We start from the raw sequence: 72,089 nt of genomic DNA, 5'->3' as shown, positions 1-72,089 counted from the left end.
CAATTAACTTCTAAAGAAACATTTAGATTAAAACACGTAAACACCATTTTAAAGTAACATTGTAAATACCCGGTTAAAAGCCTAACACAACCAGACATGCTCAAACACAGTACGAAAAAGATTAAAGTCTTGAGACATAGTTCAAAATATAGCAGCGGAAATAAGGTTTAAAGAGAGTCAATGATAACGCCTATGTATGAAGACACAACGCATCCTAAGTTCTTAGGCCAACTCAACATCCTCCGCAACATCCTGCTCAACCTGCACATAAAGAAAAAGAATATGCAGGGCTGAGTACTTGTTGTACTCAATGGGTTCATGCCGAAAACATTTTAATATAGTTATGTCATCCATACCAGTGATCTCGAGTTTTATATGTAGTAAGAAATATCACGAGAACACAAAAATATTTCAAGTCTGGCCAGACAATTTATCTCCCCACTTTTCACATCAATCCATCAATCACAATCATAGAATACCTTCTCAAATCATACATGCACCAAGTAATTCATCAAAACTTAGCAATAAGTGATATTTTCACATATCAGCAAAACTGGCAGAACTGTGCGGTTGGTTTGTAAAAATCACCAAATATTCATCCAACCTCATATGAAGCTAAAATATTTTCACAACATAGTAGACACATTCAAGTTTATTCAGATAAATTTTCACACTCAAATCATGTCATTTGATCAGTCAAAACATTAATACAACTCTCTGGTCGGAATATAAAAATTCTGGCAGCATTGCACAGTTCATTTGAAAAATTCATCATAAATTCATACAATGTCCATTAAGGCTGAAATTTTTACAAGACTCAGAAGACACTTCAAAATTTCACATAGTTCAAGAATCACATCAATCAGAGGTCATTTAGTTGGTCAAACAGAAAACGAAACATTCTGGCCGAGAATACCAGTTTATTGCAGAATTGCGCAGTCGACTTCAACAATTTATTAAAACTTCATCTTTTGTCGAAAAGGGCTGAAATGTACATATAACACATCAAACACCTTGAAGTTTACTCAGTTAAAATTTCACATCAAAATAAGGTCGTTTGGTCATTCGAACACACGTTGGAAATCACTGTCCGAACACCACAGATTTCAGGTTTCAAAATTTCGAGTTTAGGGTTTCTTCTTCAATCATCCAAACACAATTTTTCATGCTTCTCACACACAATCATGCTTTAAAAGGTTCTCATAAACATGTTCTCATAATATCACACATCATTCACCAACCAATCATTCAACTTTACACATATTCATTCACAAACGCGTATTCATAACTCATCTCATACAAAACACAAATTCCCACCGATTAAATTCGCGATCTATGATTCCTACACTCACTATATGCATGAAGGGATCAAGAATAAGGTTTCAATGAAGGAGATGAGGAGAAAATCTTAGTTATACCTTCTTAAATCAAGAAAAACGAATGGTAGAAACAAGCGTTGGCACGATTCGTCGGGAACTCTTGAAAATCCACTCCAATTGATGCAAGAAACAATGGTGGGAAAAGTTTTTGGAGAGGATGGAGAGTGAGGGAGAGGGAGAGGCGTGAGGTTGAGGGAGGAGAGGAGGGGCCGATTTTTTTAAGGGAGAAAGGGGGCTAGGGTTTAGTTTAGGTGTTTAAATAAGGTTAGGGTTAGGTTTAGAAATTAATTAATTAATTAATTAATTGTGGGGAAAAATAAAATTGAATAAATCCCACAATTAAAAGAATAAAATAGGGGAGGAAAGAATTTTCAAAAATTCCATGTAGGATTAACAAGGAATTTATTTGGTATCTACTTGGAGAGAATATATTCATAACTTAGGAAACAAAACAATGAATATTCCATGAACAATGGAACAAATAGATTAAATCTCCAAGTAGGAAAATAAGAGAGAGGACCGAAAATTTCCATAGGAAATGCACAAGGAGATTATTTAAATCCTCAATTAAATAGAATAGGATTTAAGTTTGGTAATTTCTTTATAAGAAAAGACTCCCATAAAATAGGCAACAATTAAATAAATTTCCACAAGGAAATTATCCAAAATGGGGCGTGCAACACAAGGAAATATTCACATCCCCAATTAATTTAACTTAGGTATTAATTTGGTATTGAACAAAAGGAATTCCACAAAATAAGAAACAATATGTTCTCCTCTACAATTAGGGAGGGGGCCGAAAATTGGCTTAATTAGCCACAAGGAAAATAATTCAACTCTCCATTTATTTAGGATGATAAATAAAAAGTGGCAAGATTTAATTGGACTTAAAATAGCTCAAGGGAACCAACTAGGTGCCAATTAAATCAAAGAACTAATTCATCCTCCTAATTAAAATAGGAGATATCCGAAACTCATAAAAATTTATAGGCAAGAGTTCGAATTTTCATGAAGCACAATTTTGGAATAGTTCATTTTGGACTTAATTTGGATAAATATCCCAAAACAATTTATCAAATCCTAGAAAAGAATATAATTTCTAATAATTGGAGGGGCCGACAGTAGCCACTTTATTTGGCTAGAACAAGATGCATGATTTTATTTAAATTGATTCCCCACATTAAAAAAAATAATTAGCACTTCATTCCAATTCATCCATGACAATTTATTCCACATAATCAAACTCAAACCCGTAGCAACAATTTAATTCCATAAATGAAATTTCAAATCGACATATTAAAATAAAAGTCGCAAAAATTTGGGATGTTACAACATGGTTCCCAAGAAGTCCGGGATTCAGGTGGTTCAAAATGATAGGAATGAGCTAATACCGACAAGGCTAGTCACTGGTTGGTGGATGTGCATAGACTACCGCAAGCTGAACGCCACAACCAGGAAAGACCACTTCCCCCTACCGTTCATCGATCAGATGTTGGAGCGACAGGCTGGGAAGAAGTACTTTTGTTTTTTGGATGGGTACGGCGGGTATTTTCAGATTACGTGGACCTTGAAGACCAGGATAAAACTACTTTCACCTGCCCATTTGCAACCTATGCTTACAGACGCATGTCGTTCGGTCTTTGCAACGCTCCGGGAACATTTCAGCGATGCATGATGAGCATATTCTCCGATCTAAAATTGAGGAGTGCATAGAGATATTCCTGGATGACTTCACAGTCTACGGGGACTCTTTCGACTCATGCCTTCATCATTTGGATATAGTCTTGGAGAGGTGTCAAGCGAAAAGCCTAGTCTTGAAATTTGAGAAGTGTCATTTCGTGGTCACAGAGGGTATCGTCCTGGGGCACGTGGTGTCAGAGAGAGGTATCCAGGTGGATCAAGCCAAGGTGGACGTCATTACCAAACTATCTTTCCCTACTGACCAGAAGGAAATAAAGGGTTTTCTGGGGCATGCAGGATTTTATCGACGATTTATAAAAGACTTCGCCAAAATCGCCCAGCCACTTACCAGACTTCTTCAAAACGAAGTGGAATTCAATTTTGATGAACAGTGCAAGACTGCTTTCAACCTCCTCAAAGAGAAGCTGGTATCTGCACCAATTATTCGGTCTCCTAACTGGGATCATCCGTTCGAAGTGATGTGTGATGCCAGCGATTACGCGGTGGGAGCTGTTCTGGGTCAGAAGATCAACGGGAAAAGGTATGTAATTTTCTATTCGTCTAAAAATTTGAATCAAGCACAAAGGAATTATGATACCACTGAGAAGGAGATGCTGGCCGTGGTGTATTCATTTGAGAAGTTTCGACAGTACTTGTTGGGATCCAAGGTCATCGTTTATACTGACCATGCGGCCATTAAGTACCTGATTACCAAGAAAGAATCCAAACCCCGCTTGATCCGATGGGTACTCCTGTTACAAGAGTTCGATTGGGAGGTAGAAGACAAGAAAGGGGTCGAAAACAAAGTTGCGAATCATTTGAGCAGGATAGTGCAAGATGGGAGCACCGAGGAAGTACGAGATCGATTCCCTGAGGAACACTTGTGTGAAGTGATTTTCGCCGCCAGAAAAATTGACTGGGAAGAAGTGATGAAGCTTACTGGCCAGGATGTGACAGAGAAAGGAAAGGAACAAGTAGGGCAGGAGCCATGGTATGCGGACCTAGCCAACTACTTAGTTTCAGGAGAGCTTCCAGAAGTACCGAGCATCACCAAGGCTCAAAGAATGAAGATCAAGAGTGAGGCAAAATATTACTTTTGGGACTACATGTATCTCTGGAGGGTAGGGGCAGATCAAGTGATAAGAAGGTGCATTCCTGACTGGGAGCAGAGAGACGTATTGACGCATTCCCACTCTCTGGCATGTGGAGGACACTTCGGTCCCAAGAAGACATTAGGAAAGATTCTGGATAGCGGATTTTATTGGCCAACCCTCAACAAAGATGCCTACGAATTCTGTAGAGGTTGTGAGCGTTATCAACTGACCGGTGGAATATCAGCACGAGATGAAATGCCACAAGTCCCGATCATTGTTTGTGAGTTGTTCGACATATGGGGGATGGATTTCATGGGGCCTTTTCCCTCGTCGTATGGGAACTTGTATATCTTAGTTGCAGTTGACTACGTCTCCAAGTGGGTAGAATCCAAGGCCACGAGCACGTGTGAAGCAAGAGAGGTTGCCAAGTTCCTCAAAAGTAACATTTTCAGTCGGTTCGGAGTACCAAGGGCCATAATATCCGATCAAGGCACCCACTTCTGTAACTGCACCATCGAAGCCTTGATGAAGAAGTACGGTGTGCACCACAGATTATCCAGCCCCTACCACCCGCAAGCAAACGTCCAAGCAGAGATCTCTAACCGAGAAATAAAGAAGATTCTAGAAAAAACGGCCAATCCCTCTAGGAAGGAATGGAGTATGAGGTTAGAGGAAGCTCTATGGGCATATCGGACAGCCTACAAAACTCCCATAGGAATGTCTCCATACAGAATTGTTTTCGGAAAGATGTGCCACTTACCCGTTGGAATTGAGCACCGAGCATACTGGGCAGTACAGCAAGTAAATGTGGATGTTACAGCCTGTGAAGAGGAAAAGAAGCTGCAGTTGCAGGAGTTAGAGGAACTTAGATTGGAGTCGTTCGACTCAGTCATGTGGTACAAAGAGAGAACTAAATTGTGGCACGACAGAAATCTGAGGACCAAGGATCTCCATGTTGGCCAGAAAGTACTACTCTTCCAGTCAAGATTGAAGCTCATGCCTGGAAAGCTCAAGTTGAAGTGGACAGGGCGTTATGTCATCACCGCACTCCGTTCTAATGGAGCAGCGGAGATCTTATGGAGTCTTCCTAACTCTGAACCTTTTATCGTTAATGGACATAGGCTAAAAGTATTTAGGGACAACTGTGATGTGGCTGTGGTGGATGAGATTCCATTGCAACCACATACTCAGGTTTCATACTGACCAGTAGGATAGGGATTGGAATTCCACTGGGCTAGCTCCTTTTAGTGTGATTTACATATGCTGGCACAGTAGAATTCCAATTTTTCTAACGGAGATGTAAATATGGTAAATATGTGGTAGTTAATTAATTTAAACCATTGCATGCAAGTTAACTTTAAGAAAACCCAAAAAAAAAAATTCGGACCTCAAATATTAATTGGGAATACGTACTGACCAACAGCATACCCATTTGGTAAAACACCCAATTTTATTTGATTGTCTATTTCACTTTGTTTCTAATCTAGGAAAATATAGGGGGATATCATTAAGGGACGAAGTTTGAATTTGGGGGTTTGTTGCAGCTTTGCAGGGGGACAGCGACTGGAAGGATGCGTGTGCAGAAAAGGACAAGCGACGTCCAATCAGGAAGCAGCGCGCTCAACCGCCTCCCACACGAATCTTTGCCAACCTGGAAACCGCTTATAGCCGGTTACTAACCCTCAACTACCCATTCTACTCTCATATCCAAACCGTCTCTCCCATTTCACTTCACAAACCTTTACCTCCATTCCCCTCTCCCAGAAATTTCTGCGTTCATCCACTGAAACCAACACCCGCATTACCACCAGAAATTCACCAAATTACGCCATGGAAAAGAAGAAATGGGCGAAGAAAATTACCGGCGAGAAACCTACTTCAACCCACAGGGAAGAAACCCCAGAATCGCATCCGCCACTGGGAGAGCGGCCGCCGAACCCGCAACCACCGGAACCGACTCCTCAGGCTCCGGCGATGGTTTCTTTGAACGCACTGGCGGAGTTCCTCAGACAGCAAGACCCGAATAGAGATTGGGCGACTGCGTTGGCAGGTTTCAGCCAAGTCGGGGGAAAATTGAGCACAACCGGAGAAGCCCCGGCAGAAACTGCAGCAGAACCGATCGTGCAGCCCACCGTACAACCACCCACTTCCATTCCGACTTCATCAACAATTGCACCGGAAAGGGAACCTCCCTCGGCGACCGAACCCACAGAATCCGCCCAAACTCCCCAACGAAGCGACTCAATGGATGTTGACCCCATCTCCGCCTACTACGATTCTGACCCAGAGGAAAGGGAAGCGAGAAGAAGAAAGGAGGAAAAGAGCCAGAAGGGAGGCGATGAACCAGAGAAAACGCCGACAGCGTAGCCCATTCCTCAAGAAACGGCGAGATAAGAGATAGATCTAAATGAGACGACCAGAAAGCAGGGCCAAATGACTGATGAAGAATTTCAGGCTCTTCTGTATGAGGTAAATCGGACGGAAGATGGTACCGCCACGATGGCTGAGGGTCTAGACCTCGCATCAAGGGCAGTAGAAGGGGGTGAGAAGGACGATGGAGAGAACAACTCAGAAGGCTTAGCCGAACGACCAGTAGACGAAGTGGTGGGAGGCTAGACTAGAGAAGAAGGGACAGATTCAACAACTCCCCAGACGGAGACGGGGAAGAGTGATGTGCATATCGAGCAGGAGGAAACAGTAGCAAGAACAGAGCTACCCGAACCAGTGGTACCGCCAGTGATAAAACCAAAAGCTGTCAAGAGGAAGTTGATGTTGAAAGGGGACCCTAGGGCAGAACAGCAAGCCGAAGAGGGTGTCGCAAAGATGCTTAGGGAAGTGGGCATCCAGTAAAGCAAAGGTAAACACGGCGGCAGATACGGTGGAGATTTTAAGCGAAGAGGAAGGGACCACTCCCACAAAACCTGGGGAGGGATCCTTACCCGCTACTGATTTGGAGGATACTGCGGTGGCAACCGAAGCGGTCTCCCAAACGCCGAGTGACCAGGGCGAAGAGACGACGCAGATGGCTGAGGGGTCGGACCTCGCATCTGCACCAGCCGGTCACGTCGAGCCGAGAACTGAAGGTACTCGTATCAGTACTGAGACCCGACCCTCTGCCACAGACCAGCCTTCTAAACACGCTGAGAAGGAACTGGAAGATGAGCGAGATAGTGATGAGGACAGATACCGTGCAGAGAGAAAACGGAAGGGGAAGGCCCCTATGAAGAAGCCCAGCAACAAGAAGCCACGTACAGTGAACACTGGCATAGTCATTACTAAGTCAGTTCAACGAGCCCAGGAACACCGGAGGGAACAGAGTGATAGCGAATACGCTGTCAGTGAAGAGTCAGAATCGGACAGCGACATTTCCTTGGAAAATGAGGAGTACAGTGAGCAACAGCTTCCGCACGATCATCGGGAGCTAGTACATCCCCCGGTAGAGAGACTGAGGTACCGGCGCTGGACAGTGGACCTTACTGATGATCTGGTGGAGGAGATGAAGTTATTCGACTCGAAGGAGCTACAAAAGGTTTTCGATAGCAAGGATGAAGGGAGTAAGCAAGTGAAGAGCGGAAAGGTACTTCATATTTCTTCTTTAGATGAGTTGGGTGCCCGCGAGCAGTTTCTCTCTTATTTGCGTGCGTTAGGATTCGAATGGTTGTTGGAGAATGGGAACCCGAATATCAGTGTTAGGCTAGCAAATGAGTTCTTTACTACATTCAGATTTAGGGTCACCAAAGATTTGGACGAGGTTTCTATTAGCTTTCGGTTGTTTGGAGGGGAGATAAACATGAATCTGATTGAATGGACAGTACGTTTGGGGATGTGTAGTCTGGAGGAGGCGATAGGATCGGAGTGGCGGAGCAGAGAACGGGGAATTCCCCCTAGACACGTAGACTTCGAGCCCCAGGAGGCATGGGAGGAGTTAACTCACCCAGCCTCTGGGAAATTTGTATCCACTCTCTCTCGCTCCATCCATTTCAATAACCCAATCCTACGCCTAGTACAACTCCATTTGGACTTCAATTTGCTGGGACAGTCGAACTCCGTTGTAAGAACATCGATGAAAGAGTTATACCTTCTCTGGTGCGCCAAGCGCGGAAGGAGTTACATCGTGTTTTTGGACCGCTTACCAATGCCATCTAATTGCCACCCATCCAGCGAGAAATCTCACTCTCTGCCATATCCTGGGAGTGTTCGTCAGAAACAACATCATCATCACAGAGGCTGAAGGCGTATCCCCCCAAATCATGGTAGATCCCCTTGGGTTGTTTGATACCCCATTTGTGTACATGAGACAAGGAGTACCACGTTTTTACGCGATGGGTGAGGAAGCTATACCGACTAGGAGAACTACAGCAAGCCAGGGAACACACGATCAAGAGCAGAGACATGAGAGGTTAGAGAAGGCAGTGGAAGAGTTGGCGGAAGAGAATCGACAAGCTAGGGCGGAATTAGCTCGCCTGACTAACGTGATGGAAGGAATTCTGAAGAAATTAGCGGAAGGAAAGTTAGTACGAGGAGCCGGACCAAGTGGCCATGGAGGCCAGGACGATGAACCCAGGGTGCCGGAGACAGAGGTAGCAGAACGAGAGGAAGAAGGTAACAGGGAACAAGCGAAATCTGAGGAAGAACCATCCGGGAACGAGGAAGAGGATCTGGCAGAACCACCTGCACCAATCCCTGCTCCGCGGAGGAGTAAGAGGAACATGTGACCACCCCCCCTTGACAAGTTAGTTTTTATTTTCCTTTTTAAGTTTTAGTTTTTCGTATTTCATATTTTATGTGTTTTTTTAGTAGTATAATCTGCGTAGTATGTGAGCAAACCCCTTTCATAACACTTAGCCTATACAATAGTCTAAGTGTGAGAAGTAAAGGGTTTGCTATTTTTGGCGCATGTGTTTCTGTTTATGTGTTTTTATTTTTGAGTGCATGTTAGCTCACACTTAGACTACTACGTAGCCTAAGTGTGAGGAGTTTTTGTATATATGTGTTTGTGTTTGTTGGGTTCTTTTAGGTTTTAAAATTCTCCCACTTAGCCTATTATATAGTCTAAGTGTGAGAAGTTTTTAGTAGAAGCATGTGTTTTCTTGTTTGGTATGTCTGTGTGTCAGTCATACTAGTCATTACCTTTTCCACTTCACAGCCTTATCTGAGGGCAGACACTTGTGAAGTGGGAGGGGGGGATGCAATGGTCAGTATGACATATATATATTGTTTAGTGTTTGTATTAGTTTCTTTCTAGGTCTAGTTTTTTAGGTCTGTTATACGTGTTGATTGGGCTTAAAACTCAACTGCCTCAAACTGGCGGTGAGGGGAATTGAAGGAGATAGGACATGCTAGAAAATGGAAACCACCCCCTTTAGTATCTCCTAGTTAGTATCGATGATGCGAGTATGATAGAAAAGCCCATCCTTAGAGCCAAACACAAAAGCCCTCTTAAAATGTGAGTTAAAAGCCTAAAGTGGAACCATTTTCCACTAATTCAGAAAAGAAAAGAGTGGCTGCCACATGATGTCTAGGGTAAGGTGACTGCGTGTAGCAAGACCTGAAGGCAGTAGGAAACCCCCCCCCAAAAAAAAACCACCCTTAGAACCCATTTTCTAGCCATATATACCCAGATACAACCCACTAGCCACTGGAACTGTGTGTGCAAGGCATAAGGGAAGAAGGCAACTGGCCAGTTGGAGACCAATATCAGAAAATGTCCAGCCGTAAGAAGTATCAGCTCAAAGCTCAAATGCACACAGTTCTTCTACATCAAAATAAGTAGTAGTTTTGAACCTTAGAGCCTTCAAAACATCCACCCCAAACACTACAACCCAATAGCCCCATTACAAGCCTTAAGCCCTTTAGGAGCTGCACGTGGAATCTGAGTCCAAAACATCCGTGGTTTAGCATATTGAGAGAAAACAGTCCTAACATCCCCGGTGAGGAATGAGTGACTGAGCAAATCCAGTGTTTGGCCGCGAGTATGGGTGATCTTGACGAGCAGATGTACTGACTGTGAAGGAAAAGGGGGGCGGTGGAATTCAAGGCTGTTTAAGGCCGGATTGCACCTGATCCCAAGGGGAGGGATAGTTGAAAATATAGCCCGATTGATGTGTTTAATGTGTTTAAGTGTTTTCTTTTGTCTTTTATGTGTGTTTGTCGTTGTTTATGTGTTTTTCTTTGTGTCAAGTTTAGAGTCTAGGTTAGGATAGAGTCGGTCAGGGGTGTAACCAGGCTAGAATTCGACTTATTGCTTTTTGTTTGTTCTTCACGCTTGAGGACAAGCATGTGGTAAGTGTGAGCAGTTTGATAAGTCGTATTCTAGGCCTTGGTTACTGGTCAGTATAATGTGCATAATTGGAATATATCTGCAAAACAGTTGCTAAAGTGTGCAGGGAAAGTGTTCTAGCCAGTATGGGAATGTTCGGATAATTCAGTTGAAAAGGGCGTCAGTAGGGTGCAATACTGACCAGGATGCATGCCAAAAAGGCTCGAGATGGAGAAGAAGGATAGCTGGGAAAGTCAGCCGTAAGCAAGGGGCAAAAGAGTCATTTCATGAAGAGAGTTCCTCGCCACAGTAATGGTCACCTGAAGCTCATCAGTTCGCCAGAGTTCCCCATCCTCTCGTTCCAGTCAGCGTGTTTCGTAGTGTTAACAGTTTCATCGCCCGGAGTGGCAAAACAATCTTTACATACTTTCTTAGTTAATCGCACTTTGTTTTCTTACGTTGGATCTATTGCATTTTCAATACTTTCTGACTTGAAGTACTGTGGTTAAGATCCGAACATTTTTATGCTATGAAGTTGTTTCTGTGCATCAGTGTCTGTTTGATTCTGTTTCTTTGGGCCTAGATAGCTTAGATCTAACTGCTTCGGTAATTTCAAGGTATTGCAAGCATGTTTTCATTTCCGAATTGATAGATCTGAGTTCATGAGTTTATTTTGCTGTTAGATTCTAGATCTGAAATGGTTAAGTGTGAAAACCTAGTTTACGTGACTTCTGCCACTTTGCATGTCACCCAGTAAGCGTAATGTCAGTTTCGTTAGTTTAATCTTTTGGTTTGGAGTTTAATTTGTTAGATCTGTGTTTTCGAAGTTGTTAATCTGCATTTCTTATATACAATTCTGGGTTTGTTGCTCTGATCTAATTTTTGTTGAAGAAGATAACATCCACATCTAAGTTTGGGACCACCTTTGTTTTTTAGTTACTCTATGCTTTTGTCCTTACCTCTCTCTACCTTTTCTGCTGGTACCCTACAGATCTGTCAGTCAAGTCACCTAACTACCACTTTTTCTCTGATATTCCGTTTAGCCTTCTATAGTAACCCCGTACCTCCCACATAATTTCTGAAACAAAATGTCCCCTACTCTCACGTACATAGTTGTTTATCAATCATCTCTCTCACCTCCTAGTCAGTAGAGTACCACATTAATTTCCAGTCTAGTTAGAATCTCAACCCAAAGCGTAGTAGCTAACCAAACCTTCCAGAATATCACCACAATTACCAAAGCGCATTCATCTCTGTGGGATTCGACCCTTAAGTCCACTATGCTAGTCATTAGAAGTGGGTTGAGAAATTATTGATACCAGGTTCAGGCTTAGCTAGGACTTCCATCCTGATCAGTAGGATACATCCTTTGCTTGACACGACACCTGACACAAACCTGCTCTTTCACCCATCGTTCTTTAACAAGGCTCTGATCTCCTCCTGGTTAAGAGGGTACGGAAGTTTTGCCACATGAGTGTGCCTTGCCATGACTGTTCGAGGTTCCGACCAGTTTGAACTTCGCTTCTTGGGCATCAGCTGGGGTTGGTGTTGGAAGAGTAGTTCTTCATGTTTCTGCAATCGTGGTTTGACTGTTTTGTGATCTGTCTGGCTGTACAAGTCCTTGAAAGCCATCGGTGATGCTGATACGGAAAGTAGTTGCCTTGTAAACGAGGATTCCTTCTTCAGCATTCCTTTTAATGGAGCAGCTTGGTCAGGTGGTCTCTCGACCCTTCTTGGTTGAGTAATCTCTCTTGCCTCGGCTGGTTGTGACGGCTGGCAAAATTCCATAATTGCCCTTCTAATGGCTTGATCATCCATTGCTCCAGTCACTGTCGTATCAAACCATTCTGCTGCCTCTCTCTTCAGTTGTTCATCTTCAGTGTAACCAGAGGATGGCTCTTCGAAGGATTCCTTTTTCGAATACTCATGTTTCTGAGGGCTGATAGCGTTTACTGTTTGTATGCTCTCTCTGCCCTGTGGCTTTTTTGACGCTTCATTAATGCCGACCGTAAGTCGCTCTCCTTTAAACTTCAGATTAATTGTCCCATGGCGGACGTCAATGACTGTGTTGGCGGTGGATAGGAAAGGTCTCCCCAAAAGAAGTTGGCGGGATACATGAATCTGTTCACCTTAACGATTTCATCTTCCAGAACTCCCTCGGGGTAAATGCAAGACCCGTCTGCTAGCTGTATTTCCATATTGGTTTTGACGAGCTTAGCATTCTCCAGCCTCTTGTATATAGAATATGGCATAATATTGATGGAAGCCCCTAGGTCGCACATTGCGTGCTCCATTTGAACGTTTCTGATGGAAATTGGGAGCGTAAATACCCCTGGGTCAGTTCTCTTAGAGGGAAGATCACTAGGTTGGATCATACCCTGTTCACAGATGTTTGACTCTTCTTTCGCTATGACTTGATGAAGGGCTCTAGATTCAAGGCTTTTATTAAGACTTGTCCTGGATGCTGGAAAACTTGTAGTTGAGCTCTGATAAACTCTTCTGATTTCAGAGAGACTATGTTGACATTCTCTTGCCCTGCTGGAGGTTGCACTGTAGCCGGAATCTTTACTTCATTACCGCTTAGCTCGCCCAGTGACATGGCGACCTGAGATAACTGCTTCGTAAGCATTTCTAATGCATCTCTCTGTTCTCTCTGGGTTTCCTGTATTTCTCGCACAGCATCATGGGACTAGTGTGGAATCATATCCCTTGGACCTTCATTTTGCTGCCTGTTATTTCTCTGATTAAATCGGCCTCCTCCATGGCCTTGCTGGTAAAATCCGGAAGACCCATACTGCTCTGGTTGGTTCTGGGACAGATGATTTTGTTGGTTTCCTTGGAAGTACTGTTGGTTCCCTTGGGATTGCTGGTTTCCCATGTGGTACTGCGGGACATAACTCACCATTTGATTACTTGGTTGCCTACCCTGGTTGCTATACTGAGGCGCTTGGTGTTGTACCCCCATTCTCCTTCCTGTTGTCGGCTTGACCAGTTAGGCTGTCCTCAGGGGGAAACTCACAGTAATAGTAATGATACACTTCTGGCGGTGGCGGCTGCGGCACATACTGTGTCTCCTTCGGTGCAGGCGGTGGCGGCGGTCTCATTTTTTCTACTGCTTCCAGCAGTTTCTTCTCCATCTTCTCAAATCGAGCCTCTAGCTTTTCATCGTTGCGCGCCTCAGCTGCGTGCACTGCTCCTGTTCTGTACTGCCCTCGAGATGTTTCGTACAACCGCTTAGCCTCAATCAGCCTCTCCAAAATATTCTTAGCTTGGCTAAAAGGGGTTTTTGAGAAATATCCTTGTGCTGCGAGGTTGAGGTCGTTCTTGCTGTCCACCGTGAGTCCGCCATAGAAGATCGAGTAGATCTCCTCCTCTCCCAACTTGTGGTTAGGGCATGCTTGAAGCAGCCCTTGGAACCTATCCCAGTACTGGCCGAGGGGCTCGTCATACTCCTATCTGGCTTATGTAATTTCCCTTTTTAGGGCACTTGCTTTTGATGTTGGAAAGAAATGATCGAGGAATATCATACGCAACTCAGCCCACGTCCTGATGGATCCTTCCGGCAGCCTTGACAGCCAGACACCCGCATCGCCCTTCAAAACGAAGGGAATAGCCTTAATCCTGTAATCTTCGGACGTGGATCCAGCTGGCACGGGCTGAATATCATAGTATCTGCAGAATTCTTCCAGGAAAGCATACGGACATTCCTTCGAAAAGCTATAGAAATGGGATAAAACGGCCAGTACTCCTGATTTGATTGCGATGGTCCGTATTCCAGGAGTAGCGGCGATGGCATGTGTGGGCTCTCTCTCATCATGAGCGTGTAGAGAGCCGATTCCCGAGTCGTCAGTGACAACAACCATCTCTGCTTTCGTTCGTTCCGGTGGTAGTGGTTGTGTTTTCTGCTCGGTGGCTGCTGCTGCTTCTAATGCGGCTCTGCGACGAGTGATGACAACGCCAGCTTCCTGGACTCTCCACTGAGTGTTAGTTTTTCTGTATAATAAGGGATGATTCCAGTAATCGCCTTGGTGGTACCTTCTCATCAACAGCAGGAAAAACAAAAAAAAAATGAGAAACTAAATTATATACACCTACGCACTACGCACAAACATAAAGTAACACCATGTTTCCCCGGCAACGGTGCCATTTTGGAAGGACTTGGAAAGAGGTCGAAAACACGAATAGAATGTGGATCAAGTTATATGGAATGATAACCGAACCGATTGGATCAGTTAGCAAATGTCGTTGCCACTTAATCAATGCAATCTAACTCTCGCCCTTTCAACCTTGCCAAAGTAATTTATAACTCCCAATTTTGCACAACTTTAACAGTAAAGCGGCAAGTTCAGGGTCGATCCCACAGAGAAGTTGGTGTGTCGAGTGTATGAGTAGTGAACAGGGGGTTGGCTGCTGCCACGCTTTAACTTGGTAGTTTTTAACTACTGGTTTTAACCTAGACAGAATTAAACTAGCTAGCTTGATCAATGAAAATTTAACTACTGGATCAAGTGAATTGCAGGTAATAACGGAAAAGTAAATGCGCGGATTTAAAGTGAAAATAACTTTGATTAAACTAAAAGCTGAGTACAACGTGAAATTTAAACTAAGCTAACACTTTGGAATCTAAGAAAGCGGTAAAACTGAGAAAAATCTCAGCGGGAAACTTAAGATAACGCTAACAGAAATGAGTATTCTGCAGCGCTCCCTTTCGGTCGCCCTTTAAACTAAGCTATCTAACTAAGCTAGAGAGCTGAACTAAACTAAGCTAGAGAGCTGAACTACGCTAAATAAGTAAGCTAAGCTAAACTAGACGGAAAGTAAAGTCTCGGATGCCTTCTTGTGGTGGCACACCCTCTATTTATAAGCTCGATTCGGCCGCCAGCTGGATAACGATCTTGACAGGGAATATTCGCTCATTCTGAGAGTGAGCGACTCATTGATCGCTACGTGCTGTTCTTCTAGAATGATGACGCTTTTTGGTAACAGATTCGTGACTCAGCTCCGTCCTTGCGTCTCATATTCCAGCACGTGTCCCCTTCTAAAACATCGTCCTTGATAACAGAATGGTGCGCTATATCCAGCTCATTTCCTCACGTGTTCTTCTTCTAGAAGCCAGCGGTCCCCACCTAACTGCTTGATCGCTCCCCCTTGATCAACTCCCCCGATTCTTGGCCTTTTATCGCCTTTTGTACTTGCTTGATCAGTTCGGCCTTGCTGCCTTGGTTAGGTGGTATTTCTGCATATTTAACACTTGTTTTGCACGATAAACCGATCAAGTAGCATGTATTTCACCCTTAAACCGATGCATGAAATAAGCCTTATCAGAGATACAAGAAATTAGAAGGATTCCATATGCTTCGGCAGTTGGAAGTCTCATGTATGGGACCTGATATTGGCATTGTTGTTGGCATGGTGACAAGATATCAGTCGAATCCGGGCCAAGGACATTGGACTGTCGTAAAGAACATACTTAAGTACCTTAAACGGACTAAGGACTATGCTCTAGTTTACAAAGCAGCCGAGCTCTGTCCTTTGGGATATACTGACTCAGACTTTCAAGCTGATCAGGACTCGAGAAAATCTACTTCAGGATATGTGTTCACCTTAGGAGGTGGAGCCGTAATTTGGAAGAGTGTGAAGCAGAAATGCATCGCAGACTCGACCATGGAAGCCGAGTATGTGGCCGCTTCGGAGGCTGCAAAAGAGGCAGTATGGTTCAAGAACTTCCTTATGGATTTAGGTGTGGTTTCGAATCTACCCAAGAGCATCACTATTTATTGTGACAATTCTGAAGCTGTGGCAAACTCGAAAGAACCAAGAGCTCACAAAGCGAGCAAACATATAGAGCAGAAGTATCATATCATTAGAGATATAGTGCAGAGAGGAGGCATACAAGTGGTCAAGATTGCGTCAGAGAACAACCTGGAAGATCCTTTTACAAAGGCATTGGCGGTGAAACCGTTCGAACGCCACGTTGAAGGGATGGGAGTTCGACTCATTCAAGACCTCAACTCGCTTTCAGTATAACTGGGAGAAATTTTAAGACGGGTGCTCTACCATTTTGTATACTCGAAAGCTGTTTTGAGTATAAGTGGGAGACTGTTAGGGTTTTGTATACTAGAAATCACCTTTCGAGTGATTGAATACTGTAAAATTCTATATATTCTTTTCCAATGAATGCAACAGATTATTTTTGTCATAATGTTGTTATGTATTACATTTAATGGATGTTTATTGCATATTAAAATGTATAAGCGAACGTAACAATTCTAAGTCTTTGTTTTAGTAGACCAGTTGTGGGCGTCATCCACTTTAAGGTAACACGGTCAGTTCTGAACAAAGAAAAATAAGAATTTCACAACCTAGATAGGCCTAGACTACCTATCGTGAAAGGTTGCAATGTCAGTCCGCATATTTCTAAGCCTTATTGAAATAAGATGACGTTGGTGTGGTATAGCACTGAATTGGATCTAAACGGCAAGACGAGTCTTTATGTTATCGACCGAAAGACGAGGTCTTGATAATTAATTTTTTAATCAATGTACGTTAGCATTGAGCATACGATATTGATTATCTACTACTTTGACTTACCAATAGGTGTGGGTTTTTCGTAACCCAACGATCCTGGTATCTTGGGTAGTGGCGATTAATATCTAGCGGTGCTAGGATTGCTATTATATTGAATCGTGTGCGAGGTGAGTCTCGTTTGATAACATCCACAAGAGGAGCTCGAACCAAGGTTTTATTATTCAGAACCTAGCTAGTTGGAGTTTGATTACTCTATTAATAATAAATAAGCGTTTCTTGCTAAGTCCACTCTTGGAGTATATAATATGTTAATTAATTAAGTCCATAGCAGACATTGATTAATTAATGGATGTTTCTATCACGACCGCCCATACTAGGGGTACCATAACGCGGCGATCGTGACCAGGGGACGATAAAAACGACAACTTACAAGGATAACAGTTTATGAAAGCTTAATTAGCTTAAAGGAAAAACATTTTTGGTTCATTAAAAGCTTAGACAACAAATTTTTAGTTTAAAGAACTTAATGTTATAAATTTATTATTAATTAGCAACGACTTAAGACAAAAGGGTTTTTCAAAACAAGCAGCGGAGAAAATAAATAAAAAAAAACAATTAACTTCCAAAAGAAAACATTTGGTTTAGTTCACGAGAAACCATTTTAGAGAACCAAGGTAAACATCAGATTAAAGCCTAACACAAATAAACATGCTCAAACACAGTACGAAAAGGAATAAAGTCTTGAGGCATAGTTAAAAAATATAGCAGCGGAACTAAGGTTTAAACAGAGTCGAGGATAACGCTTATGTATGAAGACAGAACGCATCCTAAGTTCTTGGGCCAACTCAACATCCTCCGCAACATCCCGCTCAACCTGCACATAAAGAAAAAGAATATACAGGGCTGAGTACTTATTGTACTCAATGGGCTCATGCCGAAAACATTTTAACATAGTTATGTCATCCATACCAGTGATCTCGAGTTTTATATGTAGTAAGAAATATCATGAGAACACAAAAATATTTCAAAGTCTGGCCAGACAATTTGTCTCCCCACTTTTCTCATCAATCCATCAATCACAATCATCATATTATAGTGCGACGAAAGTGTGGCCACACTATTCGCCCACGAGACCGGCCGACTAGCAAGGACGGCTCACGATCCCACCAGTGTACACAGCCTGATAGGGTTTGCGGCCCTACTCAAATCCGAATTCGTTTCACAACACAACCATATAGCCTAACGGAGCAAGCTCAGACGAACTAGGCATCAGGCAACAATCTCACAAACAAAATAACATGGCATGACATAACAAGTTAAACCACCCTTATAACACCACATCGTATTTTCGGAAAATAAAGAGATTTGAAAAAGAAATCCCACCTCGTTTGCTTAAACAATTCAATATCCACTTAAGGCAACCCTCGTTCCTTGTGCTCACGTACACACAATAACCCTTGCCAAACCACGATACAAATCAGCCTTCCATCAATTCACATTATCATGCATGTCATATCGTTCCTTTTATCGTTCTCTTAAATTTACCCATCCCAACATTCATCAACATAAGGAAGACATGCCATAATATTTCTCAACGTGTCACACATAATCACGTCATAGGATACATTCATAAATCATACATGCATCATATAATTCAATCAAACTTGGCAACAAGTGATATTTCCACATAACAACAAATCTGGCAGAACTGCGCGGTTGGTTTGTAAAAATCACCAAAAATCCATACGACCTCATATGAGACTAAGATTTGGCCATAACACAGAAGACACATTCAAGTTCATCCAGTTAAAATTCCACACCGAATCACTTCATTTGGTCAGTCAAAACAATAATGTAACTCTCTGGTCGGAACACAAAAATTATGGCAGCACTGTGCAGTTCCATTGAAAAATTTACCAAAACTTCATCCGATGTCCAATGAGGCTGAAATTTTGACAAAACTCAGAAGACACTTCAAATTTCATCTAGTTCAAAATTCACATCAAAAGGAGGCCATTTGGTCGGTCAAATAGAAAACGAAACTTTCTGGGCGAGAATATAAGTTTCTGGCAGAATTGCGCAGTCAAATTCAAAAATTTATTAAAACTTCATCTTTCATCAACAAGGGCTGAAATTCACAAAAAACACAGAAAACACCTTGAGTTTTACTCAGTTAAAATTTCGTGTCAAAATTCAATCGTTTGGTTGGTCAAACACACGTCAGAATCCACTATCCGAACATCACAGATTTCAGGCTTAAGAATTTCGAAAATAGGGTTTCTTCCTCAATCATCCAAACACAATTTATTTTTCATGCTTATAACACACAGTCATGCTTAAAAGTTTATCACAATCATGCTCTCACATAAACTCACATAAACTCATTCAAAATCGCATATTCATCCAAGTTCTCATGCAAATACAAATTCCCACCGATAAAATTTTGCGATCTATGATTCTTACACTCACTATATGCATGTAGGGTTCAAGAACAAGGATTAAATGGAAAGAAATAGGGAGAATTAATCAAATATACTGTTCTTGATAAAAACGAATCGGTAGAAACAAGAATTGATGGATTCGTCGGATACTCTTGAAAATCAACTCCAACGGATGCAAGAACAAGGATGAATGGTGGATTTTTGGAGAGAATATGGAGACGGAGAGGAGAGGCGTGTGAGAGAGAGGGAGAGAGGGGGTGGACGGCTAGGGTAGGAAGAAAAATGGGGGCTAGGGTTTAGTTTAGGTGATGTTATAGTTCTAGGTTAAATCCAAAATTTAATTAATTCTGGGGGAATAAAATAGGGGCCAATAATTAAAATCCCACAATTATAGAGAAGGCATAATTTTCGAAAATTATGGTTGAGAATTAACAAGGAATTATTTGGTATTTACTTGGAGAGAAATAGATCCACAATTTAGGAAATAAAACAATGAACATTCCATAAACAAGGGAACAAAATAAATTAAATCTCCAAGTAGGAAAAATAAGGTGGGGGCCGAAAATTAAAGAGGAATGCATAAGGAAAAAAAATAATAGCATAGTGGCGTGTGATATAGGTGAGAATTAAAAGGAAATATTCACATCTCCAATTAATTAGACTTAGGTATTAATTTAAACAAAAAGGGTCTCACAAAAGGAAACAAATAAATTCTCCTCTACAAAAATAATGAGGAGGCCGAAAATTTGGCTTAATTAGCCAAGGAGTTATTTCAAATCTTTATTTAATTTGGCTGAAGAAATAAAATTTGACAAGATTTAATTGGATTTAATTAAAAGAAGGGAGTCAATAAGGTACCAATTAAATCAAAGAAATAATTCATCCTCCTAATAAAAAAAATAGGGGATTTTCAAAAACTCCAAGAGAATAGGCTAGTGTTAGGGATAATTGCGTTTGGATTTAATTTGGATAAATATCCCAAGATCATTAAGTAAATCCAAGAAATGAAATACTCATTTTAAACAATTAGGAAGGCCGAAAATTCCAATGAATTGGCTAGAAAAAAAATATGCATGATCCCATCTAATTTATTCCCAACACTGTAAAAATATAAAAGTATCAAATACTTCATTCCATATCACCCACGAGAATTATTTCACATAATCCACTTATCACATAGAAACAATCAATTTCATAGCTTAAATTTCCAAATCAACATATTAAATAAAAGTCACAAAATTCTGGGATGTTACAGTTTCTATCTTAAGTGTGGGAAATAAATTGCACACAAATGGAAACCCGGAATACTTGTAATTTCGGATTTGGATAGGCAGTGCAATATTACTTCTTTAGTGGCTGACTATAATATTCCAATATAAGCTTATATTAAATTGTGGGTTCAATTTAATTAGTAAAAAGCTAATTGGGGGAGGCCATATCCAAATTCTTCCTTAGATCTCTGACTGTGCCCAATATGTGACTTAATATAAATAGGAGAATAAAGGAGACAGAAATAACACTTGTTTTTCTTCAAAAAATTTCGTCCCCCTATATTCCAAGGAGAGGAACAATTTTTGTTCTCCCTCCATGAGCAGGATTCTGTCGTCTTTATTTAAGTCCTAATATTCTGGTGAGATTTGACCACACAAATATCAGCTTACAGTCCGAGATACCAGTCAGAAGATCTGAGGTCGAGTACTCGAGATCTTCACGTGGAGAAGACGCAAGCCATCTTCGATTCTTAAGTAAATCAGCAAGGTAAGTTGGATTACTTCGTAGCAAGCATGTTTTAAGTATTATTTATGTTGAAGCATGTTTAAATTTAAGTTATAAGCATGATACATGTGATAATTACGTGAATAGAGTTTATCTAAATAATCTGCTAAATAGATCAGTTTTTATGTGATCCGTTTCAACGCACGCTTCCGCTGCCAACCCCTTCAATTGGTATCAGAGCCAGTCTTTGGCTCTGATTATTTGGATTTAAATTTCGCGAAATTCATGTATGCATGTGTTATTTGATTACGAAGCATGTTCTTGGTGTTTAGTTTATTTGATTACGAAGCATGTTATCCCACTTATACTGAAAGCGAGTTGAGGTCTTGAATGAGTCGAACTCTCATCCCTTCAACATGGCGTTCGAACGGTTTCACCGCCAATGCCTTTGCAAAAGGATCTGCCAGGTTGTTCTCTGACGCAATCTTGACCACTTATATGTCTCATCTCTGCACTATATCTCTAATGATATGATACTTCCTCTCTATGTGTTTGCTCGCTTTGTGAGCCCTTGGTTCTTTCGAGTTTGCCACAACACCAGAATTGTCACAATAAATGGTAATGCTCTTGGGCAGATTCGTAACCACACCTAAATCCATAAGGAAGTGACCAGTAAAATTGTAGAATTTTAATGCGTATTGACCTCTTATGGAGGGTACAATTTAATTTTACAGTTGCATGGTTTTTAAAAGTTTTATGGTTAATCTAATCAAACTTCTTACATAAGTTTATGACAAATAGTAAATACTATGTTTTGCAGTGCAAATCAAATCGTCAAGATGTCATTCAATCCTCTTTCTGCAATTCTTAAAGAAAACAAACTCGAGGACCAAAATTACATAGAATGGAAACAAAACTTGACATCGTTCATACAGCAGAAGAGTACAGCTTTGTACTTACAACCCCGCGACCTCCAGTGCCGCCAGCTAATGCTGCGGCAGGAGTCAGAGATGCACACAGACGGTGGCATAAGGCGAATGAGATGGCTAAGTGCTACATGTTGGCTTCTATGCCTTCAGTACTCAAGCATCAGCATTCTGCCATGGAAACGGCTGCCGAGATCATGCAGAATCTCAAGAATCTTTTTGGTACTCAGAATCGAACGGCTAAGTCTCAAGCCTTTCGGAGTATCATGTCGAAGACAATGAAGGAAGGCTCGTCAGTGAGGGACCATGTCCTCGAGATGATGGGCCACCTCAATCAAATTGAGGTTTTGAGAGGGACGATCGATCCCGAGTCCCAAGTAATAATTATCCTTCAGAGTCTTCCCCCTAACTTCCAGCAGTTCAAGCTCAACTTCGAGATGAACAAAAGGAATTACACCTTGGAAGAGTTGTTGACTGAACTTCAGTCGGCAGAGGACCTTATGGTACAGGCTAAGGCAGCCATGTTGAGTTTGGCGCCCCGATCCTCTGGCTCTAAGCCTGGCGTAGGAAAGAAGAGGGCACCAGACTCTGTTACAGCTAAGATTGCTAAGGGAAAGAAGAAGAAGGCTAACAGGAAGCCTTTGGGGAAGTGTTTCAAGTGTGGAGAGAAGGGGCATTGGAAGCCAGATTGTCCTAAAAAGGGCAAGGCTACAGGTATGCACCAAGCTCTAGTGGTCGAGTCATGTTTGACTTCGACATCTACTCATACTTCGGTCATAGACACTGGAGCCACTGATCATATTTGTTTTGATCATGACTTATTGCAGGTGACAAGACAGCTATATGATCGTGAGATCGAAGTCCAACTGGGCGACGCTACAAAAGTGGCGGCCATTGCAGTGGGAGACGTTTATTTGCGTTTTAGTAGTGATAGATTTTTTATTGAAGAATGTTTTGTTGATACCTTCTTTTAGAAGAAATTTAATTTCAATTTCTAAATTGGTTTTTGATGGATATCCGATTTCTTTTAATGACAATTGTGTTATTAAGAAAGATGGTTCTTATATTTGTCGTGGTATCATGGAAAACAATTTGTACACTATCACATCTACACAGTTTAATAATCGCAAATCAGAACTCAATACAACATCGGAAATTTCAAAGAAAAGAAAAGCACCTTCAATTTCAATGAACGAAACGTACTTATGACACCTTAAACTTAGTCATGCCAATGAAAGGAGGATCCATTCTCTTGTGGAACAAGACCTTATTAAATGTCTAGAGAAGGAACATTTTCATAAGTGTGAAACATGCTTAGAAGGCAAGATGACCAAGAGGTCTTTTAGGACTAAGGGCAATAGGGCCAAGGAAGTACCTGATCTCGTTCGTACCGATGTATGTGGACCAATGTCAATAGAGGCAAGATGAGGTTTTCGATACTTCATCACTTTTATTGATGACTTCTCGAAAATCGGATATGTCTATTTGATGCGCCACAAGTCTGAATCTTTTGACAAGTTCAAAGAGTTTAAGGCATATGTGGAGACGTATCACGGAAAGAGTATCAAAAGCCTGCGATTTGATCGCGGAGGCGAGTACCTTAGTGCCGAGTTTTTGGACTACTTATCGGTGGCGGGAATTGAATCCCAACTGACCGCGCCGGGCACGCCCCAGCAGAACGGCGTGGCTGAAAGAAGGAATAGGACCTTGTTTAACATGGTCTTGTCTATGATGAGTTTTACACGGCTACTATTTCGTTTTGGGGATATGCCTTGCTTTTTGCAAGTCATATTTTAGACAACTTACCGTCAAAATCCGTACCTACTACTCCTTATGAGTTGTGGACTGGGCGCAAGCCTAATCTAGCACATCTCAAGATTTGGGGTTGTCCGGCTCATGTATTGGAAAAGGATCCAACTAAACTGGGATCAAGGACGGAGGTATGTGTGTTTATAGGGTACCCTAGAGGATCAAAAGCTTATGAATTCTATAATCTCCGAGACAAGAAAGTCATTGTGAGTACTCACGCGACATTCGAAGAGGAAGATTATATAATGAATCATAAACTCAGCAGTGAAGTGGCTCTTGAAGAGCTAACTTCTGTCACAAGTTCCATTAACCAAGAACTCGTACCTAGTGTACAAACAATTCCCAAAATTTCAACTTCTACTCCAAGTATTGTAGTGTCGCGCCGTAGTGGGAGGGTCTCTTATGAGCCCGATAGATACATTGGTTTGGGGAATCTATGGATCACTCCTCGGACAGCAATGTATTAGATCCCTGAAACTTTGCAGAGGCGCGGGCAGATGTCGATCATTGCGAATGGGTGAAAGCAATGGATTCAGAACTACAATCTATGATAGACAAAGACGTCTACGATTTGTCCGTCCTACCCAAAGGTTGTACTGCCATTGGGAGCAAGTGGATATACAAGCGTAAACGTGGACCCAATGGACGAGTTAAAGTCTTTAAGGCAAGACTAGTGGCCAAGGGGTATACCCAAAGGGAAGGTGTCGATTACGACGAGACCTTCTCCCCGGTAGCCATGCTCAAATCGATCCGGATTCTATTGTCTATAGCAGCTTACATGGATTGGGATGTGTGGTAGATGGACGTTAAGACTGCGTTCTTGAACGGGAGTCTTGAGGAGACCATCTACATGGAACAATCCGAATGATATGCCATGAAGGGCAAGGAACACATGGTTTTGAAGCTTAAGAAGACCATTTATGGACTCAAGCAAGCATCTAGATTATGGAACCGGTGTTTCGATCAGACTGTTAATAAGTTTGGATTCGAAAAGTGCTCAAATGAAAGCTCTGTTTAAAAGAAGGTTGAAAAGGGGAATGTTGTGTTCTAAGTTTTATATGTAGATGACATTCTTCTAATTGGAAACAATAAAAAAATGTTATCATCAGTACAAACTTGGTTGTCGAACCAGTTCGAGATGAAGGATATGGGAGACGCGGGACACATCCTCGGGATCAAGGTTCTTAGGAATCGTGAAAAGAGGATGTTGTGGTTATCTCAAGAACCCTACAGCAATACTGTACTTAGTCGTTTTAGCATGCAAGATGCCAAGAAAGGTTTCTTACCTTTTAGATATGGCATCCATCTATCTCAAGAGATGTGCCCCAAAACGCCATCTAAGATGGAAGAGATGAGAATGATTCCATATGCTTCGGCAGTTGGAAGTCTCATGTATGTTATGCTTTGTACAAGTCCTGATATTTGCTTTGCTGTTGGTATGGTGGCAAGATATCAGTCGAATTCAGGCTAAGGACATTGGACTGCCGTAAAGAACATACTCAAGTACCTTCTAGTTTACAATGCAGCCGAGCTTTGTCCTTTGGGATATACTGACTCAGATTTTCAATCTGATCAAGACTGGAGAAAATCTACTTCTGGATATGTGTTCACTTTAGGAAGTGGAGCCATAATTTGGAAGAGTGTGAAGCAGAAATGCATCGCGGACTCGACCATGGAAGCCGAGTATGTGGCCGCTTCGGAGGTTGCAAAAGAGGCTGTATGGTTCAAGAACTTCCTTATGGATTTAGGTGTGGTAACGAATCTGCCCAAGAGCATCACCATTTATTGTGACAATTCTGGTGTTGTGGCAAACTCAAAAGAACCAAGGGCTCACAAAGCGAGCAAACACATAGAGAGGAAGTATCATATCATTAGGGATATAGTGCAGAGATGATACATATAAGTGGTCAAGATTGCGTCAGAGAACAACCTGGCAAATCCTTTTACAAAGGCATTGGCGGTGAAACCGTTCGAACGCCATGTTGAAGGGATGGGAGTCCGACTCATTCAAGACCTCAACTCGCTTTCAGTATAAGTGGGAGAACATGCTTCGTAATCAAATAAACTAAACACCAAGAACATGCTTCGTAATCAAATAACACATGTATACATGAATTTCGTGAAATTTAAATCCAAATAATCAGAGCCAAAGACTGACTCTGATACCAACTCTATTCGCGTAATTATCACATGTATCATACTTATAATTTGAATTTAAACATGCTTTAGCATAAATAATACTTAAAACATGCTTGCTACGAAGTAAGCCAACTTACCTTGCTGATTCACTTAAGAATTGAAGATGGCTTGCGTCTTCTCCACGTGAAGATCTTGAGTACTCGACCTCGAATCTTCTTACTGGTATCCCAGACTGTAAACTGATATTTGTGTGGGCAAATCTCGCCATAATACTAGGACTTAAATAAAGACGACAGAATCCTGCTCACGGAGGGAGAACAAAAATTGTTCCTCTCCTTGGAATAAGGGGGGACAAAATTTTTTTAAGAAAAACAAGTGTTATTTCTGTCTCCTTTATTCTCCTATTTATATTAAGTCACATATTGGGCTCAGTTAGGGATCTAAGGAAGAATTTGGATATGGCCTCCCCCAATTAGCTTTTTACTAATTAAATTGAACCCACAATTTAATATAAGCTTATATTGGAATATTACGAGCAACCACTACAGAAGTAATATTGCACTGCCCATCCAAATCCGAAATTACAAGAATTCCGGGTTTCCATTTGTTTGTCATCAATTTCCCGCACTTAAGATGGAAACGTCTATTAATTAATCAATGTGTGCTATGGACTTAATTAATTAACATATTATTATCTCCAAGAGTGGACTTAGCAAGAAACACTTATTTATTTTTCATAGAGTAATCAAACTCCAACTAGCTAGGTTCCGAATAATAAAACCTTGTTTCGAACTCCTCTTGTGGACGTTATCAAACGAGTTTCACCTCGCCCTCGATTCAATATAATAGTAATCCTAGCACCGCTAGATATTAATCACCACTACCCAATATACCAGGATTCTTGGGTTGCGAAAAACCCGCACCTTTTGGTAAATCAAAGTAGTGCGTAATTAATAATGTATGCTCAATGGTAAAGTACATTGATTAAGAAATTAATTATCAAGACCTCATCTTTCAGTAGATAATATAAAGATTCGCCTTGCTGTTACATCCAATTCAGTGATATACCACACCAATGTCTTCTTATTTCAGTAAGGCTTAGAAATATGCGGACTGACATTGCAACCTTTCACGATAGGTAGTCTAGGCCTATCTAGGCTTAGAAATATGCGGACTGACATTGCAACCTTCTGCATAGTAGACTCGTCGTGAACGGCATTAACAGAAGGTGACGCAGTCGGTCCTTTGTAGAAGAGAAATAGAACTTCACAACCTAGTTAGGCTTTGGCTACCTATCGTGAAAGGTTGCAGTGTCAGTCGGCATATATCCTTACCTTAGGAAATAAATGACACTAGTGTGGTATAGCACTGAAGGATTTAACAGTTGAGATAAGTGTTTCTTGCTATTTACTGAAAGACGAGGTCTCGGTGATTGTTATTTTTTAATCATTGTTGACATAACATTGAGCATACGATATTGATTATGCATTACTTTGTTTTACCAAATGGTACAGATTTTTCGCAATCCAAGAATCCTGATATCTTGGGTAGTGGTGATCAATGTCTAGAGGTGCTAACATTGTCATTGCAATGAATCGTGTGTTGGGTGAGTCCAGTTTGATAATATCCTCAAGAGGTGTTCGAAAAAGGTTTTATTATTCAGAAACCTGGCTGGCTGAAATTTATTCCAGAATTTATTCCAGTCAATATTAGTTTACTGTAGTGGCTGATTATAATATTCTGTTGGACTTGTAATAAATTGGGGCTCAATTTAATTAATAAAAGTCCAACAGGTTGGGCCTATGTCCAACATTCATGGTTCCCTAATCTGGCCCATAATAACTCTATATAAAAGGAGATTATAAACAAGATTAATTAATAATTGATCACAAAATTTCGTTCCCCTCATCAGAGAGTGAACGTGTTTTTCAGTTCTCTCCATAACTGAAAATCTGTCTTCTTCTCTAATCAAGTCCTTTTTATTCTGACAAGCTTTGCCCACTCAAGGTCATATTCTCAGTTCGGGATACAAATTAGAAGATTCGTGGTTGAATACAAAGAACATCACATGGAAAAGGCGCAAGCAATCGTCGATTCTTCGGAGAATCAGATCGGCAATTCTGAACCGTAGGAATTCATGAATTAGGGTTTAATTTCCTTAAGCATGAATTTATGTGTGTTCTAGCATGCAATTGATTGTTTAATATGTGAATCAATTAATCCCATAATTGGTCAAATAGATATGTAGATCTGATTTATTTGTGTATGCATGACTTCCGTTGTGCAAGGGGCACCAAACCCCAACAATTGGTATCAGAACCAATTTTTGGTTCTGATTATGTGGATTAATGTCATACTTGAACAAATGAGGTTTTTTTTGTTTGGTTTGTGTTTTATTGAATGTTCAAACACAAAGTACAAGTTACAACGAAGATGGCGTCGGGAGAAGAATTGTGCTGTTTGGGAGAATCAATTCTCTCCGTTTAATCAATACATACTTGAATTAATGTTTTGATTAACAAATTTGTTTTGTTGGTAATCATTACATAGAATTAAGTTTGATTGACTTTTTCCCTAAAACATGTATCTGCATCGTTTTTGTATGTGATTGTTACATTCTTAAATAGTAATGATTACATGAAATCACAATGAATTACATGGACGTGATTTAATTCTCAATTCTTAATATTTGTACGTGATTGTGGTTAATTGAATTACAATGTAATATCGATCGCGATATGGGAGCACGACCAATGATAGCAGCGTTGGTGGCACTGTTGGAATCTTGATTTTAAGATGTCCGGTCAATGAAGTTTGACCAATAATAAATGTGACGAGACATTTAATTTTTGGAAATTAAATGATAAAGTGGTCATCTACGTTCCGCGTAGATGACCATAGTATATTCACTTTCTCAAATCCGATTCCCGGTGAGTGAGAAATAGTGGATAAAAGTTGGTCACATTGTAGCTTTGATAAACCTATGAGTTGAAAGTGTAGGCAGTAATTAACTAGTGTTAATTATCCACATGGGGATGAGACACATCTTTAAATGTGTATTTATTAAGTGACTTACTACACTTAGTAATTATCGTGGACTAAGATGGGTGAAAGAGCCCACACGCGCACACACGCGCGCCGAGCTGAGCCGTGCCCGCTCCTGCGCCCTTGGATCTTGGCAATTGGTCTTTGGGTGGTCTTTGGGCTTGGCCCTTGGGCTTGTCCCTGGACCCAGACTTAATATTTTGGACCACCCCAGTTTTGGGCAGCAGCCTGATCAACTCGACATGCTGCGCCTTGATCAGCAGCCTGATCAACTCGGCCTGCTGCGCCTTGAGTGATGGCTTGATCAGTGTCTTGATCACGTCACGAAGTCCACATGTGACGGTTGAACTAGGGCTTGTACAGCGTCTAGATTCAACGTCGACCACTCCAGTTTTCAAACTCGTAACGGCCGGCGGTTACAGGTCCGCCATGATGAGCCATAATGACAGCCATCAAGGCTGAGTTGACCCCCGCAGTGGACCAAGCCTATAAATAGGCTAGTCATTCCTTGCATTAGGAATATAGAATACAACATTCACAAAGCATATAGAATCATAAGCTATCTCCCTCTTCTGCATTGTTTTTCTGTCGAAAGCTCTACCCTCTCCTCCATCCAGTTCGCCGGGGCACTGTTGATTGCGGTGCTGCTTCACCAGAGACGTAGTCGTTTTATCTTTGGGGACGACACGCCAAACCGAGAGCACTACCGGGGCGTATCTCGTCTTGCGGAAAGAGGCCTCCTCGACTCGGCTAAGTTTTATTTCCAGTTTACAGTTTCGATTTTATTGTAATTTTCAGTTTTAGTTCTTCCTTGTTAGGTTGTATTACGCCCGGTATTGTTTATCTCTTGTAATTCCAGTATCATTCCAAACCAATAGGCACTTCAACGAGCAGCAGCTGCAGTGGCAGTCCGGGAAGGAGGTGATAACGCAGCAGCGTCGGCCACTGCAGAGCAGTTCCAGGTGGGTGGAGACAGTACGGACAGCAGCGAACACGGCAGGCTGGACGATTGCAAGCAGCAGTGCAGCAGGCTGGCCGAGCCAACAGCTTGGCTAAGCTACACGAGTTGGCTAGTCTGAGCTGCTGCATCGGTTAGGTCCGATCACCAGCGGCGGTGGTTCGAGTGGGAGCCCGATATCGGCACCCAGACTCGTGCGCCATCGCCTAACATTGCTTGAGGAAGAAGCTTTTCCTAAATTAGTTAGGGTTTCCTAAACCATACGAACTAATTTTGGATAGATTCAAGATTTATTTGGAATAAGATTTGAGTATATCTTTAAACGGATTGTCTAAAAATTTAATTTTAATTAAATTATGATTTAGTTGGAATTTATCCTTATTTTATGGAATTGGATAGATTAAGTTCTATGCCGATAAATCCTAGATAAATTTGGATAATGATAATTGATTTATTTTCTTTTATCTTATGGATTTATATAGATTAATTCTATGTAAATGAATTCTAGATAGACTAGATAAATAATTAATTAAATTTGGATTTTATCCTTATTTTATGGATTTAGATATATTTAATTATATCTAAAGAAATACTAGATAAATTTGGATGAATAATTAAATTTATTTATGTCATATTGATTTAGATAGATTTTATTCAATTTTGTTGAATCTTAGACTAACTAAAATAACTAATAATTAAGTTTATTCATATCTTGTAGATATTGATAGATTTATATCTATCTAGAATATATCTTAGTAGATTTGGATAATTAAAATCCATGTTTATCTTTATCTTGTGAATATTTATAGAATTAATTAATTCTATTTAGAAAATATCCTAGAATATTTAGATAATTAAGTTTATCTGTATCTTATAGATATTGATTGATTTATATATCTATCGAGAATATATCTTAGAAGATTTAGATAATTGTTAATCCAGTATTGTAATTATCTTTTGTGTAACACCCGATTTATTTTTTCAAAAATGTAACACCCTTGCTCGACTAGCTAAAAACTGAATAAGCAATTTCACTTTGAGTTGTGATTATTAAAATTTCAAAATACAAATATTATTAAAGAAAGGATGGCAGAAAACCCATAAAACACTTTTTTTTAATTTAAAAAGCTGATAACTTGCCAACAAGACTTAAACATAATTTTCTAAAACATTCAACCTACCTATAAACGAACAAAAATACACATCAATAACAGGTAATAACCAAAGATTGTAAGACTGGTGACTTGATGGGGATGCAGCTGCTTAGAATAAGAGAGTTTTTACCTACAAAACAAACAATACGAAAAGTGGTGAGCTTTAAAAGCTCAGTAGTTTAATCACATATTAAAGTAGACTTCTCAAATAAAAGATATATAAATGACCTGCAATGATGATTAAGATTAATCTGATTCAACAAAAAGAAAATTTAACACGTCATTTAATTTCATGTGTATGTGTATCCACACCTGTGTAACAAGTAGAACTTTACATGATCACATATCGAGCTTCAATTAACTCACTTAGTATTCAAATAGCTCTCATTTAGCATTTCTTCATTAATATAAGATGGAAACCCATAATTGCAAAAGGAAAACTCCAAGGTTCTTATAAGATCATAAAGTCCCCACACAAAAGTAATATTTTCACATAATATCACTACTTTCTTACACATTCTCATAAACATGTAACATTGACCAGTAGCTATTAGGCTTCAAACACAATAAACATTTCCAGAAATATATAGTCAAACATTTAATGAGACTTAAACTCCCACTTTGAGAGTTTTAGAAATTCATAACAGATTATTCAAAGATGGAAGCTAGGCCATCCGTATGAGTCGAGATGGAGGCTAGATCAACCATTGAAATATATTTATTTTCCAAGATGCAAGACCCTCCATAAGATATTTCGGAATGGAGGCTGGATATTTTCCATGAATATGTACATAATGGAAGCTAGACCGTCCATATAATAATAACAGAATGGAGGCTAGATAATCTATGTAAGACATGAACAAAATGGAAGCTAGACCCTCCATAAGATAATAACAGAATGGAGGCTAGATCGTCCATAGAAGAAGTTTGATATCTCACGTCCAAGCATCCCTTTTTATTAACATGTTCTATGTTCGGAAATTTCTAAAACTAAAGGGATAAGATCACACTAATCCAAGGATTACACAAAATGTTAGGCTTACTTGAATTATTAAACGCACATGATTTGGTACTCACCATAGCACCATAACATTCAAAACCACAAGATTTACATAGATCACCAAAATGCAAATCAATAGCAACTGTAACACTTGATGAATTATCAAACACCGACCTTGTGAATATCATTATATTGCTCATATCGGCACTTTGTCACAAGTCGAAACCACTCCATCAACCAACAACGATGAAACAACTTAAATAATCGAAATCATCGAACTAGTACCTCACACAAGTAGTAAAGATGAAAATATCAACACACGGTTCTTCTATATGCAGAGTACAAGTCGATTTACTTTATTTTATTATATAACTGTACGAGCAACAATAATCATCCTGATTAAGAGCATTATATTAAACGATGTGGTGAGAAAGACACTACCTTATATGCGACACATTATTATTCTCTTAGGCGCGCTGCACTTAAGTTGGTTACCATAAAGATTGCATCCCGTAACGGCTGAAAAATTGACAACAAGAGATGCTCATATATCTAAAGCAAAGTGAATCAAGTAAATCAAAATTGTAGTAACCCATTAGCTCAACTTTCGGTTACTTTACATAATTCAAGAAAGTGTTGATTTCAATTTAACTCCTAATTCAAAACATGTTCAATTATTCCAAGAAGCATAGAGATTTATCCAGATTAAGTAATAATTCACAAAAAATCAAGAATTAAGGACATAGGGTTCACCCCTTTTCAGAAATTCAACCTAAGTTTGGATTTCTTCTATTTAACTCAAAAATTCAACTCCAAAGTGTGATAGAGGCGAGATAAATTAGAATTGGTACCATAATTTCACTAGGTTTAAGCTTAAGCGTGGACTTTGAAGCTCTAAGCTCTAGGACTCTTCTTCAACGGAGGATGAAGGAGGAGAGAAGGCCGAAGCAAAGCTAAAAGGAGAGGACGGAGGCGAGGCAGAGCAGGCGCCGTGGAGATGAGCGGCAGCTGAGTTTCGGACTGTTGGTCGGCGACTTGCCGATTTCTAGAGAGATGAAAAGTAGAGGGAGGGAGGGAGGGAGGGAGGGAGAGAGAGTATTGTCTGTCTGTGTTAGCCGAGAAAATTAGAAAAAGGGATGTAAATTGATTGTTTTCATTCATCATTGGGCTATATAAGCTTAAGGTGGACTTCTATATAATTCTTTATTGAATCTAAAGCCCAACATGAGAATACATTGATAGCCAAATCAAAAACAAATAATTATGGATATCTCAAAACTTTACCTCAAGGTTTTTAACTATTCACTGATTAACAATTAACACACATTGACAAATAAATTACTCCATAATGCATAACCATAAATTAAATTCATGAACTTTAAAACTTAAACTTTAGCTATTCTAAAATCAACAATTACCAATCGGTATTACTTTTCGTCCGAGCCCACTTTTGGGGCATTACAATTCTCCACACCTTAAGAAATTTCGTCCTTGAAATTCTTAATTGAAACAGAGAGACGCGGTTATAATTTTGCATCACATGCTATGCAAGTGATGTTTATATCGCATTCGTACAAAAAATAATAATAATAATAATAATAATAATAAATAAAAAATTATATATTAAGTCCACCAAAAAAAAATATTGATAAAAGTGACAACATTACACTTTTCCCCCAACCTAAGAATACTTGAGCCTTTTTGTTTCTTCTATTAGTATATTTGAATTCACAAAAGCAAATTCTAAGGATATAAGAATACAAGATAATAGGAGGACAATAGGCCAATGCATTGGCAACTCTGATAATTTATTCATGAAAAGCTAATCACGAAAATCACATATAAAAGTATCGATTTGCATATTATTTAACAACAAAGAGGTCCCTTATTGTGCTATGAGATAGACAAAGGTAGCCGAAGCTGATACAGAATTTCATATGAGCCTATATGCAAGGGGACCAATTGAACCCAAATATGGTCTACTCCATATTTCCCACATAGCCTATTCACAGAACAAAAGAATCATATTCTGAAACAAAATATATAGACTAGATAGTTCCAAAGCATAGCAAATATGCCTGCCATATCAACTATATTCAGTTATCACAAGCTACAAACTTAAACACACCTAATGCATGCAACTAATCTATTTTATTAACACTATTGGCTAATTGAAAAAAATACCTTAACTCCAAGATTCACCAGGTGACTCACAAGGTACATGCATAAAATCCAAAATCCAGCCAAAAATGCATAGTTATGGAAACAACAATCACCAATCATGAGGAAACTTGGGATACAATCGATATAGTAAAAACCAGACCTCTATCCAGATTCCATTGTGTTCTGATACTGTACTGTGTTAACCCACATAGAATCGGATAGCTTGCCATATATTTCGTACTGCTTTATGCAATAGGTAACAGCCCAAGACAGCGCATCAATCTTTTACTTTCGGTTAAGTGATCATTATATCAGCAACAAATTTATGTACAAAAGATTGCATCCGTCTTTCATTACGTTACTGTTTTTTTTAGCTACACAGCAAAGAAGTACTGCTGTAGGGACAGAAACTAAGACTACAATGAGGATAGAACCAAAAATCTCACCCATAGAAATCAATAATTAAGTTTCCATATGATCCAAAATATGTTGAAGATAGAGCATCATGGCCCTTGGGAAAAACAGAGAAAAAAAAAACATGTACCACTTAGAACAAATTGACAATTAGAGGTACCTACATATAGACATGAATACTTACTTCGATGAACAAAAATTTCATACTAAACAAGGAGAGAATAGCATGGATTAGACTGGATTAGCATCATCTGCATTGGCAAGACTGTACTAGAATTAAGGAGTACACGAATAGATAAATATGGTGAGATGTGTAGCCATGCTTTTAACAATATGAGAGCTTCCAATGACTCAGATATCAAAAAATAGTTTTTGAAAATATGCACAACAGAACTTGAAAAGCTTATATGAGTTCCAAAGGAACAAAAAGACAAAGCTAATAAATCGAACACAATCTACTTATAACTAGTAGCACCTTGAGTTTAATGTATCATCAACATCAAGATCTTTGGATGAGGAAAACAAGCACCCTCAAGGTAACGTACAGAGCAATCGACCAAATAATGAACAAACGTAACTTATATACTAATATTTTTACATACGTAACTGGACAAAAAGTGATAAGCATATAAGATAGGAACCCGTAACTTAACCCAAAACCATGGTCAAATGTAAAGGGTTGATTCCCTCTTATATGGTATTCCACACTTTCTCGTGTGAAACCGATGTGGGATCGTATCAAAAAGAAACAAACACTATCTACTAAATTAATTGTGCCAAGTCTTCTCCACTATTATTCAAGTAAAAAAAATGCATGTTAGAGTGAGACAACTACTCCAACAAGAACATACCTGCTCCTAGAAATAAAATGAGTTAAATATATCACAAGTCAATTTACACAATCTCAAGAGAAGTATATACCAATAATACTTCACAAGACATACACTCACACGCAACTAGATACCATTCGTTGAATGAATGGGGGTACAGATTGCAGCTGCATTAAGTCACCAGTGGGAACATACTTCACAATCCTATGCGGCAAGTTTTTCCTATATACGTCAAACTTAATTTAGTCGCAGAACCGGCTAAACCTTGGCTCTGATACCAAAATTGTAACACCCGATTTATTTTTTCAAAAATGTAACACCCTTGCTCGACTAGCTAAAAACTGAATAAGCAATTTCACTTTGAGTTGTGATTATCAAAATTTCAAAATACAAATATTATTAAATAAAGGACGGCAGAAAACCCATAAAACACTTTTTTTTAATTTAAAAAGCTGATAACTTGCCAACAAGACTTAAACATAATTTTCTAAAACATTCAACCTGCCTATAAACGAACAAAAATACACATCAATAACAGGTAATAACCAAAGATTGTAAGACTGGAATTTTGTTAGTGGCGTACGACCTTCCCTAGAAGGAGTATCAAAACATAAACGAAATTTATAGATGCAAATATTTATGGTAAAAGCGTAGGCAATATTTTGAGGCCATGACACCTTAGTGGTCTCTGGACTACTCGTCGGTATTGTGACCAAGAAATTGTTGAAATCCAAAACTTAAAAGTTTGTACTCACCGATTCATGTCCTCCATTTCCTTGACAAAATTCTATAAAGAAAGTTTGATAATTCATTATATGCATGTACTCGACAAGTTCTTTGACGTAAAAGGTCAAGCTACTTTGTTGAAAGTAGTAAGACAAGTCTTGGTTTATACCGATGATAAATTGATATCCAATGAGGACGTTGTCCAAATTCTTAGAACATCCAAAAGAGATAGAATATTTTGAGGAATCTTCTGATTCAGTTACTCAAATATTTTCTACACGCAGTTCATCGCCAAATGTAATAGGAAGTGATTATATGAAGGTTGTTACTGAAAAGTTGATAACCTTCAGCATTGTATTCACTTAATTACTATTGGAGGAAGATAACATGATAGTTGACGAATTCATTAAGGCTTCATCTTTCCTATGTCTTAATTCAATTCAACAGAAGACTAGCAATGGAAAGATGGAAGAGCTTAATTGTCATCAGTGTCTACTGAAAGTAAGAAAGGAAAGAAAAATTAGGTGAAAAGGTAAAGAGAAGATGCATTGTAAGTCGAATTGACCTCTTCTATAGAAGGACAATGGCTTTGATAACAATGCAACTTTTAATAGAGATATCTATATCCAGTTTGGCAGTTGTTGCAGTGGGAGCTATTTATTTATGCTCATTTTATTGTCTTGTTTTGGTGTGTAAGACTTCATTTTATTGGTATAATTTAGTTTAGAAAGAATTCAATTTCAGTTTCTAAACTTGTTTATGATTAAGCGATGTTCGATGTCATTTTATAATGTGTGCATTATTAAGAAATGTGATTCGAATATCTATCATAGTACCATAGAAAAATAAATTATACATCATAGTATCTAAACAATATAAATGCAATAAGATTGAGTTTAACACAATAGTTCAACTTCTTAAAAAATGAATGATAAAGTATTTATAGCACTTAAACATAAGGGCAAGAAAGTACTCAGTAGTTGTTCAAACTGATTTTGTCTAACTCAAGTGACTATCGAGATTTAAACAACTTGTTAAATAGCTTGAAAGTCAAGTAAGTCCGATTGATGCACTATAAGTTAGATTTTTTTGGTGGTTCAAGGGATTCAGAATACTTACAGAGGTGTAATATAGAAAGACTAGCAAGTCTCACTGGTTTAAACCATAGGAGACAAGCAATGAGTTAAGATCAGTAGTGGGAGTTAAATCCTAGTTGACTACTCCAAGCATTCTTCTAAAGAATGGAATAGTCATATAAGAAGATATCGAAGTCTCTCTAAGACAAGTTCGATATGTGAAGAGTTGTACTCAATGACACCTTATCATTGATGGGATATATGTTGGAAACAAATAGTTATACCTTAAAGAAACTAACATCAGTACCATCTACAACACACGAGTTGTGGACTAGAGGAAGGTCTAGTCCAACACATGTTTTGGAAAAGGTATCCAAGTAATTGGAGTTGTGTACTGAGGTATGTTTTAAGGCTATCCAAATGATAGAAAAGGTACTAGTTCTATAATCTTCATGACAAGATAGGTGTTTGGTTACACGAATACCAGATTCGTGGATGAAGATTATGTGATGAACTACAAGCCTAACAAGCATGATAACTCTCAAGATTAATGAGAATATCTATTTCCCACCTTAACCAAGAAGTCATACCATTAGAAGCTTATGCACTAAGAAAATCAACATTTGTACCTAAGATTATTGTATGAGTCATGTCGTAGTGGGAGCGTTCCTTGCGAACATAGCAAATTCATGGGTCTAATAGAGTCTTTAGATTCAGTTTTAGATCGCCTTGAACCTAATCCTAATCCCTGTAACTACAAGGACGCACTTCCTTATTCAGATAATCATTCTTGAAAAGACGATAGATTTTGAATAATTATCTAAGATAGACAAGAATGTTTGCAAGACTAGCGATACTACCCATCGACAATTTCAGCCAGTGGGAGCTAGTAGATTTACAAGTGTAAACATGGATCTTAAAAGGCTAGATTAATGGCTAATGGGCTATACCCAGAGAAAATCATATTCTCGCCTGCCATTCTGCCTAAGTCGATCTGTATCATATTGTCTATTGTAGCTTACACAAATTAGGTTGTATGTATTATGATCGTCAAGAAAGTTCTCTTTAGTAGAATTCTTGAGGAGATCATTTGCATGGAATATCTTAATGGTTATGTAATGAAGGGCAAGAAACCCGTGATTTGAAAGCTTATGTAGATCATTTATGGTCTTAGAGAAGCATCTTAATCATAAAACATGCGTTTCTTCCACGTTGTCAAATCTCTTGAATTTGATAAGTGCCCTTAACATAGCTACAAGTACAAGAAAGTTGAAAGTACACTATATTTGGTATTCTTGGAACTCTGCGATGATGACATCTATAAAAGTTGATAAACAACTAAGAGGGTTATCTAGCGTAGGAAATTGGTTGTCTACCCAATTTAAGGATGAAAGATTTAAGATAAACTAGTTACATTCTAAGCATCTAATCTAAGTCTTTAGATTGCTAGAAAAGAATGTTATGTTTTCTAAGAAAAGGTTTTACTTTTCTAGATGGAATTATCTTGTCTTTAGTCAAATATTTTTCAACACTTAATGAAATCAAGAGGAATGTGACAAGCTCCGTTATTGGAAGTCTCATGTATGCTATGATGTGTATTAAGTTAGATATTATCTTTGTCGTTGGCATAGAAGCTTGATATCATTTTAACCATGGCAAAGGACATTGGATTGGGTAAAGAATATATTATAGTACTTGTGAAGAAGACTAAACGGTATGCTCTAGTTTACCAGACCTGCCTGTTATGTCCTTTAGGTTACATCGACTCGATTTTACAATTGATCGGTGATCGAGTAATCCTCTGACTATGTGTTTACTTTAGGAGTTGTATACTGAGACATGAAGGAGTGTGATCAAATCAAAGACTCTATCATGAAAATTACAAGTGTATTTTCATCAGAAATTGCTAAGGTAGTTATTCATCTCAGTAACTTCCTAATAGCTTTGACCGTAATTCCGAGTATGTGTATGAGTATTATATTTTGTTATGATTACTCTAGTCATATGTCTAACTCGAGGGAAACACGAGCTGATGAAGCTAAGCAATCACATAGAGAGGAAGTATGAAATTAATTAAGGATTAAGTACGCATCGAGACATTATAGTTACCAAGATATCATCAGAGAACAACCTGACAGATTTTTCACAAAATGCCTATATGGCAACATGTTTTACACATGAGGTGCAAAGTTTGGTAGTTCGATGTATCATGGTCCGAGACCTGCTTAGTATAAGTGGGAGAGCTTTGGAAGTGGGTATACTCGAAAGCATGATTTTGAGAATAAGTGGGATATTGTTAGGATTGTTATACTGAAAAGCATATTTCGAGCATGTTGCACGGATAGAATTGTTTGTATACAATAAACTCTACAATCCACTTCTAACCCAAGGCGAGAAGAAGTATTTTATCGAATCGGTGATTGTTATTTCTTAATCATTGTTGACATAACATTGAGTATACGATATTGATTATGCACTACTTTGATTTATCAAATGGGGCAGATTTTTCGCAATCTAAGAATCCTCATATCTTGGGTAGTTGTGATCAATGTCTAGAGGTGCTAGTATTGTTATTGCAATAAATCGTGTGCTGGGTGAGTCTAGTTTGATAATATCCTCAAGAGGTGTTCGAAAAAGGTTTTATTATTCAGAAACCCGGCCGATTGGAATTTATTCCAGAATAATAAATAAAGATTTTGAACTAGACCACTCTTGGAAAATGATTTTAATTAATTAAAGTCAAATAGCATACTTAAATTAATTATTAGATATTTATATCTTAAACACGGGAAATAATAAATTAAAGAGGTAAAGCCCGAATTACTCGTAATTTAGGATTGGACGTGCAGTCAATATTATTTTACAGTAGTGGCTGATTATAATATTCTGTTGGACTTATATTAAATTTGGGCTCAATTTAATTAGTAAAAGTCCAACAGGTTTGGCCTAAGTCCAACCTCCATGGATCCCTAATCTGACATATCATAACTTTATATAAAAGGAGATTAGAAATAAGATTAATTAATAATTAATGACAAAATTATGTTCCCTCATCAGAGAGTGAACATTTTTTTCAGTTCTCTCCATAGCTGGAAATATGTCTTCTTCTCTAATCAAGTCCTTTTGATTCTGACAAGTTTTTCCCACCCAAAGGTCAGATTCTAAGTTCAGGATACAGATTAAAAGATTCGTGGTTGAGTACGAAGAACGTCATGCGGAGAAGGCGCAAGTAATAGTCGAGTCTTTGGAGAATCGGATTGGTAATTCTAAACCATAGGAATTCATGAATTACGGTTTAATTTCCTTAAGCATGAATTTATGTGTGTTCTAGCATGCAATTGATTGTTTAACATGTGAATCAATTAATCCCATAATCGGTCAAATAGATATGTAGATCTGATTTATTTGTGTATCCATGACTTCCGCCGTGCAAGGGGTACCAAACCCCAACAACAGGTACAATCTATACATGAGATATCAACTTTTGTTCCACAAATTGTAGAGCCTCGTCGTAATGGGAAGGTTCCTCGTGAACCAGAAAGATACATTGGTTTGGGTGAGTCATCGAACTTAGACCCAGACGACAATGTATCACACCCATGGAACTCCAAAGATGCGATGGCAGATTCAGATAGTCATTCATGGAAAGAAGGAATGGTTTCTGAACTACAATCAATGATAGACAAAGAGGTTTATGATTTGTTAATCCTACCTGAAGGTTGTACTGCCATTGAGAGCAAATGGATTTACAAATGTAAACGAGGACCTAACGGACGAGTTAAAGTCTTCAAAGCAAGACTAGTATCTAAGGGTTATACTCAGAGAAAAGGTATCGATTACGATGAGACCTTCTCACCAGTAGCTATGCTCATGTCAATTCGGATTCTTTTGTCTATCGCAACCTACATGGATTGGGAGGTATGGCAGATGGACGACAAGACAACTTTCCTAATCATACGTTGCTTTGACTTATCCATAGGTGCAGATTTTTTGCAACCCTATATTCCTGATATCTTGGGTAGTAGTAATTAATGACTAGTACGGTGTCAGTTTTATTATTACATTAAATCGTGTGCTTTCGCGGTTTGACTATATCCCCAAGAGGTGTTCGAGAAAAAAGTTCTAATGTTCGGAAACCCGGCCTGTTTGGATTTAATCCTAGAATAATTGTAAAGCAAAGTATATTATTTAATATACATATCGTGCTAGACAAACTCTTGGAAATAAAAATATATTAATTAATTTAAAGTCCATAGTAGACTACAAATTAATTAATGGATATAGAAAGTCATACGGAAAATAATATATTAAAGAAGTTAACCCGGATTGCTTGTAACCACGGATTGGATGGGCGATTAGTATTTCTTCTATAGTGGCACAAGAAATATTTCATTGGCCTTATATAAAATTATGGGTTATAATTTACTTAGTAAAGAAAGTCCAATAGGAGAGGCTCAATCCAAGCCCCATAGATCCCTAACCTAGCCATCACAAATTCTATAAATAGGGATGAAGGAGGTGTGACATATTACACTACACAAAACCCTAAACCTAGCCTCCAAATAAGCAATATTTCGATATCCTCACTAATAGGAGTTTTCAAAATTTGCCAAGTGTGTGCAATTGGTTTCTCTTGTCTTCTCCTTCAAGATCCTTATAATTTCTAATAGATTCTTCCCACAAGGAAGTTAGATCTAGAATTGGGTCATTGGTTAGAAGGTCTTTGGTTTTGCAATAAAGATTCAAGATCTATACGTGGAGAAGTAGCAAGCAACTTCGATTCTTTGGAGAATCAAACTTGTAAGATTCAATATCATATTTTAATATTAAATTATGTGATTATTTCCGCAATAGTATGTTTATATGTGTTGAAGCATGAAATTGAATCGATTCACAAAATCACCTAAATAGATTCTAATATGTGAATTTATTTAATTTCCAATTTCCGTTGTGCAAACCCCAACAGTGTCCCTATTATGCTGATATTTAGAAGTTTGTCTCAACGTGAACTGATATCTATAAGTGTGTCCCTAATTTGTTGATATCCACAAATGTATAAAACCACCTTCAAAAATAGTTGATAAAAAAGTAAAAATATAAAATAATATAAAACAGAAACTTAATTAGAATAATAAGGCAACAACAAATACAATTTCGATTAATAAATCGCTAATAAGCTGGTCCAACAAAAATTTGATTAAATAGTCATGATAAATGGAAAATCCATATAAAAACATTGTCATAAGTTCAAATTAAAAGACATGAAAAAATAGAATCACAAACTAAAGAGCCACCACTGCATTTTGACTCTTATTAGCCTCATCATTAATACTCCCTCCCGTCCCAAAAAATATGAGCAATAGATATGGCACGAAAATTAAGACAAAATTGGTCAAGTAAGAGAGAGAAGGAGAATGGTATGATAAAGTAAGAGAGGGAGGAGAATGGTAGTTAAAGTAGTGTTAGTGGATAGTGAGACCTACGTTTTTAAATTGATATAATTTTCTAAAAACGGAATGCACATATCTTTGTGGGACAGATGAAAATGGAAAGCGCACATATTTTTATGGGACGAAGGGAGTATCATCAACACATCCATCAAACTCCTAAGTCATCATTGCCTTTCTGCCTCTTACTGACTTCCTCATTAGTGTCATCATCTATCACTTTCTCCATCCATATTTAAATCTCCTTATGGTGAAACGAGAATGTGACCACATTCTCTATCACTGAACTGGCTAACTCAAAAGATGGCACACGATCCATATCTGTATGCGCTAGCCTGAGTAAGGCACACCCCTAGTCAGACCCGAATTCATTAACTATCAATAGGAACTCTATTCCCATTATACGCTCAGATAGGAAGCTCATCAAAACAAAATACAGCAAGACATAATGCATTTGGAAAGTAAATACATCATTCATTAGTTGGCAAAATACTTCAAAATATTTTGAAAAAAAGCTCACATTAATAAATGGGATAGAAAAGCCCACCACGTTTCCTTACTTCCTCAACTCGACTTTCCATTCCGGCTTTAGAATAGCATGTAGAAAAATCACCTTTTTAAAAGAAATATAACATGCTAAAATCAGACTTTAGGAAAACAATTAAATCAAAAACAAAGCACGCATCTTGTACGACCCTCCCTCCATCCCTGAAAATTTATCACTTATTTCCTTTTTCGGGCCGTCCCTAAAAATTTGTCACATTTCATTTTTAACATTATTGATAGTGAACCCACATTCCACTAACTCATTCCAACTCAGATTTTAAAAGTAGGACCCACATGCTAATAACTTTTTCAACCTACTTTCTATAACATTTCTTAAAGTTTTACCCTTCGATCTTTCTCATGAAACTCTAAAAGTTTTCCGTGATTGTTGGATACCGTCTTCATCTACCTTCGATATTTCGTGGTCGTCCCAGGCACCGCGGGCGACGACGCTGGCCAGCCGTTTGTTCCCTCCATCCAACTTTATCGACCCGACAACTTCAGCCTGAAAATTAATTACCTTATGGCCCATCCAAACAACTTAATTCCAACCCAAGTCAAATTACATTGGAGCTACCCAAAAACAAATAAATCATCAACCTCAACAATTCAAGAATCCAACTACTAGTTTGTTCATTCACATTCCCCATCGCAATCCTTTCTTTCCCAATTCGCCTACTCTAATTCTTGATCGCGATCCCAACCCATTCCTTCTCATTCGATGAATCCTTCACTTTCTGCCAATTACAACGTGACCAACGTCTCTCTCTCTTTCAAATTTGTTGTAGCCCATTTGTCTTTTCTTTCTTTTTAATCAAAAACACCTAGTGTGAGCGCGGGATCTAATCAAAAACACCTAGTGTGAGCACGGGATTTAGGCAGACCTCCAACTCCTGAATAAAATAAAAATACATAGTTCCAAAACATGACTCAAGCCTAAAAGTGACTTGGATCCAAAAATAGAACAAGAAGCAATAATATGGAAGCCCCACAGCTCAGGTAACACCACGCTATCAAAACTAAACTACAACTAGGATGAACAAGTGGAATGGCTATAAACAAAGTATCAGATACTAAACTAATAGCAAGATCAATCCACATCTCTACGTCGGAAGAGGATAAGCAAATTGAAGCAGATGTCGTCGCTTGTTCGACTGCTGCTACGCTGTCTCCGGTCGCGCAGCATCGTCATGGCACTCTCTCTGTCACCGGTTCAGCTCTCATCATCAACTACTGCTCACACCCGCGCTCCTTCGCTCTGCCTCGTCACTTGAACTCTTCACCTTCTCATATCTCCTCAGCGATTCATCGTGTTGTCCCCGTCTCGCTATAGCTTGCTAGTAACGATGCTGTCAAATGTTGTACCCGAAATCTCCTCTATTAGAAGATACTGCAAAGTCTCAAGAATGTTATAAAAAAAACATTAGAGTTCAAGGAATATAAAATTAACAATGTTATAGTTCCAAATGTATAGTTCCTAGGTACATTTATTATCGTAATCTCTAGAATCCTATAAATAAAGATGTACAATGTATCCCAAATATAATTCAGCCATTGAAAAACAAGTTCAATACAAACAAGACCCTCGTCGCACTCCAGGAGCCTATAGCTTCAAGTTCAGGATTGAAATTAACCTCTTATTGTCTTGCCAGCACTTGCCACCATTTAATCATTTTGTAAAAAGTATCATGATATTTATATATGATATTGAAATCATAATATAATAATATTATACAGTAAGACCTTTTTTCTTATTTTATACTCCTTCTGTCCCATTAGAAATGAAACGTTTTCCTTTTTGGGTTGTCCCAATAAAAATGAAACGTTTCCTAAAATGGAAATAACACTATCTCTACTTTTTCTTCTCCCTCATTTTACTCTCTTTTCATTAACTCACAAAACAACAGTGCATAAAATCTCGTGCCGGAAACCAAATGTTGCATATTTATTGGGACTGGGGGATTATTTTATTATTTTATACATACGAAATTTTATACTCCCTCCATCCCATTGAAGATGACTCACTTTCCTTTTTAGTTTGTCCCAACCTAGATGACCGATAACCAAAAATGAAAACATATTTATTTCTACTTTTATTCTCTCTCTTACTTTACTATCTCCACTTAATACACAAAATAAATGTGCATAAAATCTCGTGTCACCCAAGGAAGGGGTCATCTTTTTAGGGACACAGGAAGTACAAATAAAAATCAGTACTATAATTTATTCTGTTAGCATAATACTACATTATAATTGTCATTCTCTTTTTATTATCGTCTCTGTATTGATATGTGAATGAATGTTAATTGTAATGCACATAAAAATATTACAATTATATATTAGCGCAAATTCCTAGGGTAATTTCCATATTTAATAACATGATACTTTCCATAAAATGATAAAATGATTAAGTGGATGTTTCCATTTTGTGTTGTCAACTTGCTAAATTTTGTAGAGTACTATCTAATTGGCATGGCATGTGGATCATTTTTTATTCTATTTATCAAGAAATTATTAGTAAAGCACACCAAATCATTATGGCACTCACACCACCTCAATTTTGATGATGATTAAGTTGAAGTCAAATAAAACTCACCTCACCTTACCCACCTTTCCATACATACCTTGTTCCCATCTACTTTTATTAACCATACCCAAAACTGAAATTGATTACTCAACTAGTAAAACACTAAAATCCATCTAATGAAGATTATACTAATATTAAAATTTCTAACTCTGGTCTCATATTGAATTCGATGATAATCATTCTCATCTATATAAAGCCTTTTAAGGAATTAAATGACACATTTTTAACATCTAATAAGATTCGGCTAATTACAATCGACAAACCTGCCATTAGATATCTGACTCATCGAATTTTATCAGTTATCCTTCGTGAGATTTTTCTGTCTTCTTTATTTAAGTCACAGTATCCTGATAAGATCAGCCCACACTAATATTGGAATACAGTTCGGAAACCAGTCAGAATATTTGTGGTCGAGTATCAGAGATCTTCACGTGGAGAAGTAGCGAGCCATCTACGATCCTTTGGAAAATCAAGAAGGTATATTTCTACTCCGTAGAAAAGCATGTTTTAGGTTTAAATTAATCTAAAAGTATGTTTTAATTCAAGTTATGAGCATGATACATGTGATAATTGCGCGAATAGATTTTATCTAAATAATCAGCTAAATAAATCGTTTTCTCTGATTTATTCATGCTTCTGCTGCCAACCCCTTCAAAACTGAAATTGATTACTCAACTAGTAAAACAATAAAATCCATCTAATGAAGATTATACTAATATTAAAATTTCTCACAAAAGATATCACATTTTCTTTTTTAATAAAAGTTCCTTACATATTAATATAAATATAATATTTTCGCTCTGCACTTAACATAAAAAAAAACCTTCTAAAATCCTATGTCATTTTCAAAGTGTACCATCTTTTATAGGACAAAAGAAATACTATTTTCGCAATAAAAAAATTATCTGCACAATCCTCTCCTCCCTTTGTTTTTTCTATTTCTGATTCTTCTCTTTTATCTCTCGTCTCACAAATTATGACTTGGAAATGGTATTTTGAAATGCAGCAAAAATGTAAATTGGAAGATTGCTTATTCACGGATAACTGGACTAGCGAAAGTTATTAACCAGCTTGAAATCCAAACCATTGGCCTAAAAACAAAATTAACAGCACTCCTAAGCCTGAAAGCTATATACAGCTATTGTAATACAATTTGCAAAAACACCATAATACAGCTTACTAAATCTCCTATTCAATCTTGGCTCTGAGCCCCTTTGTTACTAGTCAAATTATCAACTAAAATCCTATCACAAGTTCCTTACCATCGAAAATCGGTTGATATCATCATTTAATAATACAGTCTTCCATTACGTATTTTCAACATAGATCCCGGGCTGCCATCAGCAGAACCCAATCACAAGAATTTTACCCCTACTCCAACAAGCATCACCTGCAAATTCTGAAAATCAAGTCAAACTCAGCATAGCACAAACCCAACATTTGATCAAAAAGGACAAATGCTCATGTAAAATACTAAGATATGGGAAAAACACAATCAGGATCAGCCCACAAACTCTAACAGCACAATCCATGAAACAAAATTGACATTTCCCTGGCCACAAGAGCACCTAGAAACATATTTCCTCACTACATTAAACAACAAAAATCCATAGCTGAGGTTTCATATCCATACAGACAAAAAATTGTCAGTTTTGACACATTCAATCAAAGGATTCAAATTTCTCAAGCTTACTGTCTCAACAAAAATAATCAAATACTGACGGGACCGAGTATAGTTCCTTAGGGGATAATCAGGTTCACACCTACATGAAAGAAGATATCTATGCAACCAATAAAACAAATATACCCTCAGACACAAGTCATAGATTTAGGGGAACAGATTTGTCTTAACAAGCTTCACAATACAGTTTATAGCAAAATTTCAGAACTCGAAAACTTTCACATCAGTTTTGAAATCACGTACACCAGAACACAGTTTACAGACTACCACTTTCAGTATGATAAAACATTTCTCATAATCGTTAGTTATATACTCCTCATAATGATTAGTTAGATATCACATTGTGAGTCAGATCTAAGTGGACCTTAAATTCAAAGCTCAATCAAGGAGGATTTAATTATTTTTAAATGATGATCAGTGACAGCTTGTGGGAAAATGATAACAAAAAAAGCAAAATATGAAAATAACTAACCAACAAACCTAGTACCAAGCAGAAATCTTTTTATACCTCAGTCAGAAAGATTCTTCATGTCTTAGGCAAATGCTCAGCATCGGATCCATCCCCAGAGGAACTGTCACTATCAGAATCTGCAAATGATCGCACAAACAGTGAAAATCATATACAACAGACTGACGAAATCAACCTAGAACAGTAAGGATTAGAAAGTAAAAATGTACCACTTGAACTCGACCCAGAATCACTGCTAGAACTGCTAGAACTGCTGGTCCTACTCCTGTTTTGACCCTCTTTGTCATCATCTACAAGAGTGACACAGTTTTTTAAAGCTTTGGAAAGAAAAAGGGGGGGAAAGTAAGGGAAAACAAATGTCAGATTTAAGCCTCCAAGAGTCCATAAAGAAAACCTCGAATTCCTGAATGAAAAAGTTCATAATACCTGTTCTACTTTCCTTCTGGATTGCCAATGCTGGAGTTGAGTTCTGCAATTTGGTTCAACACACATGATTAGGATCAGGCAGAAGAATTCATTCACATTGTTATGCAATCAAGAAAAGAAAGCCCGTCCTCTTACCACCAACGAGGCATTCTGATTCCCCATGGTTCTTGCTTGAAGAGCGAGTTCTGCTTTCCTTTTATTTTTGCTCAAACTCTTTTTGTAATTAGTCACAAATCTGTCCAGCTCCCAGAGAGTCTCTGCATCGACACTATCAATCTCAACCTCAATCTCATCATCATTTTGAGAAAGAGCAGTATTTCTCTTGTTAATGATCTGAATAATAGCATCAAGCTTCTCATGAGGCAAGCCCTGTAGGTTGGTGCTGAGTCTTTGCTTCTCCTCATAAGTCATGTCCCTTTTATTAGGATCTTTTGCTTTAGGTTTTTTGGGAACAGGAGTCCTGCCAACATGAGGTCGATGAATTTTTCGATCAACAGCCATGAATGATGTCACTGGCTCAGGCCTCTCAGAAGTTCTTCCCGGAGCAACAGAGTCATACAACGGAACTGAAGCAGCAGGCGCAGAGACTGGAACTGAAGCAGGGCCAAAATGAGAATATGGCACACCCTTTCTAGAAGAGGGTGTGGGTAATCCCCCCTCCTGATATTCTGGATATTTCCAATAAGAATTGTACTGAGAGTCTATAATGGCCCACCTCTCCTCAAAAATCTGTGACAACTGTTCTGCCATAAGGTGAACGTCCTGCCCCTTCGGATTGTAAGTCATGGCATTGCGAAAAACTAGTCGTACATCGTCAGCAAACTCCCTTGGAGACTTGTAAAAATTCTGTGACAATCTAGTCTTAATGGTACCCAAGTCCATAGGATGCTTAATGACATCATGGTAATCAACCAATCCAAGTTGCTTGGCATTCACGGGCTCATTGAAAACCCAACTAAACTTGTGCTTCATCAACCGCTGAAGTAGGCTGCTACAGTTCTTCAAAACCTGATTCCTGTTCTTATCAAACCCAAAGCCAAATCCCATGGCATGTTCTTGTTCTCCGCTGTGTTTCCTCCCATTATTTGTTTTCAATCTCTTATTACTTTCAGAAGGCAGTCTATCTTTTCCCAAAAGAAACTCCGAATTTCTGTAATACTGATTCGCCTTCGGGGTACGTTTCTCCTTCTCAATAAACTCATTGGACCTATTATCTATTACTGCCACACTGAATTGCCTACTATACACCCGAGGTTCTAGATTCCGTGCAGCACCCATATCTGAATTGACCCTTGCTAATCCGATAGGTCTCGTTTCTTTGTGCCCCATTGCACCCATCTCTGTGTTCACCCTCAACAACAACCTTCGGTCAACCACATTACTTCGGGCATGCAGGGCTTGAGACTGAACATAGTCACCAGCATTTGCACCTTCAGCTTCGACATAATTACCTTTATTACTAAGGTTACTGTTGCTGGTCTGGTTATTATGTAAAGCAAGCTGGTTCTCTTTGGATTCAAACTGTTTAACTAGCCTCCTAACCTGATCAAGCTCGTGCTCTAGATTCTTCCTAAGAACCTTTATCTCATTCTTTGGTGTCGCTTTACATAAATTAAATATAATCCTATCATCTACATTAGATACCACCAGTGGCACCACAACTCCATTGAGATTACCCTGAACATTACCTTCAGAAGCTTGAGGTGAAGCAGGCCTCATTTCTTCATCATCCCGTGCCTCATTCCCAACGAGTTGCTGCTCTTTGGCCACTTCAGGTGATTCCACAGCTCCATTGACCTTAGTGAGGCCATTGGCTTGCGGAACATGAAAATTAGGATGATCATTTTCTCTTAACAGTGATGGCACTAACTCCTTCTCACCATCAGCTGAAGGGGTTTTATCTTGATCCGCAAGCTCTGGACTTTGAGTACGTCGACCTTCTTTAAGCCTATCACCAGTTTGACAACCATTCTCCGCTACGTGTTGACTTTCATTCTCTTCTAGCAGCAGTACCTGGCCTGAAGAATCTGTCTTTTTGTCCAATGATCGACTCTGTTCTTGCTCGGATTGATTTTGGCAAGAATCTACATCCTCCGACCTTACAACTACCTCAGAAGCACAAAAATCTGCAGTCCCATTGGGTGTGGCTGTCGAACAAGGGACTGTGGCCTGCTCCTCAGCATCGGCAGCGGTAACTTGAGCGCTTGTTAAAGCCTGATTTGTTGAGGGGGTAAGGGCTTTCTTGTGGCTCTTCCGCGTATAAACTTTACTGTTCTCTGTCCATCGACACTTCCCTCTCCAATTCAAATCATCATTGAAATCCCCTAAAGTCCCTGAAGCCATACATGTAATCCCCAATTCCTTAATAAAATACCCTTTCTCCCAAATCGAGACTCAAGAACCCTAGAATAAGCAAAATCGAAAAAAAGATCTAGGGTTTAAAGAACCCTAGAGTCGCAGAACAAACGCCCAGACCCAAAGTATAAGGAATAACGAACAGAAATGAAGACAGTTGCAAAATTAAATTAAAACCACGGAATTTCACACAGATCCGAATTTCAGAACAATAAACAATACCCCCAAAAGGATGAAGAAAGATTCGAAAATGGATAGAATTAAGCAGAAATGAGTGTGGAAAGAAAAATTGATAAGACAAGCGAAAACATAAATTAGGGAAATTAGGGTTTGGGAGAGACGAAGAAGGAGGGAACTCTCTCTCGTGCTTTCTGTTCTTCGATCCGAACTCCCACTCGCTTTCTCTCTCCAGTAATCTTTCCTTATTTTTGCTTTCTCTCTCTAAAACGCTCTGCGAGTGGTTGCCATCGAACCACACGCTGCTTTTTTATCACGCGCGCATGCCGCCACAGCTACTGATAGGATGCCACGTCATACGCGAGTGACGGCGCGTGCTTTGCTCATCAGAGATAACTTTCCTTTGCTCGTCAACACGACGCGCTTTTATTGGCGATGGTTAGTGAATTACTACCCTTCCTCCATGAATAAATATTCCATATTCGACCGGCTCGGATTTTAAGAAATTATTTAATTTTGTAACTAAAAGTGGATATAAGAAATTAATAGAATGTGAGTCCTACTTTTATATATTAATTTTATAATAAAATTTAAGTAAATGAGTTAGTAGAATGGGAGTTTATTACCAAATATAGTAAAATAAATTGAGACATTTATTGGTGGACGGACGAAAAAGGTAAAATGAGACATTTAATTGCAGAAGTAGGAGTATTTGTTTAGGGGGCCTCTTGGTACACCATTAGAGCATCTCCAACAAAAAAAGATAAATGAAAGAGGTATATCATATATTTACCTTCTCAAAAAGTTAAATATACATTTTAAAAAGTACACCATTATATGCATGAAGGAATCAAGAACAAGGTTTCAATGGAGAAGATGAGGAAAAGACTCAATTATACCTTCTTGAATCGAAAACCAAACGGTAGAAGCAAGGATTGATGCGATTCGTCGGGAACTCTTGACAATCAAACTCCAATGGATGCAAGAACAAGGATTGGAATGAATTTTGGAGAGGGTGAAGAGAGGGAAGAAAAATGTGTGGGGGGATGGAGGAGGCGTGTGAATTGTGGGAGAGATTAGGGTTACTTTTTTTATTTATAATCAAGGATTTATTCCTCCACAAAAAAAAAACAATTAAAAATTGTTGAAGGAGAATAGGAATTAAGAATTAGGCATGTACTTTTGAGATGAAAGGGGTTGTGGGATTTCTTTTTACTAATTAATTAGAGATATGGTTCAAATCAAATTTATTTGGAGAGAAAGAATCCCATAAAATATGTACAAAATATTAATCCCTTTAAAATATGGGGAGGGGTAAAAAATTATGATTATTTCCACAAGGAAATAATTTATATCCTAATTTAAATAGGCTAAGGAAAGATTTGCAAGATATGTTAAGATTTAATTGGATTTTAATTCAAGGAAATAAACAAAGTACCAATTAAATCTACAAAACAATTCCTTCTCCTAATTAATAGGAGAATTTCAAAAATTTCAAGGGATGGACAAGTGGTCGAAAATCATGTAGAATAACATAAGGACAATTTGGTTTGAATTTAATTTGGATAAATATCCCGAAGCAATTAATTAAATCCAAGAAAGAGAATATAATTTCCAATAATTGAAGGGATCGACAATTTTCAATAATTTGGATAGAGCAAAAATGCATGATGTCATTTATTTAATTCCCCACATTGGAAAATGTATATAATACTGCGTTCCACATCACTCGTGCCAATTTATTTCACATAACCAGCTCAATCACATAGAAACAAATACATTTCATAAAAGAAATTTTTATTCGACATCCATATTAAAATAAAAGTTGCAAATATTTTTGGGGTGTTACATCCTTCCCCTCATAACAGAAATTTCGTCCCGAAATTTGATCGTCTCACATAAACAACTCGGGGAACTTTTCTTTCATTCTATCTTCTAACTCCCACGTGGCTTCATCGGAACCATGGTGTTTCCACAACACCTTCACGGACGCTATCGACTTGTTTCGCAACTCTTGTACCTTCTGATCTAGGATTGCCTCTTGCCTTTCCTCGTAGCTCGTGTCGGGGGTTAGGATCACTTCCTCTTGATGAATCACATGTTTGGGGTCAAACACGTACTTGCACAACTGCGACACATGGAACACGTTGCGCAATTTTAAGTCACGTACGTCCGTGTGAATTAATTCAAGGGGTTTCATGTTCCGTTCAACTGAATGAAACGGTAACTTAGTCATTTTCACCTCAAGACAAGTTTCACATTTGTTTTGAGTTTCTACTTCATTTGTCTTTAGTAAATCTAAACTTACTAATCTTTTAATGGCATTTTGATTTACATGTCTCAATCTATTGTGCCACAAGTTAGAACACTCAGTCAAATAAGAAGAAGTATATGCATTCTTATTATTAGCCAATGGCTTAGGGACATGGCGTACAACTACACTAAGCTTGAAAAGTCCATCGGTTACAAAGCCTTTTCCGAGTGACTTTCCAAACTTGTACAAAGAAAACCTATCAGATTCAAATACAAGTTTAATCCCCTTATTCACTAGTATTGATCCTAACACTAGGTTCTTGCGGATGTCCGGGACGTGCAACACATCCTTCAAAGTGATGGTGACGCCGGACGTCATCATGAGAATCACGTCTCCAATGTCGAGGACTTGAGACGAGGCTTGATTCCCCATATTGATCTTCCTCCCTTCAACTGCAGTGTAGGAGGCGAACTTGCTCTTATTGGCACAAACGTGGGCAGTAGCTCCAGTGTCGATATACCAGCCACCTTTGTTATCAACAAGGTTGACTTCTTCCATGACCACAGCAACAAGGTCACTTTCATTCCAGCCCTTGAACTCTTTTTCAACAATGTGGGCAGCCGGCTTCTTCTTCGGCTTGCGGCAGTCCTTGGAAAAGTGGCCAGGTTTGCCACAGTTGTAGCAGTTGCCTTCAACCTTCCTCGCAGGCTGCTTCTTCGTGCCCTTGTCCTTGCCATTGGACGGGAGCATTTGTTGGAGGGACCGCCCCGCTCCAACAGATTGGCCTTTGCAACATTTGGGAAATGGTACTTAGCCAAATCATCGCGTTTGCGCACGTCTGACTCGATGCGCAGATTCACGATCAAGTCTTCAAGATTCATCTCCTTTCGTTTGTGCTTAAGGTAGCTCTTGAAGTCCTTCCAGCCGGGTGGAAGTTTTTCAATGACCGTGCCTGAAAGCTTCAGGCAGAGCCATTCCCTCGGCGGTGAGGTCGTGGATGATGAGCTGGAACTCTTGCACTTGGTCCATGATTGGTCGGGAGTCGACCATTTTGTAGTCCAAGCGTCATACTCGACGTACATCTCAACGCGTGTCTCGTCCTCACTTGGCAGGCTTGGCTCATTTTCCTTGAGGAAGTTCACGACACCCAATGTTGTTAGGTAGAACAACATTTTATGTTGCCATCTCTTGAAGTTTGTTCCCGTGAACTTTGATGGCTTCTCGGCGGGTGGCATCATCCTTGGTGCCATTGGTGTCCCATAAAAGGAACCAAGTCCGTTGCCCCTGTAGGAGCTAACAATTGGTTGGGACACAGTACCCCCCACAGTTGCGTGGAGCATGGAGGTCCCCGCATTCATGCCGACCCCGAAGGATCCAGCTCCCGTGCCGACCCCGATGGATCCAGCACCCGTGTTAACCCCGAAGGATCCAGCACCCGTGCTGACCCCGAAGGATCCGACACCCGTGCTGCCCCCGAAGGAGCTAGCACCCGTGTTGACCCTGAAGGATCCAACACCCGTGTCGTGCCCGAAGGCCCCGACACTCGACCCACTGAAGGATCCAATGGAACCACTGAAAGTGGAACCGACCGACCCACTCGAGGTGAATCCGGAAATCATCCCAAAGGTGTTGTCAAACACCCAAGGGGTCGTTGATGAAGTAGTTGTGAAGCCAGGAGTCGGAATCATCGTTATGTCCGACGACGTATTGATGGGTACAACGGGGGACACCGTGGATGGAACGGTGGCAGCGGCAGTATACGGGTCAGTCGATATATCTAAGCAAAGGTGTTGAGTAAGTTCAGTTGGTCTGTGTAAACTCCTTTAGTGCCAAGAATATCTCGTCTTGCGATTGTTGTTGAATGAGATACAAATCTTGCCGGGCGAAATTACAATGAAAAATAAAACAAGGAAAATTACATGAAATAACTGAAACAGTTACACGGAAAATGTGTGGAAAGCGGTAAGCCAAGTCGAGGAGTCCTCTTTCTGCAAGACGAGATACGCCCCAGTAGTGCTCACGGTTTGGTGTGTCGTCCCCAAAGATAAAACGGCTTCGTCTCTGAAGTAGCAGCACCGCTAGCAGCAGAGCTCCGGCGAACGGGAGTAAGGCGGGGGCAGAGCTTTGACGGGGAAGATTATGCAGAGAGGGAGAGAGCGTGTATGCAAGATCCTTGTGTATGTTATGTCTCTAGAATGCAAGGGATGCATGCCTATTTATAGGCCAAGTTCACCTGCAGGGCATTGATGGAGTCAACAGCCATTATGTGTGTCATGATGGCTTGACTGTAACCGCCGGAGGTTATTGACTGGTGCACTAGCCATTGGGAGCTAAAGAGACACGACGCATCTGGACATGCTACACAACGGGATACACCATGGACCGTCGGGGTCCATCGGGGACCTTTTGTCTCCCGTTATGCGTCGGGGTCCAGCGGGGACCTTTTGACTCCCGTTGTGAGTCGGGGTCCAGCGGGGACCTTTTGTCTCCCGTCATGCGTCGGGGTCCAGCGGGACCATGACGTGGACCAGGACCCGTCGGGGATAGCGTGGTGTTTGGGTTGGTCTAAAAAGAACAAGCGGGGCTCGAACCACGCTTAACGACCAGCTCCAAAGAACAACCCAAAGACCACCCAAAGACCAATTGCCAAGATCCAAGATCCAAGGTCCAAGGCACCAGGCACCCGGCACCCGGCACCCGGTGCACGGGGCACAGGACACGAGTCGTGGGTCACGGTGCACGGTGCGCAGATCGCGGGTCGCGGGCGGGCGGCGGCGGCGCGCGTGTGGGCTCTGTAACCCGTCTTATTCCACGATAATTATTACACATGATAATTCATCTGATTAAATACTTCATCAAAGAAGTTTATCATCCCCGATGTGGATAATTAACACCTTGTTAATTAATCTCTTAGTCTTTTCATATAGCTCATTTCTAGCTTTATTGTGACCAACTTTAATATATTATTTCTCACTCACCCGGAATCGGATTTGAGAAAATGAATATACTACGGTTATCTACTCGGAACGTAGATCGACGCTATTGCATTTAAATGTCTTGTAACATTTATTATTAGTCAAAAATCATTTGACTAAGCACGATTCCAACAGGAGCGAGGTCGACGTCATCACTACCGCGATGAACACCTACCAATCCATGAACTACAAGCCATTCAAGTACCTCAACATTTGGCAGGAGACGCTGTCGCATCCGAAGTATAGGGGAGGCGTAACATCCTCCTCTAGCGGCTCCTCCAAACGGTCAAGGTCGGTATCCCTATCCGACGCAGGCTCCGAAGACGTGGTTAGCCAACTCGCCAGAGCTAACTTGGGTAGCCCCGACACTGGCCCAAGCGGTTCCCAACGCCGACCGCAAGGTAGGCAGAAGGCGGTGGCCAACCGCCGTCGCGCCGTGACTCCATCCGGCGATGCTCCCGAACCCGCTCCCGTTCCCATGCCCTATGCGCCACCTCCACCCCCACCAACTCGTTGTGGGGGATTTTGGCCCAACTATGACCCCCGCGCAACCTCGATCGCACGAGGCCATGATATTGGGCCTCCAAAAACAATTGGGGGTAGTGCCGCTGGATGAATAGTCTTCCACGGGGATATTTTTAGCTTTAATTATGTAATTTTTAATTTTTAGTATTTTAATTATGTAATTTTTAGGATTTTAATTATGTAATTTTTATTTTTTAGGATTTTAATTATGTCTTTTATTTTATTTGTAATTTGTAATATTATTTTGGTATTTTTAATAAATTTTAATATTATGGAAATGTTTTTATTCAAATTGAATAATAATGGTGAGACCATTGTGCTCATCTTTGCGGAAGAGCACAACTGTGGGTGTTGTGCTCTTGCCTAAGAGCAGGCAGAAAAAGTGGGGACGGGCCCACAACCGTGTTCGTTGGCAAGAGCACGGTTGTGGGTGCTCTAATACCTTCTCAAATTCGTTCTCCCTTGGAAAATAGTTTTTCATGAAAAGAAGACAAATATGGTAGTGATAAGATTTTACCTCTCCATTGATGGAGAGGTAAAGATACCTCTTCAAAATGGGAAAATGTATATTATTTTCTCAAATACCTTTCCATTTGGAGAATGATTTTTCAAAAAAAGGTAAATATTGTAATTATAAGAGTTTACCTTTCCATTTACCTCTTCACTTGGAGATGCTCTAAGTTACTAACAAGGTTTTATGGTTACTATGGTTTTCACACTTTTGTGGTTAGGATTTTGGGTCACAATACAGTATTTGGTACTCCCTCTATCCTATAATAGATGACACACTTGTGGATTGACACGAGATTTTAGGTGAAATTGTTTTGTGTGTTGAGTGCAGAGAGAAAATAGTATATTTATATTAATGTGAGAATGAGCTTTATCTAAAATAGGAAATGTGACATCTTTTGTGGGATAAATTAAAAAGGAAAGTGTGACATCTATTATGGGAGGGAGGGAGTAGTATTTAATGTATCCATAAAATTGCAATGAAGATTGTTTGGTTCAATTATGAGAGTCGTGAAAATAAAAATAAAGAGACCATTCTATCCATGTTAAGACCATCTCCAACAATATTATAAAACTTAAAATGTAGTATAATACCTCCAATAGTACAGCAAACAAATCCCGTTATAAGTATTTGAAAAAAAATACCTATCTTTAGGTTTGCACTAAAAATATACCAAAAACACTTTTTAAATGTTGATTTATTGGATTCAAATCCAAATAAATTTATATTTATTAAATAGAAGAAGGGAAGGAAGAGAAATTAAAATACAGAGTTTATCGAAAAATTTATAGAAAGAATAGAAAAACTACAAAAAGAAGGCAGCGGCGAGAAGAAAACGAAGATGTGAAACAATAACCTAATTTAGTTCTATTAATATTTAATTAGTTATTAATTAGTGGATTGACCCATATTAGTAAAAGTTAATATTATTCAATATATGAAAAAGTTTATATATTTTTTACTAAACAAACAGACGATGTTTTGCTCCCAAATACAGAATCCAATTTTTATTAGTTAAATTAATACCTCATATGTAGACACGTAAATATAAATATTTGTGGAAGACTATTGGTTTATTAGTTGAATTAATACTCACGTACATATTCATTAGTTAAATAAATATATTTTTAAATTATGTAATTTATTATTTAATAAATAATAGATTTCATACATAATTATATAAATTAATAAGGGTCCTCTTCTAATTCTTATAACATCATAATCCAAAATTATGACTAAATCTACACCCTTAGATTTTAAAATGAGTGGATGAGATTAAAGCTCACAAATTTCAATAAATAGTAGACAAAATATCAACAAAAGGGTAATATCGTCATTATGTTATCCTATGATCATTTTCGTAGGTTTTTTTATATCAACATAATGTATTACAAATATCAACAATATGGCATGAGGATATTAACACAAGTACAAGAAAATATGAACACTATATTGAGATTTTACATACACTATATTGAGATTTTTTGTGCATTTGTTGATAAAATCTGCTTATCAACATGTACGAAAATTAAAATATAAATTATCAAATTTCATCACCCGAACATCGTCAGAATATATGCAATTGAGATCTCGTTGGAATCCTTATAAAATTATCTTTAATATCATATATTTTTGCGAAAAAATAATTTAAATCGAGAGAGTTACGTTAATTTAAAGTTTTGAGATGATTTGGATGAGAAAGAATTGACATTAATACTCTTTAAATTTAATTACTAATTATTTAAATTTAAAATATAATACACTTCTCATTATTTTAACGATTGAATCTCTTAATCTAATGTCTAAGAATTAATCTTATTTTTGGATTGTTAATTAGCTAGCAATTGATGATAGCCCTAATTAATAAATCTTATTATATTATTAAATTTAATTTAAGTTATTGACAAAGTGTCATGGGTTAATGTGTAATTTAGATAAAATATATAGGTATGATTGGAAAGAATAAAAAGTAAATGGGTGGGGAATATTTTTTTGGGTTTGAGTTCAATGTAAATGATTGGAATAAAATCAATATTTAGTGTGACAATTACATCAAAATGGGTTTGAGTTTAGTGTAATGGTTGGAGCTCAAAACACCCAATTTTTTTATCCAAAACACCCAATTTGAATTTCCCAAACACTGGCGTCACTAGCTATTTGAAGCTCCCGCTACCAGTGACGGATCCACTAAGAAATAATAGTACTATGCATTTTGTGAAATTTCGAGGATAATGATTTCACTAACTCTTTAGTTATTATAATTAGTTCTACATTCATCCGACTCAAGTTTTACAACAATTTCTCTCCATCATTGTAACGACCGCCCATACTAGGGGTACTACAAACGTGGCGATCGTGACCAACAATAACGACAACATACAAGGATGACAGTTTATGAAAACTCAATTAGCTTAAAGGAAGAAAATATTTTAGTTTAAAGAAGTTTAATGTTATAAGTTTACTATTAATTAGAAACAATTTATGACAGCTATTTTTAAAAGAAGAAGCGGAGAAAATAAATATTAAAATTCAATTAACTTCTAAAAGAAAACATTTGGTTTAATCCACGGAAAAACCATTTTAGAGTAACAAGGTAAACACAAGGTTAAAGTCTAACACAACTAAACATGCTCAAACACAGTACGAAAAAGAATAAAGTCTTGAGGCATAGTTCAAAAATATAGCAGCGGAAATAAGGTTCAAAGAGAGTCAAGGATGACGCCTATGTATGAAGACACAACGCATCCTAAGTTCTTAGGCCAACTCAACATCCTCCGCAACATCCCGCTCAACCTGCACATAAAGAAAACATATGCAGGGCTGAGTACTTGTTGTACTCAATGGGCTCATGCCGAAAACATTTTATAATAGTAATGTCATCCATACCAGTGATCTCGAGTTTTTATGTGTAGTTAAGAAGATATCATGAGAACACAAAAATATTTCAAAGTCTGGCCAGACAATTTATCTCCCCACTTCACATCAATCCATCAATCACAATCATCATATCACAGTGCGACGATAGTGTGGCCACACTATTCGCCCACGAGACCGGCCGACTAGCAAGGACGGCTCACGATCCCACCAGTGTACACAACCTGATAGGGTTTGCGGCCCTACTCAGACCCGAATTCGTTTTCACAACACAACCATGTAGCCTAACGGAGCAAGCTCAGACGAACTAGGCATCAGGCAACAATCTCACAAACAAAAACAACATGGCATGACATAACAAGTTAAACCACCCTTATAACACCACCTCGTATTTTCAGAAAAATAAAGAGATTTGAAAAAGAAAGCCCACCTCGATTGCTTAACAACACAAAATCCAACTTATGGCAACTCTCGTTCCTCGAGCTCACGTATACACAATCACCCTTGCCAACGACAACACAATCAGTCTTCCATCAATTTATATTATCATGCATGTTCTATCGTTCTTTTTTTTCAATACCTTAAATTACCCGTCCCAACATTCATCAATATAAGGAAAAACATGCCATAATATTTCTCAACGTGTCACACATAATCACGTCATAGGATACCTTCTCAAATCATACATGCATAATATAATTCATTAAAACTTGGCAACAAGTGATATTTCCACATAACAACAAATCTGGCAGAACTGCGCGGTTGGTTTGTAGAAATCGCTAAAAATCCAACCGACCTCATATGAAGCTAAACTTTGGTCACAACACGATATACACATTCAAGTTCATCCAGTTAAAATTTCACACTCAAATCATGTCATTTGGTCAGTCAAAACATTAATGCAACTCTCTGGTCGGAACATAAAAATTCTGGCAGCACTGCGCAGTTCATTTGAAAAATTCACCAAAAATTCATCTGATGCCCAATGAGGCTGACATTTTCACACAACTCAGACGACACTTCAAATTTTCATCTAGTTCAAAATTCACATCAAAATGAGGTCATTTGGTCGGTCAAATAGAAAATGAAACTTTCTAGGCGAGAACATAAGTTTCTAGTAGAATTGCGCAGTCAATTTCAAACATTTATTACAAATTCATTTTTTGACAAAAAGGGCTGAAATTCACACGGAACACAGAAAACACCTTGAAGTTTACTCAATAAAAATTTGATGCCAAAATTCGGTCGTTTGATGGGTCAAAAACACGTCGGAACCCACTGTCCGAACACCACAGTTTTCAGGCTTCACAATTTCGAAATTAGGGTTTCTTCCTCATTCATCCAAATACAAATTTTCATGCTTACAACGCACAATCGTGCTTAAAAGGTTCTCACAATCATGTTCATATATAATCTCACATCATTCACCAATGATTCAATCAAACTTCACACATATTCATTCAAAATCGCATATTCACCAATGTTCTCATACAAACACAAGTTCCCACCGATTAATTATGTGATCTAAGATTCTTACACTCACTATATGCATGAAGGAATCAAGAACAAGGTTTCAATGGAGAAGATGAGGAAAAGATTCAATTATACCTTCTTGAATCGAAAACCAAACGGTAGAAGCAAGGATTGATGCGATTCGTCGGGAACTCTTGACAATCAAACTCCAATGGATGCAAGAACAAGGATTGGAAGGAATTTTGGAGAGGGTGAAGAGAGGGAGGAAAAATGTGTAGGGGGGATGGAGGAGGCGTGTGAATTGTGGGAGAGATTAGGGTTAGTTTTTTTTATTTATAATCAAGGATTCATTCCTCCACAAAAAAAAAAATAATTAAAAATTGTTGAAGGAGAATAGGAATTAAGAAGTAGGCGTGTACTTTTGAGAGGAAAGGGGTTGTGGGATTTCTTTTTACTAATTAATTAGAGATATGGTTCAAATCAAATTTATTTGGAGAGAAAGAATCCCACAAAATATGAACAAAATATTAATCCCTTTAAAATATAGGGAGAGGTAAAAAATTATGATTATTTCCACAAGGAAATAATTTAAATCCTAATTTAAATAGGCTAAGGAAAGATTTTCCAAGATATGGTAAGATTTAATTTGATTTTAATTCAAGGAAATAAACAAAGTACCAATTAAATCTATAAAACAATTCCTTCTCCTAATTAATAGGAGAATTTCAAAAATTTCAAGGGATGGACAAGTGGTCGAAAATCATATAGAATAACATAGGGACAATTTGGTTTGAATTTAATTTGGATAAATATCCCGAAGCAATTAATTAAATCCAAGAAAGATAATATAATTTCCAATAATTGATGGTGTCGACAATTTTCAATAATTTGGATAGAGCAAAAATGCATGATGTCATTTATTTAATTCCCTACATTGGAAAATGTATATAACACTGCGTTCCACATCACTCATGTCAATTTATTTCACATAACCAACTCAATCGCTTAGAAACAAATACATTTCATAAAAGAAATTTTTATTCGACATCCATATTAAAATAAATGTTGCAAAAATTTTTGGGGTGTTATATCCTTCCCCTTATAACAGAAATTTCGTCCCGAAATTTGATCATCTCACATAAACAACTCGGGGAACTTTTCTTTCATTTTATCTTCTAACTCCCAAGTGGCTTTCTCGGGACCATGGTGTTTCCACAACACCTTCACGGACGCTATCGACTTGTTTCGCAACTCTTGTACCTTCCAATCTAGGATTGCCTCTGGCCTTTCCTCGTAGCTCATGTCGGGGGTTAGGACCACTTCCTCTTGATGAATCACATGCTTGGGGTCAAACACGTACTTGCGCAACTGCGACACATGGAACACGTTGTGCACATTCCCAAAACTGGGAGGTAATGCCAAGCGGTAAGCCACAGGACCTACTTCATCGATAATCTCGTACGGTTCTATGAAATGCAGTTTCAGGTTGCCTTTCACTCCAAACCTCACAACTCCTTTCGTCGGGGATACTTTCAAGGACACTTTGTCACCAACGTCGAATTTGATTTCCGTTCGACGGACGTCAGCATACGACTTCTGCCTATCTTGAGCTTCCTTGATCCTTGCGCGGATTTGATGCATAATTTCGGTAATTTCCTTTATAGCATCGGGTCCTAACATCTTCCTCTAGCCAACTTAATCCCAATACAGTGGGGATTGACACTTCCTGCCATACAAGGCTTCATACGGAGCCATATCGATCGTCGCTTGGTAGCTATTGTTGTAGGCGAATTCAACCAACGGTAGAACAGTTTCCCAACTTTCCCCACGATCTAAGACAACGGCTCACAGCATATCCTCGAGCGTTTGAATCGTCCTCTCTGACTGCCCGTCCGATTGCGGGTGATAAGCAGTGCTGAAGTTCAGTTGTGTGCCCAATTCCCGTTGCAAACTCATCCAAAACTATGATGTGAACTTCGTATCGCGGTCGGACACAATGGTCTTTGGCACCCCATGCAAACGCACAATCTTATTCACGTAGAGCTTTGCTAACTTGTCCGCGCCATAAGTAATTCGAATTGGTAAAAAGTGCGCGCTTTTAGTTAGTCGATCGATTATCACCCAAATCGCAGTGTTGCCCTTCTGTGACTTTGGCAAACCTGTCACGAAATCCATAGCTACATGCTCCCACTTCCATTCGGGAATTTTGAGTGGTTGCAACTTCCCATATGGCCGTTGGTGTAAGGCCTTCACTTGTTGGCATGCTAGACATCGTTCAACATATGACGCACGTCTCCTTTCATTCCACTCCACAAAAAAACGTTGCTTCAAATCTCGATACATCTTTGTGCTTCCGGGGTGAGCAGTGTAAGGCGTGTCGTGTGCTTCACTCAAAATCTCATCTTTTAGCGCCTCATCGCTCGGCACACACAATCGTCCATCGTACGTCAAAGCATTATCCGCATCCTCACGGTAATGATCAAGCTTCTCGGCTCTCACCTTCCCACGTAATTATTCCAACTTCTCATCACGTCGCTGGGCTTCTATGAGCTTGGTTCTCAAATCTGGCTCAATCACTAGCGTCGCCAATCTCACTTCTACTGTCTCGGGCGCTTTCACTATTTCCAATCTCATCTTGTCGAATTCGTGAATCAACGCTTCCTCTTGCGTTAGGAAATAAGCCAGTTGAGATTGGTTCTTCCTACTCAAAGCATCGGCTACTACGTTCGCCTTGCCCGAGTGATAGTGAATACCACAGTCATAATCTTTCACAATCTCTAACCAACGTCGTTGTCGCATGTTTAGCACTGCGCAGTTCATTTGAACAATTCACCAAAAATTCATCCGATGCCCAATGAGGCTGAAATTTTCACACAACTCAGAAGACACTTCAAATTTTCATGTAGTTCAAAATTCACATCAAAAGGAGGTCATTTGGTCGGTCAAATAGAAAACGAAACGTTCTGGGCGAGAACACAAGTTTCTGGTAGAATTGCGCAGTCAACTTCAAACATTTATTACAAATTCATTTTTCTACAAAAAGGGTTGAAATTCACATGGAACACAGAAAACACCTTGAAGTTTACTCAATAAAAATTTCATGCCAAAATTCGGTCGTTTGATGGGTCAAAAACACGTCGGAACCCACTGTCCGAACACCTCAGTTTTCAGGCTTCACAATTTCGAAATTAGGGTTTCTTCCTCATTCATCCAAATACACATTTTCATGCTTACAACGCACAATCGTGCTTAAAAGGTTCTCACATTCATGTTCACATATAATCTCACATCATTCACCAATGATTCAATCAAACTTCACACATATTCATTCAAAATCGCATATTCACCAATGTTCTCATACAAACACAAATTCCCACCGATTAATTATGTGATCTAAGATTCTTACACTCACTATATGCATGAAGGAATCAAGAACAATTTTTCAATGGAGAAGATGAGGAAAAGATTCAATTATACCTTCTTGAATCGAAAACCAAACGGTAGAAGCAAGGATTGATGCGATTCGTCGGGAACTCTTGACAATCAAACTCCAATGGATGCAAGAACAAGGATTGGAAGGAATTTTGGAGAGGGTGAAGAGAGGGAGGAAAAATGTGGGGGGGGGGGGGATGGAGGAGGCGTGTGAATTGTGGGAGAGATTAGGGTTAGTTTTTTTTATATTTATAATCAATGATTTATTCCTCCACAAAAAAAACAATTAAAAATTGTTGAAGGAGAGTAGGAATTAAGAAGTAGGCGTGTACTTTTGAGAGGAAAGGGGTTGTGTGATTTCTTTTTACTAATTAATTAGAGATATGGTTCAAATCAAATTTATTTGGAGAGAAAGAATCCCACAAAATAGGAACAAAATATTAATTCCTTTAATATATAGGGAGGGGTCAAAAATTATGATTATTTCCACAAGGAAATAATTTAAATCCTAATTTAAATAGGCTAAGGAAAGGTTTTGCAAGATATGGTAAGATTTAATTGGATTTTAATTCAAGGAAATAAACAAAGTACCGATTAAATCTATAAAACAATTCCTTCTCCTAATTAATAGGAGAATTTTGAAAATTTCAAGGGATGGACAAGTGGTCGAAAATCATGTAGAATAACATAGGGACAATTTGGTTTGAATTTAATTTGGATAAATATCCTGAAGCAATTAATTAAATCCAAGAAAGAGAATATAATTTCCAATAATTGAAGGGATCGACAATTTTCAATAATTTTGATAGAGCAAAAATGCATGATGTCATTTATTTAATTCCCCACATTGGAAAATGTATATAACACTGCGTTCCACATCACTCGTGCCAATTTATTTCACATAACCAACTCAATCACATAGAAACAAATACATTTCATAAAAGAAATTTTTATTCGACATCTATATTAAAATAAAAGTTGCAAAAATTTTTGGGGTGTTACAATCATGCATCAATACTCATGTTACAATTCTTGTATGTGTTAGGTTTGGTATACTGAAAAACATGTTTTGAGCAAGTTCGCGTGAATAGAATCTTGCTAGTATACGAAAAACTCTACAATCCACTTTTAACTCAATTCAGTATTATTCGAGCAGTTTCGCACGAATAGAATCAGTATATTTTTACGTTGTGTTTGCTTGTGCATTTATAAAATGTTTTACAAACATTTAAATGTATAAGAAGTAAACAAAGCCTCAGTCTTTTGCTTAGTAGACTGGTTGTGGGCGACATCCGCTTTAAGTTAACACAGTCGGTTCTATGCAATGGTTTGCAAAAGAGAAAGAAGAATTTCACAACCTAGATAGGCTTTGGCTACCTGTCACGAAAGGTTGCAATGTTAGTCCGATTATTTTCTAAGCCTTACTGAAATAAGATGACGTAGGTGTGGTATAGCACTGAATGGATCTAACAACAAGATGTGTCTTTATGCTATCTACTAAAAGATGAGGTCTTGATAAATAACTATTTCTTAACCTACATACGTTAGCATTGAGCATACAGTATTGATTATGCACTACTTTGACTTATCAAATTGTACAAGTTTTTCGCAACCCAATAATGTCCTCAAGAGGAGCTCGAACAAGGTTTTATTATTCGGAAACTGACCAGTTGGAATTTAATTATTCCATAAATAATAAATAAGTGTTTCTTGCTAAACCCACTCTTGGAATTAATAAGATGTTAATTAATTAAGTCCATAGCGGACTTTAATTAATTAGTGAATATTTATATCTTAAGCGCGAGAATAAACAATAACCAAAACGGAAACCCGGATTACTTGTAATTTCGGATATGGATGGGCAGGGCAATATTATTTCTATAGTGGCTGCTAATAATATTCCAATATAAGCTTGTACGAAATTGTGGGTTCAATTTAATTAGTAAAAAGCTAATTGGGTGAGGCCATATCCAAAACCTTCCATAGATCCCCGACTAAGCCCATTATGAACTTAATGTAAATAGGAGAATAAATGAGACAAAACATACACAATTAATTTTAAGAAAAGTTCATCCCTCTCCTCTCTACAGTAGGAGACAAAAATTTCTCTCTCTCCTCCTCCGTGAGGAATTTTTGTCATCTTTATTCGAGTCCTAGTATTTTGATAAGATCATCCCACACTGATTTTGGAATATAGGTCGGGATCCAGTCAGAATATCTGTGGTCTAGTATTGAAGATCATCACGTGGGGAAGGCGAGAGCAATCGACGATTCTTTGGAGAATCAAATCGGTAATTCTAACCCGTAGAAATCATGTTTTAGGATTTACATTCCTTAAGCATGTATTATTTGTGTTCTAGCATGTTATTATGTGTTTAACATGTTAATTGATTAATCCCATAATCGGTCAAATAGATCCTTATCTGATTTATTTGTTTTGTACAAGTCTTCCGCTGTGCAAGGGGCACAAAACCCGACAGTATGAACACATAAAGATAAATCAATCAAAGCTATCACCGTGTCCAGAGCCTTTAAAAACAAAGCTATAACCGATTAGAGATAGACAATAATCATGCTAACGATCAATTAGAGCATTAGCAATGGGGCGCCCTAAGGGACACCCTAAAGCCCGCCCTATGCACCGCCACGTCAGCATTGTATCCTCCTACCCTTCCACCTGCAGTGGGGCGCCCTATAAGCCGCCCTAAGCATTTTCTTTATTTGAATATTTAAATAACTACAAAAATTAGAAAAAAACCTTCATTTCATTTAAAATTAATACATTACAATACGAATTAAAAAATACGCATTCTCAACGACGGCGATTACGGGCCCAAGCTTCTTCAACCATGTCGTTCATGAGCTGAGCATGGTCTTGTTGGTTTCGCATTGACGACATCGAATAAGGCTCGCGTCAAGGTCCGACTAACGCCCTCCGAGGTACTCCAGTCGTCGTCGTGGTTCATTTTTGTTTGTGAGAGATTATCGAAATATTCGTATGAAATGTGAGAGATGAGAGAAATGTTCGTATGAAAAATAGAATGACAAACGAGGTTTAAATAGACAAAATTCGAAGAAAAAAAATGAAAACGCGTTGCATCGTCCGCGCCATCGTCTGCAATGGGAGGACGATGGGGCAGACGATGCCCTATTGTCCACGTATCGTTCGCAGAGGATCTATAGGGCGCGGACGATGCATCGGGCATCGTCCGCGCACCCACAGTGGGCGGACGATGGCGCGCTCGAGGCATCGGACGGCCTATCGTCCTCCCCATTGCGGATGCTCTTAGTCGAACAAAAGTTCAGGAATAATCAAGTGCAACGAGTTACAAACATTAAACATAAAAACAACTACATAAAATATGTAATTGAAAGTGGACGCGCATTTTACTCCCTCTGTGCCCATACTTGGCACAAGTTAACCCGGTCCGAGTTTTAAAATATGTAACTGAAAGTTGACCCGGTCCGAGTTTTAAAATATGTAACTAAAAGTGAGTTGAAAACGTTAATGGAATGTGATTAAGTATTATACTCCCTCCGTCTCATTCTAAGTGGAGCATTTCCTTTTCGGCACAGGATTTTATGTTGTTACATTTTATGAGTTGAGTTGAGTTGAGAGAATAAAGTAAGAGGTAGGGAAAGAGTAGAGATAGTGATGTTGACTTTTTTAAAAATGTGTCATTTAGAGTGGGACATCCCGAAAAGGAAAATGTGTCACTTAGAGTGGGACGGAAGGAGTAATAAAATGTGATTAAGAATAAGTTAATGGAATGTGTGATCCATCGCCAAAATGTAATTTTCTCATTTCACTTTTATTATATTTAGTAATTTGATCTCATATTGCAATAACTTATTTTACTCACAATTATTACAAAACTAATATATAAAGGTGCGACTTACATTCCACTAACTTTTTTCTCCTAATTTTCTTAACAAAGTCAAACAAGGTGAATTTTAAAAAATATCAAGGAAAGTGAATGGAATGCTGGTCTCACTTTTATGTTTTAGTTTGTAATAGAATATGAACATAATGAGTTAATGGAAATTGTGTATATTTATCAAAAATGGAAAAAAAGCAAATATGTACTACAATATTTCATTGATGGACCGAAATGATAAATGTAGATATTGGTTCGTGGACGAATGGAGTACTACTTAACTATCTTGAGACGCAGTGACGAATCCAGAACTCAAAAATGGAGGTGTGAAATATTAAATACTACTCCCTCTGTCTCAGTTAAGATAACACACTTTCCTTTTCAGTTTTTCCCAAACAAGATGACACATTTCTATTTTTGAAAACTTTCTCTTTCTAATTAAATCATTCAACCACTTTTTTCTGCTCAATTTCCATTTAATACTTATACCCACATTTTCTTTCTCTAATTAAACATGTTAACTACGTAGTATTCATAAAAGACATATATATGAATTGATTGATTTTTTTGTTATAATTATTTGAGTTCGAATAAAATGCCTAAATACTTATCAATTATCATTCCTCATTACATTACAAGAAATTGAAGATTTTACAATTGTAAACAATTCATTTTTTAATTCATTGTTAGTTTCGTAAAAGACATAATAAGTGAGAGAAACGTCTTAATTTAAACAAATAAAAAATTATTTTAAATATTAAACAAATATGTTTACTGGTATAAATAATTGAACTTTTCAAAATAAATAAAACATAAAATAAAATAAACAATAATTAAAAATACAAAAATAATATAGGTAAAATAGTAATATTTGGATTTATCGATAATAAAAAGTATTATGAATTGGTAAAATAGAGAATGGACAAAGAAAAGAAAGAATATATTCTCATTGAGGATTGAACCATAACCTCTTAATTGAAATATTAAAAGTTAAATCATTGGACTACATAATTTATATACTCCCCCCGTTTACGAAAAATAGTTTCATTTTGCCATTTTGGGATGTCTACAAAAAATAGTCTCATTTCTAAAAATGGAATGTTTCCCTCTCATACTTTTCCTACTTTTCCTCCTTGTCTCTCTTACTTTATCCACTTTTTCTCCTCCTCTCTCTTACATTAACAATTTCTCATTAAAACTCATATCGTCCACAAATGATACTCCCTCCGGCTCCAAAGAATATGCACTTTGGGTTTGACACGAGTTTTAATGTAAAATTGGTAAAGTAAGAGAGAGAAAAAGTAATTAAAGTATTGTTAGTGGAGAATGAGTCCACCTCAGTACAGAGAAAATAATTTCCTAATTAGAAAGTGCATATTCTTGTGAGACAGACAAAAAAGGAAATAGTGCATATTCTTTTTGGATGGAGGGAGTACTATTTTTTGTGGATAGAAGGAGAAACATGCATTGAAAACAATTTCTATACACGAAGGAGGCGGATATGCTATTTTCAGCTAGACTCTTGAAGATTTAGGCTCTCCGAACGGTCAAGAGGGGGCGACCGATCCCTCCCCCCCCAAATCCGCCACTGTTGAGACAACCCAAAAGAAATATTGTACGACTCAACTGCCTTAGCATGGAGAAAGTACTATTTACATCCGAGAAAGGTAAAATGAGACATTTAATGGCGGAAGTAGGAGTATTTGTTTAGGGGGGCTCTTGGTACACCGTTAGAGCATCTCCAACAAAAAAAGGTAAATGAAAGAAGTATATCATACATTTACCTTCTCCAAAAGTTAAATTACATTTCAAAAAGTAACACATTCCAAGGGAAAAGGATATATTAATCATTTTTTTAAAATAGTACAAAATGCATTAACAAACATAAAGTGTAATACCTTCTCAAATTCTTTTTCCCTTGGATAATAGTTTTTCATGAAAAGAAGACAAATATGATATTTATATGATTTTACCTCTTCATTGATGGAGATGTAAAGATACCTCTTCAAAATTGAATACGACTCAAGTAACGTGAGACGGTTGGAGTATTTGATTGACTCAAATCTTATGAAATTGCAGTATAAACAACCCAATAAATATGCAACATTTGGTTTCTGGCATGAGATTTTATACAGTGTTGTTTTGTGAGTTAATGAAAAGAGAATAAAGTAAAAGAGAACAAAAAGTAGAGATAGTGTTGTTTCCATTCAAGGAAACGTTTCATTTTATTGGGACAATCTAAAAAGGAAAATGTTTCATTTCTAACAGGATAGGGGGAGTACTAGTATAAACAAAAGTGGATAGCAAAAGTTAGTGATTGTATCTCCTACTTTTATAATTTCTCTGCTTCTCTAACAATAATTTTTTTAGTTTTGGTCTGTCCTCTAAAAACAGAAGTTTTTATTTTTATGGAAATTTTCTTTTCTGTAATAAGGTGTGACTCATTTTCAACTAATACACTTTTCTTTATCATTCTCTTACTTTACTAATTTTGCATTAAAAATTGTGTCGTTTCAAATGTTTCTATTTTAGGAGACGAAGAGAGTATTAATTTTATTATAAAATGTGAGTGAAATAAGTTAGTGGAATGTGAAGTCTATTGACAAAAATAGTAAAAATGAAATAGGACATTTATTGGTGGACGGATAGAAAATGAAAAATGAGACATTTAATAGCGGACAAAGAGAGTTCTTGTATGTGCATGTATAATATTCTCATCTTTTTATTTTAACGTCCAGCTATCTTCTCCGTTTCAAAACTAAGTACAACTCAACTATCTTAAGTGCACCTGCAATTATTAGCTAGATAGGGTGCTGGTACGTCCCGCTAGGAGGGGACAGCGGCGGACTGCCGTTGTGGAGCACCCGTCTCAACTGGCCACCCGCTCTGAGAGGCTGAACCTGTTTTTGGGCCAACGCACTTCGGCTACGTGGCACCATCTGACCGCGCAGTGACGACTACTCGTGGCACCACGAGGTGGGTGTCATTTTTAGCGATTGGGATTTTTATTTTTTTTAAAAAAAATTGGTGAAATTTTTTTTCTCACTTCCTATCAAGTATTACTGTTTTTTATCTAATTTTTTTTATTCTTTAATTCATCCCAAAATCATCTATAAATACGTTATTCATTAAAATAATTTAA

The 72,089-nt window shown here is 38.4% G+C and overlaps 2 protein-coding genes and 1 long non-coding RNA gene across 5 annotated transcripts; 1 reads left to right on the top strand and 2 right to left on the bottom strand.

Moving 5' to 3' along the window:
- The first annotated feature begins 6,586 nt into the window (after positions 1 to 6,586).
- On the top strand, positions 6,587 to 8,041 carry LOC121784243. The gene is made up of 4 exons (XM_042182404.1): positions 6,587 to 6,757; positions 6,933 to 7,367; positions 7,452 to 7,577; positions 7,985 to 8,041. The coding sequence occupies exons 1-4, from the start codon at positions 6,587 to 6,589 to the stop codon at positions 8,039 to 8,041; spliced, it is 789 nt and encodes a 262-aa protein (XP_042038338.1).
- Positions 8,042 to 30,985: 22,944 nt separating this feature from the next.
- Positions 30,986 to 33,256, bottom strand: LOC121783468. Its single transcript, XR_006046579.1, has 3 exons — positions 32,980 to 33,256; positions 32,570 to 32,647; positions 30,986 to 31,258 (listed from the first exon to the last, which is right to left on the bottom strand). It is a non-coding gene; the product is annotated as an uncharacterized LOC121783468 (long non-coding RNA).
- A 13,691-nt stretch (positions 33,257 to 46,947) lies between these two features.
- Positions 46,948 to 51,308, bottom strand: LOC121784699 (transcription factor GTE4-like). 3 transcript variants are annotated; one of them, XM_042182903.1, is made up of 5 exons: positions 48,629 to 51,308; positions 48,494 to 48,536; positions 48,277 to 48,384; positions 48,107 to 48,186; positions 46,948 to 47,316 (listed from the first exon to the last, which is right to left on the bottom strand). In XM_042182903.1, the coding sequence occupies exons 1-4, from the start codon at positions 50,834 to 50,836 to the stop codon at positions 48,125 to 48,127; spliced, it is 2,421 nt and encodes an 806-aa protein (XP_042038837.1). In that variant the 5' UTR covers positions 50,837 to 51,308; the 3' UTR covers positions 46,948 to 47,316; positions 48,107 to 48,124. The 3 variants fall into 3 exon arrangements, with proteins under 3 accessions (XP_042038837.1, XP_042038838.1, XP_042038840.1); XM_042182904.1 differs by having other exon boundaries at positions 46,948 to 47,307; XM_042182906.1 differs by having other exon boundaries at positions 48,277 to 48,357.
- Between the last annotated feature and the right edge of the window lie 20,781 nt (positions 51,309 to 72,089).

This window comes from Salvia splendens, chromosome 21 (assembly GCF_004379255.2).
Source record: "Salvia splendens isolate huo1 chromosome 21, SspV2, whole genome shotgun sequence".
Lineage (NCBI taxonomy): Eukaryota > Viridiplantae > Streptophyta > Magnoliopsida > Lamiales > Lamiaceae > Salvia > Salvia splendens.
The sequence above is the reverse complement of the archived record's forward strand: the minus strand, read 5'-3'. Positions and strand labels throughout refer to the sequence as shown.

Excerpts from the sequence above, each read along its gene's own strand:
- LOC121784699 (XM_042182903.1), bottom strand. The coding sequence starts at position 50,836 with ATGGCTTCAGGGACTTTAGGGGATTTCAATGATGATTTGAATTGGAGA. Across the intron at positions 48,385-48,493 it reads CCAGAAGGAAAGTAGAACAG|CTTTAAAAAACTGTGTCACT; the intron begins GTATTATGAACT and ends TTCTTTCCAAAG. Across the intron at positions 48,187-48,276 it reads TTCTGGGTCGAGTTCAAGTG|ATTCTGATAGTGACAGTTCC; the intron begins GTACATTTTTAC and ends GATCATTTGCAG.
- LOC121784243 (XM_042182404.1), top strand. The coding sequence starts at position 6,587 with ATGACTGATGAAGAATTTCAGGCTCTTCTGTATGAGGTAAATCGGACG. Across the intron at positions 7,368-7,451 it reads AGAGAAAACGGAAGGGGAAG|GAACACCGGAGGGAACAGAG; the intron begins GCCCCTATGAAG and ends CAACGAGCCCAG. Across the intron at positions 7,578-7,984 it reads CGCACGATCATCGGGAGCTA|TCTGGAGGAGGCGATAGGAT; the intron begins GTACATCCCCCG and ends GGGGATGTGTAG.